Source organism: Trachinotus anak, unplaced genomic scaffold (assembly GCF_046630095.1).
Source record: "Trachinotus anak isolate AG129_WGS33_773 ecotype Australia unplaced genomic scaffold, CSIRO_AGI_Tana_v1 ptg000011l, whole genome shotgun sequence".
In the NCBI taxonomy this organism is placed as follows: domain Eukaryota; kingdom Metazoa; phylum Chordata; class Actinopteri; order Carangiformes; family Carangidae; genus Trachinotus; species Trachinotus anak.
In genome coordinates this window covers 9,911,924-9,984,012 of record NW_027273862.1, presented here as the reverse complement: position 1 = coordinate 9,984,012, position 72,089 = coordinate 9,911,924, and the positions used below count along the sequence as shown (strand labels likewise).

Genomic DNA, 72,089 nt, shown 5'->3' with positions numbered 1-72,089 from the left:
TTTGTATTATTATAGAGGCTATTGCATCTCAGTAAACAGTCTCTCTCTGGTGAATTTACTAGCACTTTGATTCAATCAATCAATAAAATATTGACTGCTGCTCTCACCTTCTTCAAAGCACACATATTAAATACATTCATTCTGAGATATAAACTAACAGATGGCAAATGAGCAAATAGATTTACAGCTTGAACTAGAATCAAAATGGAGACAGGTCTCTACTGCATGCAGTAGTTATGGAGAGAGGGGGTTTGTCTGGTTTTAATTAAATAAATAGCCAATCGGTAGCCTGTTTATATATTAGCTGGGGTTTTTCACTTTTTTATGTTTTACCAATTTCATAGAAAGTGGTGTCTGGGCATTGTCCAATGGAAATGTGGCATTGTGTTTAGTTTTTCTTGAGTCTTTGAGGCTTTGAACACCACAAATAAAATTCTGTACTGGTCTGGCAGCTTAAATCTCAGCATAGGATATCTAAAATTTCCAACCAGTAAAACCAAAACTATCTGAATGGTTCATCCCTGGGGGTAAGTTAGAAAGTTTAAAATCATTAATTAGACTTTCTTGTTAAGGTCAAATAAATAATAGCAGTTAAAGATCAATTCACAAAAGAGCTGGTCTGTTTCCACTTTATTGTTTCATAAGTAGTAGGAAGAGAAAGCCTGGTAAGAGGTTGCAGCAGGCAAGTGGAGTGTCACAGAGGCCACATTTACCACACGGCTAAAAATATGAGATGGGGCTTTGGATCGGCTGAAGCTGCACTTCATACTCAAGGGATCTCAAGTGTCTGGAGGAACAAACTGTTGGTGCTATCATTCAGCTGTGGTAGAGTAAAACAAGGATCTCTGGAAAGCAGCTTTTCAAAAATTAAAACTGAACAAACCTATAAAGACTTTAACCTTACCAGTCCACATCAGCAAAAATGCACATCCATTATAAGTCATTAAAGCCAGTGTCATACTGGTCACTGACTCATTCCTGTGAGAGTGTTTCACACATGCTTTTATGTATCAATTAAGTCCCATCAGTCAAAGGTTATCCAATATCTCGTGGGTCAAAAGATGAGCCTCGGATGATGCTTCAGCACATCCTGTTAACACTGAGTCACTTCAGCACTGAAAGACCTATTGTATTCATCAAAGGGAAGCAAAATGTCCCAGTGGCCTTGTTGGTCACATCTCCCTGACTTTATTGTGGGCAGTGAAAGCTTATTACTCTTCTCTACTCTCAAAGGTGCATTAAGCCATTTTAAGTCTGCCCACTTCTCTGGGGGATTTTTGATGTCAGAATTTGTGAGGTCAAAGATGCTTTAAATGTCAGTGTGGCTGAAATGTGATTTTAATGGTGCTGCAAGAGAACTGTTTTGCATCCAGAGTGTGATACAATTTTTTTTTGATGAAAGTAGGACTTTCACTGTGACTAAAAATGTTTGCACTTTGCTGGATGAACTGGAGGGACTTTCAATTAAACCCCAGGTCTCCACTGGAAAAAACAACAGAAGACCAAAGACCATTAAATTCATTAATTCATTCTTTCTCCTCTCCTTGCCTTGTGGGCTCTGGGAGGAATAATAACACAAACACACAGTGCTAGAATTGGTCAACACAGCTGAAATGCACTTGGTGCTTCACCCCTGCAACACTGTGGATTCTGCCATAAATCACGCCATATGTGCTTTGCCATAAATCAAATACAGATATGTTTTCATTGTTCTCAGCCTTAGCATTATATAGAGTGGTTTTGACCTATGGATGTGTATAAACCACTGTTTAAATCACATAGGAACTAGATTATAGAAGTTCCACATTCAGTGCTGAAGTTAAAGGGCACCTTTAACTGTAAAAATAGGCATTTTGGTTACATTCAGCATTCCTAATCTTAAAGTTGCACCAGTGAACACTTCTTATTTTTAACAATGGATAAAATGACAATGGGCAACTTGAAAAAAAGTCTCTTGAAGTGCTGACACCACAAATAAATATCACACCAATCTGATGTTTTCCTCAGCTCAGCAGATCTTTTTAGCCTCTTTTAGCTCCATGTTTTGTTATTACAGCCTGTAACATTACTGTTTTCAGAGACCCCCCCCCCCCCCCCCCCAAAAAAAAAAAAAAAAACCACTATATGCTTCCTGTCCAGCACCAAATGTCAGACAGGCCATGTTTAGACTAGCTGCTGGTGAACATAGTTGCAGTAAGTTCAAATTGTCAAGTAGGGTAAGCACTCACTAACATCAAATCTTTTACAGTTTTGTTTCATTTTTATATCCTTCAGTATTAATAGTACAGACGAATCAAGTTGCTAAACACATATCTTCTGTTTAACATTTTTATAGTGTAGTATAATATTTATACTCCCATGTTAAATGGTGGAGGAAAACATATAAATTGCTGCATCTCGATCCTGAAACACCATGAGACAGAAAGGGATCTACATTACAAAAATTTTGGCAAAAAGTAGAAATGATTTGATAGAATGACGCTAAAGAACAGGATATGATGCATGTTTCTGGAACATAACTGTGTTTATTGTCAAAGCACCCATCATATGTTGCATCATGTCCTTTTTTTTCCCCATCTGGGCTGACTGGTTACGTATGTGCTGCGAAGGGCTTGGCTGGGCTGGACAGCGATGACTCTCCTACTTCTCAGCAGGGTCAGAGCTCAAGAGTGTAAGAGTGTGATTGTTGTCTGCTCTCTCCTGGCTCTCTCCTGGCTCTCCTTCTGTCTCTCTCTGCCCTTCTTCTCAGATGTGTCAGTCCATCAATGATTGATGTCTCCCCCTAGGACTTGACTCATCTTTCACCTGCAGCCCTGTCTCACAGCTGTTCAGTGAGCTCAGCACAGGCCCACATGCAAGAACATACAGCTCTGCACATAAGCTCCTCAGAGGCGGTGTGGTTTTTGGAGAGTCCAAAGACTGATGTATCACATGCCTCTGTCTACATGAATCATCTTGCATCCAGTATTTCTCTCCCCACTGAGTTTCTTCCTCTGCATGTTTGTTTCTTTATAGATCAGGAGGAAATTCGGGAGTGACGGATGAGTCCAGATGCTAGCTGTGCCTCCTTTTTTTTGCAGCCTGCATCTTTGTATGAGAATCAATGCTTTTATTCAATACGTGTCCCAATCTTTATTGCCATTCCCAGGAGCGCACAAATAAAAAGCCACTTTTCAGCTGCAGAGGCTGTAATTCCATGTTGTCAGAGCTATTGTATTGCAGAAGCTGCATCTGTTCTTGTCTTGTATTGTCTACTGATGGTGTGAGAGCGGCAGACGCCTTGATGGGCACAATTATGCAGCTTCACAAACCAGTGGAACTGCGTTTCCCTACACATGGATCAGTGTTTTCTTGAAGCCAAAGGTGAAGAAAAGCTGAATAAATATGTTTATCCTCCTTGGCAACGGACCTCAAAGCTTTGTGCTAACGCTCAGCTCCACAGTGCCTACAGTAAAATATTCATGTAAATATGATGAGCAGGTCATATGCCCTCAGCACTGGCTTAGCCCTGTTATTGTTTCTGTTTGTTTAGCCTTGGTTTTTGGTTAAGGGCAGAGATTATGCTCGCAGAAACTTTTAAACTAAAATCCTCGCCTTCAACTGACATGTGTTTGGGAAGACATCTATGGAGAGAGCTTTGGAGGGGTAACAGAGCCTTTTAAAGACACAAATGCTATTAACAGCAAGTATTTTGTATTTGTACACAATACTGTGTGAAGAGTTCAACAACTCTTTCACAAAACAGCCGCTTGTCTCATGTTTAAGTTGTTAGCAAAGCTCCAGTATTACCCGCTGGAGAGCAGACACATAAAAGCTGTTCTCTGAGTGGATCTCTACCGGTTCTGTATTCATGCATGAGTAGAATAATACAGTAGAACACATGCCAAACTATTACAAAGCAGAGTTAACTCTGAAAAGTAGAAGATGTTAGCATGTTTTAACTTCCAATTTGTTAAAACTCGGAGAGCCAAACACAGTGATTTATCCCGCTGCAACCAAACAGCAATGTTCCAAGAGCACAAAACACATGCCTGGCTGTTACACAATGGATGTGCACAATAACAATGTTAGATGATTCATGTCTCCTCAACAGTTGATATGAAACAGGACACCAATTTCTTGGTTGTTTACTCCAACTTTTTTGACGTGGCCTTCCTCCACTGTTTGGAAAAATTCAAGGTTCAAAGACTGGAAAGTCAAGACAATTATGACAGAATCAAGTTTCCTTGGGCAATAACATGAAACCAACAATTGAATCAGAATTGCTTTACCGGAACAAGACAAACAAACATTAACAATGCATGTGAATTGAATTACTGTTCTAGATGACTGGTCCTGAATCAATCACTTCCTAGGAAACTGACACAACTCTCCAGTCCAGCTGGGAAGAAATGTGCTCTGACTGCTGCGCTCAGTCCCTCGAGACAAGTAAAAGATAAATAAAACACTGTTTCACTTTCCCACTGCACATGTCATTTTAAATTGTTTGTCCAAATTCATGTTCAGCCTTTATTCTCAAAGTCTAGTTATGTACCAGTGTATGTGCTTTAGGTGTGCTGTACATCATAACACTGATAAACATTGTTGTTGAAGTGACTCAGAAAAATAGAAATCTATGAATAATTACTAGTTTCTCCTCTACAATAGCTAATACATTTATAAACATATTGGAATACATTTACTCATTATTTAAACAGGAAAATTATGCCATTGCTTATTTACTTTACTTTCAAAATGTCATTATCTTGTTCAGAATTTGTCTCACTATAAGCATGTTTTATTCTTAGTTAAAGACGTAACATTTTGCTTGTTTAGGTTGCGTCCTGTCCTTGGACGGCAGATTCTGACAAATAATTCCTAATCTTAAATTTTGCAGTGACTTTATATTTTTTTACTTGAAGTGAACTCTCATCCTCCCTTACCAAACACAACTCTGCGTACATTCTTTCCTCTTGCACACACATGTTCTGACAGTGGAAGGGGGAGAGCCAAACCAAAATAGTTTTCCCCGATAGATGATGACAGAGGTTTTAATTTACTGTGTCCAATCACAGTTCAGTTGGAATTTAATAATGCAAGAACAGAAAATCACACAAAGTGCCTTACACTACTGTATTACTCAACTGATGTAATTATAGTAGCACATAAACCCCAAGCTATTCACACACCTCTATAATTTAATTTATTTGTGGTATTTGAAACCATACTTGAGGAAGCCTTCTTACCACCATTAACAAACTGGCAAACAGTTTTTAGCCACTTGTAGCCCATGTGATCTCTTTAAACAGGAAAAAGATAATCACTTATAGTGGTAACAGGTTGTCAGTTTGGAAATTGCCTCCTGATTGCTCTTATATTGAATCAATAATAAACTCATATTGTTGATGTAAGATTAGCAATTTATGGAAATATTAAAACAAATCTTAATATATTAAATATGACTGCTACAAAACTGTACTCAGTTAAAAACCTTGGGGTTTAAATCCTCTCCAGCCTTGGTATAAAGTTAAAAACCTGTTTGAAGACATATGCAGCCAAGAGCGGTCAGAATCTGTTTCCATTTAGCCGTGAGGAAGTTGACCTCATCAACAAGAGAATCGTCAGATGGTTGACATCATGGGGAACCTGTCCACCGCACTAATAATCCCCCTGTCACATCTCAAAAAGTTTCCTATTCTTCTTGTCGGTGTGTTTAAAGGCAGAATATATATGTGTGTGTGTGTATTCACTCCTTGACTGGCTCTTGCACAAAACACTATTGAGACAAACCAGGGGCGCCCACCTCAGGCTCCCCTTGACGTCACATTAGTAACAATAAGACAATCAATTGCCCGGCCTTCCTCTAAAGCTCTGTGAATGGACGTCTGCCACCGCTTGACAGGTCTTATTGGTTCTTAGGAGTTTAATGCACTTAACATTTAACTAGGCCCAATCTGGCCAAGCTGACATTTGCACATGACTGTGACAGATTATATACAGCCAATCACAGAGGGGAGGAACAATGAGGTTTTCATGGCGCATTTACAACTCAGTTGGAGATATACTGTATATGGGCTCTCTTGTTATTGGTTGTAAGGGTGGGAGTTGTCTAAAAAATATACCAATAGGCTCTGACTTCTGTCCGTACAGAACATTTTTATCAAATTCAAATGTCAACTAATTTACATATTCATTCACTCATTCATTCAGTGACTCATTAATTTACAACCAGCCGGTTTCTTCCTCTCTGCAATCCTGCTGAAGTGTGTAAAGTGCTTTGCATCTATGACAATATTTGTCCTCGCTGAAGGGAAACCTTTCGTCAGCTTTTTCCCCATTTCCCTTATGTTCCCTCTATGTCATCAGTCTTGTGGATGACTGGCTGCCAAGCTGATTAATTGGCTGGCTGGCTGGCTGCTTTGCAATGTGACTGTGATTGTGTGACTGACTGCGTGGCAGACTTACAGAACGACCGACTGACTAACTGTACAATTACTTGGCCCTTTTGCTGACTGCTCACCAAGGTGACCGACAGGCTGGTTTACTGCCAGATTGACCGGCTGCTTTCGCTCATGACTTTTACAGAGCCAACTGAGTAAGAAGTCAGTCTACACTGTAGTTAAAAATTAGTCTTAAATATGTACATTCATGTTTAAAATGCATAAATAATCTCCTTAAACAGCTGAGCACTGTAGCTTTTATCAAATGATAATCAAACAGGAGGAAATTGTGTATTTGTTGAGGACTATTTTCAGCAGTGGATTAATATACATTTGATGCTTCAATTTACTTCTGGTAGCACAACGGTGTATGTAGGACTTTATACTGAGGAATAAGCTCTATCAGACTACACAGGCCATATTTGTGAGCAGGATCAGTTCATACTTGGTCTTTTTATGGGATTTGGTGAGAATAAAAAAATGCAGACTATTATAAGGCCTACCCTTCAATATGATGCAAAATAGCTAACTAAAGGGTTTAGGTGTATCTTTAAACATAATCTATAACATTACATTTTCTATTGTGCTTCCCAAAAATGGGAGTAATTAAGAGCCATCAGTGTATCTCTGAGCTGAAGGCAATCAACTAGATAACATTATGCGAGGATCAGACATGGATCTCAGAGTCCCATATAAGGTTTGGGTTATAACTCTCTTTTAGAGCTATCGTTCGACAAAGCTTGGGAGTTCTCAGTTGTTGAGAAAAGCTCTGTCAAGCTGATGGAAGCAGATGAAAGAGGTCAGGAGGGGACAGATTATCTCGTTCTCATAAAGCTTTTACTTCAGTCTTTGTTTGCATTTATGATTGAGTAATTATCTCATTAGGTTACTTTAGTGATCTGTGTCTTTCATTGCCAGTGTCAACAAAACAAGCTGTTCCAGAAGATCTATCTGTCTGTCACCCCAGGCGGTCACAGTCAGGGGCTGCTCCAAGAAAACTCCATATTTGTCTCTTTTCTCTTCAGCTGCCTCGTGAAACAGAGCTAAGTGATGGTTTAAGGCTGAGAGACATCCTGTTTCTCTCTTCCTTCCTCTCTTTCTCTATCACTCTTGCATAGACACACAATCACCAAAAGAAGTATCTGTTTTGACTCTTGTTGTATCTGGGAGGTAATGAACGCCAACTATTTGTACAAAGTATTTTCATACTCAGAACAAGTTTAATAGGAGTAACATGCGATGATAAACCCTTCAGTGTTTGTGTATTGTTTCCTGAAAAGGCAGTACACAGGATGAACTTCAGACTGCTCCTCTGTCTCTCATTCATTGTTACCCTAAGCTCTGTGAGGCCCTTGACCAGAGAGTCTATGAAACTGGAAGATCTTGTTAAGAACAGAACAATTAGTACCATCAGAGGAGAGACAAAACATACACACGCCAACGAGTAAAAGTCCCTTTAAGGAAGAAACAGGCAATTAAAGCTGATGAGTTACAGCTGAGGAGACAAAGTGATAACCATTCTCTGGACACTTCAGTAAATCACTGAGTGTTGCACTGTATGATGTCAGTGTTATAGTGAAATGGGACGTGAGAGTGGACCAGACAACGGCTGCCCTCCAGTAATCAACCTTGTATCTTTTTTGTCTCAGTAACACTGAGCAAGGCTCTGGTGAAAAATAACATGTTTTGCTGTAGTACAGTTGTACTTAGGAAACCTGTGTTGTTTCAACAAACAGTGTCAGACAAAGCAATCTGTCCTGGTAATTTTCTAATATCACTTCGAAGGAGGAAACTATTTTGCAAGCTGGACTTTCTTGGCAATTCCCAGAATCCACTGCCCAGTTCTGAGAGGTTGATAATGCAGTAGTTCAGTGAATTATTATTTGGATTGTTTTTTTGTTGGTTTTTTTTTGTGTGTGTGTTTTTTTTTTATTTTTTACTTTAATATAATACTGATGCACTTTAGAAAATGCACTTGAAATGGAGAATAGGTAGGTGGATCTGATGTCACCTCTAAAGCTTCCTTATTAACATGGTTATTCCTGCTTGTTTATTCTATAAACAAACTGTTAAGTGGTGGAACTATTTTTTGAAAACAAACAGTTTATCCATCCGTCAGCTGCAGTACACAGCTCCCCCTAACACTGTAGTTTTTATATCTATGTTTCCATATAGATTCAACAATGGTACAATGCGTTGATTAACTTTAAGGCGTGTTGAAACAGAACCCAACTCAGCGAGTTTTTAAAGTTGTGTGACTGGGCAAGACAAATTTGTTCTTATCCCAGGGCTTTATGAATCCACAAAAAAAGAAAAGAAAAGAAAAGAAAAAAAAAAGAAATACAGTAATAAGAGAGAAAAAAGGACACGCCCATAGATGGTGTGCATGTTGCTCACTAGCTTACAGCTAATGTCTGTACAGTTGAAACATTGGCTGTTTTGGATGAGTGAACACAGACAACATAAATAGAACAGTTGTAAAATTTGCACAAATAATTCAGGGTGAAAAGTTGCTCTGGTTTTTTTTTTTCTAACACATTTAGATATGATGGGAAAGTGATAAATCATCTCATTTAACTCTGGAAAAAAACAAAAAATCTTATTTCTCACGGTGTTGAACTAAAAGCTGGACCTTTCTTTTTTGCACAACAAGCGTTAATTGAATGGATGAGACGGTGGATGAAAGCAACAGAGACACAATGTCTGCGCTCACTCTTAATCATAATGGACCTTAATCTATTCTCAAAATGACACAGCACATCATTGTTTTCCTGTGTGGCACACCCTTCTGGTTGGAACATAATACACATTTCTGACATGAAGCTCAGAGGAGCTGATCCTTAACAGCATCTGACCTTTGTGTTTCATGTTTCAGAGAATATATGTAGTGCAGTTTTCAGCAGCACACATATTTGGAAAGGCTTTCTTCAGTTTGAGTGGACCTATTTTCTTGTTTGTGACCATGCAAGTGTCTCACCTTTTCCTCTGCACAACCTTAGCGAGTCCTTCTTCAGCTGCTTGGGGGCAAGAACAGAAGTCCCTGTGTATCTAGAGAGCGAGAGAGAGAGAGAGAGAGAGAGAGAGAGAGAGAGAGAGAGAGAGAGAGAGAGAGAGAGAGAGAGGCCTGGCTGGCCGTAGGGTTGCCAAGGCAACAGGGAACAGTGCAGGCATGGTGGTGAAAGAAGAGGAGGTCTGGGCTGATAGGGATAACTGGAGACGCCAGGGGACACCTTTGTGCATTAAGATACTCCACACTCCCTTTTGATGAGGAAAAAGAGACATTTTTTTTAAGCCAAACTAAATTAAACTATAAATAGTGCTGGTTAGGCAGTGTCTGAAATTGAAGACCCCAATATCAGGAAATGTACCTCACGGGTGGACACAGAGTATTTTCCAGGATCCAGGCCAGAGTGAATTGGTTCTTTGATCTATTTCTCATGTCTGCTTTATGGTCTGCGGTGCACTGAAAATTAACGCACTTGAAATTATGTGCAGTTATTCACGAGATTAAAGCAAAATACATATTATAAGAGTTTATACTCGTGCTTACACTAAGAATTAAGTCTTAACATGGATTCATCCCTTCTAACTAATAACTTTATTTTTTTCAAAACCAACTAAAATAGTGTTTCGTCTGTTACCAGTGAGGATGAACATGTGTCATGGATGAAAGATTGGTGTTGTTCTGCCTTTTTCCAGGATATAAATATAAACATATTTACACAAAATGTGTGAAACAAATGAAGTCATATTGGAAAAAAGTGGTCAGTATGAGTTATGGTGTTATCTGATCTCACAGACTACCAACTATAGATCTGACACCAGCAAACAAATTGATTTTTGCCATAAATCCTACTTTGAGAGTGGTAAACCATTTCTGAAAATTTAGTTACATTTTTTCACCGGCAGGCTCCATCCAGACTGTTTAAGACTGGTGTATGTCAGGCTTCCCTGTGGCCTATAGATTTCAGATTTGTACACCTCTGATTCAGTTCCACCTATCTGTCTTCATAAAGTGTTTGCAGGAAGCACTGTATCCAGTAATAGTTCATGTTGATCAAGCCGAGCCTTACTGCCAACTACAACATATTTCCTTATATCCAACCGCAGGGCATTGTTCCCTGGTTTAGTAAATGATGAGTACACACCTTGCCTGAGAGACATCAGCAATTTTCACCCTGAACCTCCAGCAGGGCCGATAAAATGTCCATGAGCTTGGATGAAGAGGAGGAGGAGAAAGACGGCGTTGAGAAAATACATTTTACCATACAAGTGTTATTATTTCTCTGTCCATCCACTGGCCTAGATATTGCCAAACATACCTTGGTTTTCATCTGCACAGTGGGAAAAGCACAGGTGCACATAGACAGATGAACACTGGCTGAATTCCATTTAGCTGCTTCAGTTTCAGGGTCCCGGTATCATTCGTGCTGGTTCACTGTCACTTTGTCATGGCTTATATTACTGGGACACTAGCTATGATAATGTTATTAGTAACACCTGTACTTTTCTTAATATGACAAGTCAAGGTGTCTGCTGTTAAAGAGATTTATCAACACAGAAGTCATCTGCACATCCTGTAGTTTTTTTGCTGTCTAAAAATACATTAATTGTTTTACCACATCAAAGGGTTCCATTAAATACATATTAAATCTCAAGTCAAGCAATATGGCAAACAACAAATCAATGATGCATAACACAGCCAACAGAACACTGTGTACATGCTGCCTTATTGATAGGCCATCCATTGCAGCATGGCTTGCCATTCTCATGTCAGCGGTCTTAATTACTACTTGGTTTCCAGAGCCTGGGAACGCTGCCACCATGTTGACTTTACATGTGGCCCCCTCCCAGCAGGGCATGGTTTTGTTTTTGTAAGACTACGAAGATCTAGCTTCACTGGAACTCACACTGAACAAGCCAACCATAATGGGCAAGATGTGGCCATGCTTCAAAGTAAAGTAGTAAAGTAAACAGCTTCAGGGTGATGTTTTATCTTTCAGTTAAAATATTTGGAACCTGAAATACTACATATGGATTTGGTGACCATGCCAGTTATTTAATAGCCATGTTCCAATATTCTTACATCATGATCCTCACACTACACTACATCATTGTACCCTGAATCAAATCTAACTGGCAGCTATAAATGATCTGAGAAGTATATTAACATAATTTCAGTTCTTTCCCAGCTGTTCCCTCAGTAAATAGGCACCAGTGTAGGAGTGTATATGTTTGAAGCAACATGTATCCTCAGTGATTCACACTAAGCCATTGGCCTTTGTCACATTTCATCTAGTGAGTCAAGAAGATATGTAATGGCTCATGTCAAACAAAAGGTCAAAGCAATTTAGAGCAAGTTACAAAAGACGAAGTGAAGAATATCTATAAGAAACACAGAGACTCTTCTATCTGTTGCCAGAAATAATGTAAAAATATTATAAAATGTAAAATGATAAAAATATTACGCTAATTTGTGTCGCTATCACTTCACTTTTAAAAGGAAATATTTTTAATTGAGCTGAGTTGAAAAGACTACAGCATTTTACCTCTGAATAGACACAGGATGGGGAACTTATGGTGATCACTGCTACAGTCCAACCTCAACGTCTATCAAATGAAATGAGTCTGATCTTTGACAACCCACTTCACAGAGTTTAAATGAAGCAAAGTCAGCACTTCTTTTGTGAGAGATGAGAGGTCAACGATGTAAAAAGTATCAGTGGTATCACACATAACTCGTCTTTGGTCAGAAATCAGTGGGCCGACTCTGTAGAGTTTGACTTTGACTATTTCTATTTAGAGAAGAATATATTGCTGTATCCTGAATGAGAGTGCAGCATAACAACCTGCTATAAGATACACGAATCCTGTGGGGCTAAACACAGACATATCTTATGAAAATCAATGAGGAGAGCTGGGAGAAAAGACTTCCTTATCTTAGCATTTCTGCCACCTGCACCCCTCCTATCTCATTTTCTGCCTGTCTTGTGCCAGATTGGTACAGACAGAGCAGAGGTGTGAGGATGACCCTGAGCTGTCATTGTTTTCCTACTAACGCCCTTCCTTCTCCCTTTCTGTTCCTTTTTAGGGATGGCAGGCTGCACAAAGAAAGGTGATTGCTGCTGCTATAGGGTAAAAAAAATGAGAGTGTTTTTTCTCTTCCATTTAGAGATGTGCTATGTCAAAGCCAGGAGAAAGTGTTTGGAATCACTCACCTGAAATGTCAGTGACTTTCTAACAGGGTGTCCATCAGTGCTTTTTCAAACTGACAAGGGAGCCATTAGCCAGTGGCTCTGAGCGTGTGTCCTGTGGTGAAAAAGGGTGGGATTTAAATTTTTTTTTTTTAAATGTCCATCTGCAGAAAACTGTTCTTCATGACATCCATGTATAGAAAAAAAGGGAAAGGAAAATCAACATCTGGATTACATCTGTACATAAAAGCTGTGACAATGCTTATTTATAGTTACCAGGAGGTTTGGGAACATGATCTATGACATGTGGTGTGATTATTATACCCTCTTGATTATACCTCTTGTGTATGTCCTGCTCATATGTACACAGCCACAGACACACACAGGTGCAGGCGCCATGACGACAGTGCACTGCATGCAGCATGGACACAATCTTTAATCATCCTGTGGTCCGCTGTAGAGGGAGAATATACAGTGATGGTGATGCCGACTAAACACAAACACACGGACATACACACATGCACACACACACACCTTCCCCCACCCGTAGCCCACCCCCTACCATTCCCTAGTCCATGATGTAATGCTATCAGACCCCTCCTCTGCTGTCTCTCCCTCGCTCCGTCTCTCACACACTCCTCTCTCCCTCTCTCCTTCTCCTTATTCTATTGGTGGCTCCCGCCTGCATTTGCTGGATCAGCTCCTGCTCCCTGCACACATATACACACACGCACACACACACACGTGCACATGCTGGCACGCACACACTCACACACATGCACTCACACACACTTCCACGCTCCCTCTCACACACTCTTACACATACACTATCTGGGGGATTCCTCCGCCACTGCAGCCTCTGCTCACTCCACCTGGCACCCGCCTTCTGCCGTGGGGGGAAAGCACGGTGAGTCTCTCCTTTCTCTTATGACAGCAGGCGATTGTGGTTCACAGTAAGACAAAAGGATGAAAGGACGTTGAGAGAGGCGGACAAACATTAGGAGGCATTGCTGCCACTGCAGCCTGGGAGGGGAGGCTCGCAGCTGAGTTTGTGCTTGGAGAGATGAAGTGGTGTGAGGTTGCTCAGTTACTACAGATACCGGTCATCTCGGCGCTGGGTGCCATGGCAATAGGTTGCATTCAGTCAGGGTCATGGCTCATTGTGTGTCTGTGTCCTAGTAAGGTGCTGGAAGCCTCGGTAAGGCACACGTGTGTGTGTCTGTGTGTGTGTGTTTTCAGTGAGATGAGAAATCTGTTTGTATGCATATGTGTGCATGTGCAGCCTGAATTAGGAAGCCTAAATACGCTCCAGGGTGTTGTGTCTTATCTGGTTTCCTCTGTGAGAAATGTCAGTCACCTTGCTTTGAGATAACACAGGGAAGGAAAAATTAGCTGAATCACATGAATGCAAAACCAAAGCTGCTGCTGCATTAAGTTCCTCTGATGGTTTAGTTTGTTCTGACGCGTGCCAGCAGGACAGGGAGGATGTATTGACTATAATAAAGCCCTGACAGTCTCATTATGTTCATATAGATTGTTCCTGTTGTGTCACTGACAAAACAGGGTGTGTGTGTGTGGTGTGAACTCATCCAAATGTCACTGTGCCTGTGACATTTGGACACTTGCAATGGTCTCTCCGTCTTCTCCTTCCCCATTATGTGCACTGAGCTCTTTCACTCCAAGGCTCAATGACATTGAGTCTAATAGGAAAAGTAATTCTATTATTGCCACGGCTTTTGACTGCTAAATGACACATTAATGATAATAGAACTGGGTGAATGAAATCACTGGTGCATTTTTCTTCCTGAGCCGAGGTTGACCACTTTGCATTTTGTGAAGGATTGCACTGCAAACTAACCTTTCATATCCAGTGTGTTGAAATGTTAATATTTTATATGGCTGGGCTACTTCACATGTGGATACTCTCATAACTAATTCATCCAGATGTTTTTCCATTTCTATATCACACAGGGCTGACAAAAAAGCCAGACATGATTTACTGCTTTTCCATTTCTGCATAAATGCCACAAACTGGTTCATTTTCAAGTATCTCCACCCTGTTGAATTGATTAGTCCACTGGTGGGATCCATAATTTACACAAATATCTAATAAATTTGGAAGGAGGTGTAATCCATCAGATGCTACGAGCTCATTGGCAGCAAACCCAACAATATTATATATTTTCCACACTGGATAATCTGTGTGCCATTCCTCCAATTAACCAACAAACAAATTAGCTTTGCTTTGCCTTTCAACTTTCACATTATTATCAATGATTGCAGCTAGAACCACACAGAAAGGAAGAAACCCACACAGATATTTTGGAGGCCAGCTTGCCTTATTCAAATTCTCCACAGTCCCTCGTGGAACAGCCTGTGCAAATATGTTGGTGGATTTTTTAATCGATGATTAGCACATGAAAAAGCTCTTCCTCGAGGCTGTTTAACTCTGACGTACCCTCGGTAGGCATAACTGGAAAGTAATTAGGATTGTGGTCCAACAACAAACTAACAGGCGATGAGGAAGTATAGTGCATAGTCACTTCCCATTGGCTGTTAAAGCATTATTTGGGTCTGGTCCGGCGTGTGGTCATACTGAGATAGTTTATTGATTTCTCACTGTTTGAATCCCATTAGAGCCGGCAACAGACACTGTGTCTCCTCACTGCCCCAAAGACCTTTAAAAAGTAAGACCGGGAGCTAATATCGAAGTCATACGCTGCACTTTGTGAACTTGGCACAGAGTCCAAATGTTAATATTCTCCCTGAAGCAGCTCCTCAGTTATTAGATCATTCTCTGATTGTGAGGAGTGTGTCTCTTTTTTCACCCACTTTGACATAAATTCTGACGGTGGAGCTTTATGAGAAGTGGAGTTAAGGTTGCAGAACTTCTTGGTACGATTTTATGCTGATCTGCCCTCACTGGATGTACAGACAAAGCAGCAGAACTGAATATGAGAGTATGAGTTCATGTTAGGTAGAATAGTGAAAGAGTGGTAAAGCTAAAAAAGTCAATTCAGTCAATATTGCATTGACTCTGCCAACTGTGTAACCAATTGGGTTCCTGAACACAGCTCAGACCAGGATTCGCATACAGTACCTCTCACCCAGGTCTGTCGCTGTTTGACTGCACAGACTCTGTATGAGTGTGTGTTTTGCAGTCTGTACATAAGTTTCTACATGAACACTGCCAGCTGTTTTTTTTTTTTCTCACTTTTAATCAAAGTCGTGATTGTTTGATCATTTTTTCCATTTGCTCTAAACAGAGACACCACAAGTATTGCTAAGAATAAAACATGTGAGGATGTGAGGCCTAGTTATGGAAAAAAACAGACCCAGGACAGCTGCTCTGGTTCTTCCATAACACTGAGGTACACTTTGATCCAAACTATCCAGCAAATGTCATGCATATATCTATATTACAAAAGGATTTTCAACTAAAACATTTCCAGCATCTGAATGTATTCTGTCTAAATCATTTACTAAATTTGCTAAAAAAACAATGAATACTTTCAAAGTAAGGGGCTGTGTGTCTGTAAATGGACACAGCTTGAAGAACAAGGATACCTGGCACTGTACAGTGGTGTAGCAGAGACTAAACAATGAACAGAACCTTATGGCCAAAAAATATGGAGAATGATCCTTGACAGTAAGAAAATCTAGTTTGTCTGTTCGTACCTTCGGTGCTCATATTATTACTCCAAAAAAGCTTTAATCTTTATGGTAAACTAGTCAGATTTCTTCAAACCATGCAGGATCACTAATATCTTGCTTTGCTGCCCAAGCAGCTGATGGAAATTTCATTCTTTTCCAATGAGCTGTTTTTCTTAGCATTCCTCAAACCTCCACAGAGCACGACAGAGTGGAGCAGCTCCAAATTTGATTTTCTGGTCTTTAATTTCAGGAAAGAATCACAAAAACCTTAATGGATAAACCTGCCACTCGACCTCAAAAACACAAAGGCAATTTCTCATATTTAAATGTATTCCCCTTTAAGGCTGTACCATATTTAATGTCAAGACTAATACAGTTATTTGTGCTGAAAGATTCATAAAAAATCAGAAACTCATTAATTCATTCGCTGCCTGGAGGCTTTCTTCCACAGCCTCCCCCCTCTCACTGTGCAGCTGTGCTGGACCTTCACCTATGCCCTCCTACTGCAGCATCCACAGCCTCTCAGCTTCAAAACCATGAAGAAAGAGCCAGACAAAGAAAATCTATGTACTGAGCATGCACACAGACACACAAACACACACACAACGTCTTCATTTAAACAGCACTGGCTGTCACTGACATGACTTCCCTCAAGCTCTCTGGGGAAAACCAAACATTCATCTTATAACATCCTATAGAATTCGTATTAATGTCACGTGCCCTTCCCCCGGTGTGTGCACAGAAGCTGTCAGACTGCAGGTATTGGCTCTAATTCATTATAAAAGATAAACAGGCATCAAAACAGTTCAGCTGGCTCTGGTATGTGCTCATGGCAACAAGGGTGTGAGTCCATTTCATGTCATGAATCTCTTTATCTGGCTTTGTATTTGTCTTTCTTTATTTGTGTGTCATTGTTAGTGCAACCTCACTGTTTACTGGAGAAGAGATGCCATAAAGCCAATCCATAGATAGGCTGCTAACTCAAATCAGGCGAGCATCTTCAGATTGATTCAAGTTTTTCTTTTGTAAAGTTTTTAGCAACCAACTCTGAAGACAAGTCTAAAAAATTCAAATTTGGTCACGAATGACATCTGAGACACTACAGAACATTCAAGGTAAAATCTGCACTGTTCATTCATTTCAGTTTCAGTCATCCAGTCTACAACTTTTATTACTTTCACAATGAGCTGTATTGACAAATTAGCTGGTAAACCTATAAGATTAAATTATGTGTGGGAACCAAAAAAAACTAAAGCATATCACATGATTTGCTTCTTCTGTTTAGTTATTTTCCTTGGTGTGGGCGGGGGGTGGGGTGGGGGGTTGAAGCAAGGAAGAATGGAAGTGGTATCTGTGGTAACAACAGTGATATTTCACTCTTCCACACTGATGCTTTTTGGTCACACTGGCTGTTACAAACTACATGGACATGGGTGTATTCCCTGGTTTGTTACATCCTCGGCTGACCCAAATTACACAAAAGAGAAAACACAGGCTGTCACTCACTTCTAGTATCTAACCATGCAGATTGTTGCAGTTTTATGTTCCCAGAACAAACAGTAGCTGTCTACCACGCACAGAAATGGACTCCACGCAAAAATCTAGCAGATACTGTTGCATTTAATTTCCGCAGTTTCTATGTATAATTTTGATTTCAATGTGAATTTTGATGGCACGTATATGCGGACAGAAGATCTGCTTTACCTTGAGAATACAGCAAACATGCAGCAAAGGATGATGATGGTTTTGCGTGTACATAAAAGTTACTGAAATATTTACTCTGATTATCGACTTGTCATAAAAACATTAGTTTATGTCAGTTACCCAAATGTGCGGAAGACATATGGTGCACAATTACAGTTTGATTCAAAGGTATCAAAACAGCAAGTCATTACTATCCATGATATATGACCAGCTTGTCAAAACAACCTGACTCAGGATCATTTATAGAGGAGGCAGATGGGAAACTTTCAGACTGGAGTGCTGCATCAGTTGAATAGTCATGAATCATCAGTGTGAAGAGAGGAGGTCTCCTGTGTAGAGAGAGCGAGAGAGAGAGAGAGAGAGAGAGTGAGTGAGATGTGGAGACATTTTTGGGACTGCCGGAGCGGGACAAGGTGAGGATGCGGAGATGAGTCATGGTGTTGTTCGCTGCGCAGGAGGCACCTGCAGTGGGCTGCTCTGACTTCATCACATCCTGCAGGGGTGGAGCTTACCGGTCAGGGGGGAGCACACCTTGTGCTGCAGGAGTCATGACTTTGACCTTGTTACATGTCAACAACTCATTTCATTCCCTCTTCCATTTGGCACTAAACACTAATTACAGCTGATAGAAATATCATCAGTTTTGCAGGTATTTGTTCATAAATCAAAAACATATTGGGCACATTTTGACCTGTGGCTGTAGAGTAAAAGTCAGCAGGATTCGTCCTCTGGGGACCATGAATGTAGCAATAATTGTTAAGATATTTCAGTCCTCACCAAAGTTGTGGACCTACCAGCTGACCGACAATGCCACCCATAAGGCGACACCGTTAGCGATTTTGAAAACCTTTCAATCTTCTTTTACTTGTGGAAGTTTTTTCTTGCCTATACACATAGTAAGCAATTCACACAAGATGACTGCCAAACTCAGTGTAACCTTGAAGGCCATTTGACAATTGAGAAAAAAAAAAATTTGTTTATCCCATTGACATATTGGCTCTTCTTTGTGTTGCTACTACTTAGGGATTTTGTTGGGTGGGTAAATCCACAAAGCATTTAGGCAAGTCTCCAAATCTGGTGTTGTGTATTACCGAAAGAGTCTGTCATATACTTAACCCCAATAAAAGCTCCGTGGGTGGCCACGACCTTAATATGAATGGCTGCTGTATTCTCCCCAGTGCCTTCGCGTGCCAGGACGGGGGGATATTATTGAAGCGCAGCGGCAGATTAAGGGTGATGTGGTCAACAACTGAGCATTTGTGAAATGCAACCATCAGAAACTGCCTTGATTCTTTAAAGTGTAAAAAAGCTCTAAATAAACCACTGGTCATGGTCGCTTCCAGGAGGTCATGTAATTCTTAGCAAAGTGCTTCACCCAAAGCTGCAGAGCTACTCAGCATCTTGTTGCATCTTCAGTTTGAGTGCTTGGCACTTGAATTGTTTTGGGGGGGGTTTTCAGTGTGAGGTAAAGGCTACTTTGCATTTATATTTTCTTTAATCCATTTGTTTTTGGAAAACTCAGTCACATTTTGTTCTGTAGCTTTTCTTGCCATAAATCACTGCAAAGAGAAAAGTATTTTTCCCATCTTGAGAGGAATTCGTATTGCTGAGAGGTCCGCCAGCCCCCTGTTGTTACAAGCCTGACTTTTGCATAAGTTGGACGATTTTAATCTTCTCAGAAGTAATCCTTGATTGAATTTGAGGGATTACTGCAGGCTCGGCAGATAAAGGAGAGCAACTTTGACTTGGCGTCTGTCTATCAGAGAACATATAATAGAGAGAGAGAGACACGCATATAGTCGAAACAAAAGAAAGACGGGGACAAAAAGTCAGGGAGAGAATCTGTCATAAGTTTAACCCCCACCTGTCACACATTTCTCCAGTGGGGGGTGGAGGCATTGGCCTTTGTTTTATCTGAGGTACAGTCACGCAGAACCAGTCGGAGAGTGACAACATTTCCAGAGAAAAGCGTCAGGGCTCCTTCAGGCCAGGCTATCAGGAAGCAGCCGCAAGCACTCTGTGCCGGGTTCGGCGACTGTCATCACATTTCTTGGTGTTAACCATCAAAATATCTGACAAATTCACACATTGTCGCATGTCACTGAAAGCCAGAAGCCAGAGACTAATTATTAATGCTATCTTCTCCCCTCGGGGTGTGAAGAGTGGCTTTGTGTTATGCATGAGAGCTTAATTTGTGTCCCTCCTTGTTGAGAAAAAATTATGATAATTTTGTTTGGACATCCAGAGTGGAGCAGAGGGGGCAGCCACACTGACTGTCGTTCTGACAGACCAAATACGACGACAGAAGCCCACGCTACCTTTTTCCTTGTTAAAGGGGAAAAAGCGATTACATGAATGGTTGAGTCTGGTTATGTTCAGGTCTTTGCCTTTGTACATAATCCCCTGTAATTCTCTTTGTGGTGGGGACACTGAGTTGTCATTCATTGTCTGACGGCTGCAGGGGAGCCCTGAGAAGAGAGGGGAAGAGGAAGCAAGAAACTTTCTCTCTGCAGAAAAATCTGTCACTGTCAAAAGATTTGAGTCTCCTCTCTTCTCTTCTCTGTTTGTATGTGTCAAAGAGATGAGTTTTGAAGACCCTCTTAAATGTATGGCTCAAACCATTACACCTATACATTATTAACAACATACTCTATATCTGCGCAAATTGTGTGTATCCGTTTTTTTCTGCCCATGAAAACATCTTTTGCATAGTTTATGACCACTCACAGGTTGCTTCAGGCTTTTATTGTGGTGGGACATGTAACTGCCTGTGGCCCAACAGCAATTTGGGGGTGATTATGGTGTAAAACATCTATACTGCCATAAATAAATGAAAAACAAAAACAAGCAAACAAAAGAGAATCCACTTACTTTTAGTCCCCGCATGTCTCACAAATGTCGCCAAAGGGTTTAGGGCTCTTTGCTATATAACACACGAGTTATATTTATGCATCTTTTCTGTCAACGATGAGCATATTGTTGTACTTTGGCCACCTTTTGTGTGACTCACGAACACTGGCAGGCAAAATTTGGGACCATTTTCTCAGAAAGAGACCTGAAAACTGGACATGAAAAACTGTAACTTGGACTCCATTGTCTTGCCCCCGCTTAATTGAAGTGATGGATGAAGTGACCGAAGCGCGCAGCAGGCTCCTCACGCACGGGCTCCGGCTGCAGGCAGCAGCATGTGCTGAGGGAGGAGCTAAAGTTTGGAGGCTTGGAAGCGGCCAGCCCCTCAGTGTGCAGCACAGGAGGCTCGTCTGGAGGCGCACGGAGGATGGACTTCTCGGTCTCACTAAAGGACTGTCTGACAAACAATTCTTAAGTGCACTTTACGGATTTAAATGTTTGTTTGTTTTTTTGGTTTATTTTTCGACAGTTTTGGTTTCCAGCGACTGAGACGACCTGAGTGTGTGTGACTCGAGTTTTTCTCTTCTTCTCTGTTTTTTTTTTTTTTTTTTTGCGCTGCGGCTCCAGGATGGTAAGGTCCTTTTGTGCCTGCTCGCTCTTCTGTAGCTCTCAGGTTAAACACCTTCACGACGAGGAGGAGTGTAGAGGCGGAATATATTTCAAATGTGGTGTTATTTTTTAGAAATGTCGCGCCGTAGTGTTGTTATTATTAGAGGAATAATTCTGTGTGCACCTCCTTGGTCCGGCGCAAGCTGAGGCAGTTGTTCTAAAACGGGATCTTTAAAGCGCAAATGAAGGATTTCTGTGAAATGGCTTTGATTGGTGGTGCAGTCAATACTAAACCACACTTTGAATGTATTCTTCTGTAGGCTAAAGCTTGTGGTGTAGCTCACGGTGGAGCTGCTTGCATGTCCTTTCCACCAGGGATGATGATGATGATGATGATGATGAGGGTCTTGTGCACATGTCGCCTGTTCGCTCCTGATCAAAATCCTGTATTTCTACTGCGTAAATCTGAAATGAAGCCAATAACATTTCAGCTTCAGCAGTGAAGCTGAAATGCGTTGTTGTAAAAGCAGTATGTGGAGGTGAGGAGACAGCCGGATGGTCTGGCCCCTCGGTTTTCAGTCTACCCATGTGGGTAAACAGCTGCTATTTACATCCAACCCAAAGAAACAACACAACAGACACAGTTCTGTTGCTCTGGCCATGCTGTATTTCCACCAGACTTTGGAAACGTTGGTAAATTTGCTGCTGCTTAGTCCTGATTAATGATGCAGGTCAGTTAACACCATGTGTAGCCTTTTGGAATTGATTGTGCCCAACTGGCTTTATGTTGTTTCCTGTTATTCCCCTTCCCTCTTATCTCTGATGGCCTGCTGTAGAATGTGTTGACATACCTCCGATATCAGCCTGCATTTCTACTGAACAAACACAGTTTGACAGGATAGAGCACCCTTTTCTTAGGTCACAGGGAGTGCTTATAAAGTTTGTACTTTATCCTGAAGTGATGGACCAAATCTGGAGGTTAGAAAGCTTGTGGGAGCCAAAGCTTAGTTCAGTGTTTAGATGGTGCTGATATGCTTTGTTGGAATCAGACTGTAAAGGGCCAGTGGAGCCGTCTTCCCCCCTCCAGGCCTCTGCTGTTCTTCTCCTCCCCTTACCAGTGTGTGATTACTGTATCAATAACTCTAATAACACTGATAATCTTAGGCTCTCTTTCTGTAAACAAAGCTGCACAAACTTCTTCTCCAGAAGCACTTGTAAAAGCATCTTGTGCCCCCCCCCCCCCCCATCCTCTGTGTCTTTTTTCTCTGAAGCACACACACACATATGCACTCACAGACCCCCACCCACACAGTCACACACACATTCAAACACTCAAAACAAACACACAGACTCCACCCAACACTCCACCCACTGTAACAACTTCAGAGGAATGGTCAGCATGTGGAGTGGTTGCGGTAAAAGAGGTCTAAGGGAAGTGGAAGCTGGGGAGGGGAGACGCTGATGCTTTTAGCTCCCAAAAGGTTAGTGATATCTCATATAGTGTCCAGAGGGACTGGAAGTGATCAGTGTAAACTGATGGGAACTTGCATATCCAGAGTCCCCGTGCAGCCTCAGTGTTGAGGTGTGGGAAAACAGTCATTTCGCTGGGCTGAAGCCAGATCACACCCAGGGACGGGGTGGGCATGAAGCCAGCATTGCTGTCTTTTCATCAGCTGAGTTGAGTTTGCGTACATGAGTTCAAAAATGGTTCATTATCCATCCCAAAAAAAAAAAAAAAAAAGAATTAATGTATCCCATGAAGATTTTGTTTTCTTGGAGGTTTTCTGCAGCTGGAACATTTGGCAGGAAAGACACGTCAGTTTGAGAAACCTGCAAGAATTCTTGTAGCGTTAATGCAACCTTTACTGTGAAAAGTCACACGTTGCTTTTTACACATGGGCGATAAGGTTTAATGGTTCACATTTGCATTCACTAAAACCTGGCAGGAACCCCTGTTCTCTGACTGTCTCTGCTTGGTCTATGCATGGCTTTGTCTGCCAGTTGTAAGGCCATTCATATTCAGTATGACCTGCAGGTCCAGTAGGAAGGCTGGCCAGGCCCTGCAGGGGTATAGATGTTGGGCCAAAGGAGTGCTCTGGATGCAGGTGATGTTGCTCTGAGGCCATGCTGATAAGCCTGAAATTCATTTTTCCTAAATTGACTTTTCTTCCCTGTCCTGTTGCTTCCCACTCTGGCATTACTTTCACAAACAAATCTGTTTGTAGGGGTGAAAACATCTGTTCCACATGCATTTGAATCGTTCATACCAGACTGCCTGGCCATGCTTGGTCATCACTGTTCACACAGGACCTGAATCTGTGCCCGCAGGTCCATACATATCACAGAATTACACCAGTCCTAATATTCATACTCTGTAATTCGTCAACTATGTTTGTAAAATGCTGTTAGGAAAATTTACAGAGAATATACAGACAGTATACTTTACATTAAATAAATGTGGTTTCTGTACTATTTACACTGGGGGTTCAACATGTCTGTATCTAAAGTTTATTGCAAAATTCTACGGTCAAGCAGAAAAGTAATGTCTGAGAGGACCAGAATAGCTACTATAAACTCAGATTAGTGCTGTAATATTTCTATAGTAATCTTATAATTGTTATAGAAAAGCATGTTCACACACCCATAATAAAGCTGGACAATGACAGAGCCAAGTTAACAGGTTGAAAATGCTGCTTCTGTCTGACGAGTGTATAAGTTTTTCAAAAGTGCTCACTGCATGGAGCCTGACTGAGGTGGCTGCCTCGGGATGGAAATATATTATATAACATGTTCTTCTCCAGAGAGAAATTATTGTCTTCTCTTTTTTTCCTTCTTTTGTTTTGAAAGAAATGTAGAGAAAAAGATAAACAGTGACTTTGTAATGGAAAACAGACCTTCTGTTTGCCTGTAATGTTTTTTTCCTGGTGAATCCACTGATAACCATATCTTATATTTCAGTTGAGTTGATATGGATACACTTATCTTCCTGAGATTCAGTATTTACATGGAAACTACCAAGAAGGACCATATTATCTGACTTTACATGTGGCCAAAGGTGAAAGTATGAGTGCAGAATTGCTCAGAATAGAAAAGAGAAGATGCTATTAATAAAGTATTTTTACTTCATTTTGTGTGTCAATACAAGCTTCATGCATGTATTGATTTATGCATCTGTTTTTAGTAGCTTGGCTGAAGGTACTTTTTTTTCCAACTAAAAGATTCAGCCCTCCTCCCCATTCAAATAATTTGTAAACGGTCCCTTACTTAAAAATAGGCACATTTTTCTTCTGTTTAAGTTTAAAAATCAATTCATCATAATATCAGCAGTCTTTCTAATCATTTCCAATTATTTCCCCACTTAACTGTTATAGTTGAATTAATTCATTTTGACCCCTTTCCTTATCTGCCCCATGTATCAGCTGTTATCAGTGGGACTGTTGCCAGGAGGGCCCACACTGTTGACTTATTACTTCCTTTATTGGTGGCGACTGCTTGCAGAGACAAAGACGGAGCCTCTACCTGACAGTAAACAAAGCAGAAGCTCCTCAGCCGTACCTTTTTTTTGAAGTCAACATGTTTGCTGAGAGTAAACCGCCGCCTACCTTACAGCGGCAAACCTGACAAACGACTCAGACAAACTGTGTCATGTTTCCACTTGGGATGAGTAATGTGAACAGATCTGTGGTCAAGGCTTGTGGCACTGTCGGCATTCGTACCTGAACGCGCTGAAGTGATTGCAGCGAGGGGTCTGACAAGGTGAAACCGAGGCCAGAAACAAAATATCGTCATCTGATACGCTTTTAAATCCTATTGCCCAGCTTGTCAAATCGTGTAAAGAAATGAGTCCTCACATCGGTTTAACTGCAGGGATTACTCCTGCTCCCCCGAACTCGATGTTTAAGTCATGAGATGAATAACCCACTATGGATAGCCAAGTCTGTGGATTAGATGTTGTAATTAGCAGATGAACTGTGATGCTAACACAGCGCGGTCCAGACCTCACAAAGGTCTCTATTGTGTGATTACATGACTGTAAATCTTTGGCTCTCCTTTGTCACGCCACAGAGTTTATTCACACTTTTGACTGACATCACAATCATCATCAACCCCGCAGATGAATGAGATATTGTGTGTTGTGGCCTTTTGCAGCTTTGATAGCAACAGTGTTCTCTATATATCTGGGCTAGATAGTCACAATGAGACCAGAGTGGCAGGGAAATTAATGAAAAGACTTTTTTTGCCTCACTGCTGACGTCTTTGGACAATCATTAAGTTGCATTCTGTCAGGCTGCAGAAATTTAAATTCCTCTTGTCTCTCCTTGTTGTGATGTTCCTACCCGAGGCAAAATAATGTTTGGCTTTAATCATGAAGTAGCCTGATTGGTCAGCGCACTTCATTAGTCTAAATGGGTCATTAGGTTAAAAGTGTAGAGAGTTTTTTTTTTTGTTTTGTTTTTTTAACCCAGAAGCACATAATAAACAAAAGGAGATTAGTGTAATCTATTTTCCAGTAAGTTTGTAGTCTCATAGCAATCATTTTAAATCCAGTAAAGTGATTTCCTGAGGAGTGGCTCGCACATCTCCAAGGGTTCCCGTAGTTTCTCTAACTGGGTTGTGATCAAGTGGAAGTCTGAGAAATTATGCCTCCTATCACACTTATGCTTTAACTGACATGCACAACTCATTATTGACGCTTTGCAAATTTTTCAAGAACTGCTCTCCCACTGTTCCCCGTCAGGCTTGAATAATTTGTGGCAAGGGCAAGCCTGTATCAGAGGGAATAGGGTGACCCCCAACTCTCTTTTAAGCACTTATCTCCTCTGCCAGTTCTCCTTCACTCATTCGTTTGAAATGATAATTGCTCCTTCCTGCATGGTGAAGCTGAGCAGTATGTACACTAATGTAGAGGGGAGTCTGACTATTCCTCGGAGCCTACTCGAGCTTAGGATCGCACTTAAAAGTGTCACATCTCACTCTTTGGTCTTTGTTTCAACACAGTGTGGGTATAGTGTGTTGGGATAGATGGCACAGAGAGACAAGTCCGGTCCCTAACCTGAAAGATGCCACAGAGGGATGTAAAGTCATCAGTTCATCACTGGATTTTAATGACGACTTTTGACTGCAAGACACGGACATGACAGGATCATGGAAACAGTGCACGTACTGTAGTTAAACAATTAACACAGATCTGTCTTGTAGCTTAGGGTCATGCAAAGCCAATTGGGGCATATTCAGTGCCCAGCCTTGTACCTGATTAACATGTGAAAAGGATGCTTGATGCAAAAAAGGGGATAAGCTGGTGAGAGTGTTTATATGCACTCTAATAACTTGATAATGAGCAGACGAAGAAATAGTGCGATTCTTTGGCTCACCAAATCCAGATTATTTTACTCATTTTACATATGATATCCAGGTGATTAACTCATTTATCTTTCATATGAGTAATAACCAGTAACTCATTTTTAGGGTATATTGTTTTAGCAAAATGGCTTTCACATTAAGCCACAAGTAACAAAGTTTTCATTAAGCTGCTCTGAACTTTCATCAGTGAAAGGTATTTACTATTAAACTGAAGCCACAGAATGCCTCCTGAATATTGTCTATGTGTCAAGTATCATGTCAGATCAGGAAGCTAGGTTTCTGTTAGAACCAAATAAACGCCATCGTCAGATTATTAGATTCATCTGTTTCATCTCACAGTAATCATGTTATTTGTGTGCATGTAAATGTAAAGTGATAGGGTTGGTATTTATTGGTATTATTGGTCTAATGTTTGCTGAAGCAAATTAACAAATTCTTCACATTTTCTCTTTTTGAAATATCTGATTTAACAGAGTTTTGTGCAGCTGTGGCAGCACAGGCCATAACTGAGTGCTGTCTAGTTCAGTAAATACACTCGTTTTTACTGAACAAGGATCGATGGCGGTTTGAATCCTCAGTGAGTGAGTATTTTTGAGGTGACTGGGTTATGACCTGGATATCTGGGCCTTTAGTCTGCTAGTAGGTGACATTTCTTTTTAGTAAACTCTTAATTTTTGTTATATCTTCAGTTTTTATTGTTTGAAAATCATCATCATTGTGTGTGCAAGGGCTTCGGGGACATACCATAGCAGGATGCATAACAGCCAGTCGTCAATACAACAATGATTCTGTGAATAATTAATAAGACATGCAGGAAAGGTTCATATCCTCATATTATCACTCTGGGATCACATGAAAATAAATTATTCAGTAAGGCTGCTGGTTTTGATTCTCAGAGACTTTCACAGGATGACACACCCTGTTGTGTCCGGGAAATAATGCCCACTGACATAGTGATGGGGTGTTTCTGTCCCTCGTCCTTAAGAGTTCAACCTTTTTGGACACTATACTACAACTAGAAAACATTCAGAAGTGCAGTTCTCATCTATCTTCACAGTCTTTGTGACACATGCTTCTTTCTAACATTTAGAGACACACATTTGCATGGAGGAGGTGGAGAAGGATATGTTAAATCTGTGGTGACTGATCAGTGGTCAGATCAGTTCTTTGGTGCCGTTTGTACAAATTTGTTTCCTTCAGAGGAACTTTGCCTTCATTGTGAAGCTGTTTCATATTATAGACCTAAAAGTTGGAGCGTGCATAAAGGTTTTTTATTTTATCCCAGGTTAGAATCTCTTCTGTAGTGTACGGACACAGAGGCCTCGCTTGGTTTCAGAGCCAAGAGAAAATCATGTTACCTGCAGGGTAGAAATGATGATGGAAGACACAATATAAGAACATTTTCCTGTGTGTGTGTGTGTGTGTGTGTGTGTGTGTGTGTGTGTGTGTGTGTGTGTGTGTGTGTGTGTGTGTGTGTGTGTGTGTGTGTGTGTGTGTGTGTGTGTGTGTGTGTGTTCTTCCAAATTGTAACTTAGGAGAAAAAGGGAAAGCAGTAAAGGAGCTGCTTTTGCTCAGTTTTAATAGTTGTTGATGTCCTGTTGACTGCTTTACTTCTGTTGACATTTAAAAAAATCTCTGTTAAAATATTTACATTTAATCGAATTTCCTCAAAGAAGCAAAAACAGAACAATATCTTGATGAAAGATGTTTTCCAGGCCCTGCATTGTGTCCAGCTTGTTCTGAGTTATAAGGAGGGGGCCCATATTAGAAACTACCAGAAGGTCTCTGTGAGGATATCCTGGAGATCGATGTATCACCCATAAGCTGGTATACATTCCTGAGAAAGCAATTAGCCATTTCAGCGCCACTGTAGATGTACTTGAGATTTCAACCATATCTTAGTGGAGACTTCCTGTTTTTAAATTTCACAAACCTGTTTACTTGTTGTTCAGTGTCTTTTGGAATGACGACAGTAGATTGATACAGTGACCTGGGTTAAATGCAGGTCATGTACTACGCATGTATTATTGGTGAAAAGGGTACTGGAAGTCATGGTGGATGGAGGGCCTCGTCTGATTGGCTAGTATATCTTGTAGTTTGTGGTGAAGTCATTACTCCTCATCTTTGTTTAATATCTTTATCACTGAGCTTCCTCATCCAGACATGCTGATTCATGCATTGACGTTGTGTAAACTCACCGAGTCACTGTGATGATGAATTTACTATGAGCTCTGCTGGCTTAGGAAACAATGCTGCTGCCCTGACTGCTGGTAGTGTGGCGGGGGTGGTGGTGGTGGGGGGGGATTACGGTTTATTTTTATCCCAGTCGTGATTTATTTAGGAGACTGCTTCCTTGGTGCTGGGAACAGTCTGCTCAGCTGAAGCCTTCCTCTTTACTTCCCCAGTCTCATTCCCAGATGGGCTGGACAAGAGTAGATGTGGTATCCCATGTTCACACAAAGTACCTTACATAGTGTGGCGCCTCATGGACATTGTAAAACTGTACTTCACCTTTCACCCCTGACTGAGGACTCCACTTAAGATTCAAGAAGTTTAAAGATGGTTTACAAACCTTGCCTGTTTATTAGTTATTTATCAGATGGACGAAATTGTCTTTAAGAGCTGGAGAAAAAGTACTTTGCTGGCATGAAAGGCAAAAAATGCAGGAATATGTATGGTGTAGTATTGTTGGCCTACGTGTGCTGTTACACTGTATTGTCCAGTTTAACCGTTGCACATGTGTATATGATGTAGATGCTGATGCTGTTTTTACCAGTTTGCAGGAGAGTTTTCTGTGTGGTCAGTAGACAGACTGGTGCTAGTCGATGTGCTAGTTAGCTTAGCACAGGAGCTAAAGGTGTATGAAAGGCATCTACTAGAGGAGAATGACTCCAGTTAAATCCACAGTTGTTTAAATGCTTTGTAGTTAACTGACTTGCTGCTATTAAGCACCGGTAAACTACAGCACCTAGTTTTGTTCAGAGTTGGAGGGTGTTTGAAATTTCCATCTTCCCTGTGAAGACAGGACTTTGGAAGTGCTGGTGCGTTTAGCCACAGGGGCTAATCAATACAGTCAATACCTCTATACTTAAACACTAGGCTGGCTTAATGTTGAACCATATTGTCTCATTTTCTACTTTTACATTTGTTAGATATAGAAGATGTGTCTGAGTAAGGAAATTATGTAGCAAGAAACTAACTGCTTATGATGTTGACTAATTAGTCATCTAATTTTTTTTTTTTTTCTATGAGTGATATGTAATGAGAAATTACTTATTATGTTAAGACTTCATGTAAACCCTGAACAGGAGCTCTTAATTGTGAAGTTAGTTATAAACATGATACTTTAGATAAAAGATAATGGTAGTTTAACATTGTTATTGAATTTTTTTTTTTTTTTGAGGGGCAGGGGGCTTATTGCCTCCTCCTCTCATCCCCCAGCTTCAATTTAAACCAGTGCACTGCCGACTCAGCTAAGCAGACTGCTATAAGCGTGAATTATAATGACAGACACAGCATGGAGTCTCTGCCTTGTCAGTCACATACTGAGGTCTTTTCTGCCCAACATAATGGCTCCATAAATCTTTCTGAATAGTAATCTACACCCAAGGGGCCATGTTGTTTTTAGGGTTGCACATAGAAAAAAGTCAACTTTAACATTATTCCAAGACAAGAGCAGTTATCTGACCCTATGAAAAAAACGATTAAACCTCCTGGTGTCTCTTTTTTTATGCTATTGGGAGCAGTTACTTATGACTTTTGGATGTGACCTCACAAAGTCACCTTTAAACCTGGCAAAAGTGAGAGACGGCTTCAAATTTGATTGCAGCCGCACAATTAAATGCAAATGCTTTCATAATTCCCTTTCACTTTGGACTAAGATGTACTCATGATACTGTTAATGGATTTGATGGCGGCCTAACCTAGCCTCATGTCAAGCTCTGCAATAGTGCTCTCATCACAGGGTCCTGGCTGGCCGCTGATTATCTCCATAAGTGCCTCGGTCCGTGCCAAAGACTAAATGAGAGACAAGTCACTTTGCAGAGATGAGTTATTGGGAACTGGTCGTCGAGCACAAAGCCCAGTCGTTATACAAAGCTAGCCAAATGTTTGGCATTCAAGTTGCTCCCTATCCAGTGAACTTGCCGTGACCTGGCAGGACTGCATCGCCCAATATGTCTGTCACATCCTTTCTCTCTCTCAACAGATGCAGGTATTAATAGGGAGCCTCGGGGGAGGTTTGAAAGGTTAATGAATCTGTAGCCTTAAGCAATATGGCACCAGATTCACCCTTCACGATACAAGGAGCGGCAGACCCTCTCCTGGACGAGCAGATGGGTCCTGTGGCACTGAGCATAGTGGGTCGCCTGTACTATAACAGCTCCAGCAGAATAGAGCTCTAATCCTATAAGTCCTGTAACTGTTGCTTCTAATAATATCACTTTCTTTGGTCGAGTACTTGCTGTCAAATATGATTTAATACTTATTAATATTTAATACTTTTTTTTTCAGATCAATGCTTCATTGTTCCTCGGAATGGATTAAGACACTACATGATTAATTAGACTTAATTGCATGTACTTGTGATGTAAAGAATATGTAGAAGAAAACAGGATGAGTGTAGTATTACATCAGTTTAATTGCCCAGGGTGCCCTTGCTAAGCCTGAACAGCCTGAATCTGCCACTGGATTTGGGAACATTCATCTTGTCATCCTCAGGTGCTGGCCTCAGTTATATGAACATTTTAGGCCTCACGCCCCTGAGTCATCCTGTACTTTGCATTCCCCAGATACCTTAAATTTCCATCTGCTGCAGGGGCCTCTTCATATTGACATATTATCATCATTTATGACAGAGCACACCAACTTTTGTTGGCGGCTGAGATAAGTGTTCGGATAGAAGGGGCCACAAGGCATACATGTAACTACAGGGACTAGGATTTATCAGACATTTCTAACACTTAGTTTGAGGCTATGTTGAAAAGGTTTTACTGAGGAGGTGCTGTACTTGGTGTCTGTAGTCATGATTTATGACTAGTTACTTCAAAACAGCCACTTTGATACAGTATAATTGGTACTTATTCAGGCCTTTTACACAACTCTTACCAGGACAACATAGTTGTGTATAGTGACTAAAGTAATTTTTTTTGCACTAACAACTTTTTTGAGGACAATGCAAGAGTGTTAAGATATTTCTTTATGCATTACTGCCCTCTGGAATCAGTCAAAAAGTTTCCTGATTCCTCAGAGCCGGAAAACCCTCCCCAACAGCACCCCTCTCTTTTCATTAAAATTTTAAAGGCCTCTGGAATTACATAAGGATATGCCCTGGGAACATGGAGACTTGAGGTGCGCGACACAGGCAGGGCTGCCATGCTTGTTGTTGCAGTCTCAGCAGGCATGAGAGGGACCAGCAGAGCAGGAGGAGGAGGAAGATGTTACAGGAACATGGGTGGATATTTCAGCCTCCTGTGACTCAGCTAGCTTCACTGGAACAGCGGGAGCCAAAGCAGGCTGGTAGTGAAGCGAAGAGTGACAGACATATTGGTTCACTGCTTGAGACCCAGAGAACGGTCAGAGACAAGGGTGTGACAGTGTGACACAGATGCAGAGATAAGAGGAAAAAGGGGTGGCTAATGTTTAATTCAGTCAAACTCATGCAGTCTGTGTTGCCATGGTAAAGGTGAGACGGATAACCTTCCACCTGCCTACAAAAATGCCTGTTCCCCAGTTATTGTGCGAGGAGGGTAGCCTGCCAGTCAGTCTGCTGCCAGTCTGAAGGTCTGTTAGCCAGCTACCCAGTCAGAGACGGGGTTGTAAATCTGTTTATCCTGCATACTGTTGTAGTTCGTCCAGATTGACCAGAAGTTGAAAACGGTTCCCCAGCAGGGCCCTGTCTCACCAGACGTGCTCTCTCTTGTGCTGTTGCTGGATTTATGAGCTACCGTAAATATTTGAAAGAGGTCCTGTGGGAGTTGTTGCAGTGATGCAAGCTCTCAACCAGAGACTCCATGTGCTCTCCAGTGTTTACTTTGTAAACGTCATCACGTATGTGGGAGCTTGTGGGAAGCATCCAGCGCTATGAAGCAAATAAGGAGTAGTGAGTTGTGTTATATTGGAGGAGCAGGCTTTGGGTGTTTACCGAACTGATGTGTCTTTGCTTTTATTGGGATTCTCGTAACACTGTAACATTGATGTTGTTGTTGTTGTTGTTGTTGTTGTTGTTGTTTCTGGAGAAAACTTCTTATCTGGAAAGTTGAGCAAGCAAACATGCTGAAACTGACATGGTGAACGTGGTAAACATTATGCCTGTAACACATCAGCATTGCGACTGTATTAGCATGTGTGCTCGCACTTGATATAAGCACTTTTGCGCCAAAGAGCAGCCTCACAGAGCCGCTAGCAGGTCTGTTTTAGCAGCTACAATCAGTATTTTTATATCAGCACTGGATCAAATGAAAAGGCCCACTTGTAACAAATTAATTTTTGTTTTATGGCCCATGTGTAACTCAACAGTCTCATACCATTGTTTTCAGAGGGAAAGCCCCTAAAAACCGTCTGCTCAGTGGATGGACACAGTTAGCAACTAGCTGATGAACGTGAGACATTTCACATCTTAAGTGCCAGATACTCCTCTCAGGTGTTGGTGGAGACCACAAAAGAGGTGAAAGAAGTGGATATTGACACAAATTTGCAGGTGGCCATAAACATAAGTCCATATAAATGCTAATGTAGCTCCGAATCAGCTGCATGCATGGGCAGGTGTTTGCTAACAATGTCGCCATATCAGTTTAATAGGTCAGTGTCAGTGTTGTGTTTACAGCTTGTTGGCAACAAATGGCCAGAAACGTAGTTATTGCAGGTTTAAGAACTACCAAGACACTATCTCTCGGTTTATTTTTTACTGTGGTGTTTAAAAAAAGATACACAGCTTATGTCCTGTGTTTGTTTTAGTAAAGAGGGATGAAACAGGTGGGAGTGGTACCTTTTTTTTCAAGTGTTTTCCAAGAGAGCTGACCCCCTACTAAAGAAAAACATCTACATCGCAGCACCTTATCTGCACACTCACACTGAAGCCAATAAAAGTCGGAGCAAATGTGTTCAATGTGCCTCTTCGAGACAAATTATAGAGTTGTCTTGGGAGTCACTGTTCTTTCATTTATTTCCCCGCATAGCCACAAAATTAGAGCCAAGCACCCATATTATCTTCCCCGTGATCTCTTGCCGATTGTTGACGACAGCATAATTAAATACAGAGATTAAGAAAAAATCAAACAGATGTTCTATCTCACAGAGAGACCTTGTGGGCTGCAGTGCAAACAGCAAATCAGACATTCACTCAAATTTTAAAGTTCGTAAAACCCTTCAAGCTACCACATGATGTATGTGTTGATGTTAGATGACTGTCGGTCTGAATGATCTGTTTAGCTGAGTTTTTCTTCGGCAGTGTGATGGCAGAGTAAATGGTAAAAAGCATAAATGCTTATTCTAGATGAGGCAGGTCATTTTTGGGTGATGCCGTTGTTTGCTCTCAGAACTGATAATTAGCACAACTCTTGCATTTTTGATTCATCCTTTGCAGAAGAATCTCCACCATCCCCCAGAATGAACCACAGCCACACGTATCAGCTCTTTTGCTTTAGTAGCTGTTGGTCATGGCGTCAGAAGTTGGAAATGGATCTGTTGTTGGAGCTTGTGTTTAATCTTTTTTTTAACATGTTCTTGGATCAAACATAAAGAAACAACTTCTCTCTCTCTTCTCTCCACAGAATCCAAAATGACTTTCACTAAATGGCCACTGGTTGGAGCTTAGCGCTGATCCTTCGAAGAGCACTATGAGTGGATGAAAACAAGCAGCCTTTAATCCAGAAAGGATTCCTCATCTCTGTGATAAGAGTCTGCTAACCGCGTGTAAGCACCACGGGGAGTACAAGAATCAAGTTAAGGACACGTTTACTCCTCCCTCAGCCTGCAGGACGATGAGAATGAGAAAATAAAGCTCTGCAGACTCTAGCAGCTTAATGAACACCAAGGAATCTTAAAAACAAGCGGCGCATTTGTGTATGTCTGTTTGAGACGATCCAGCAACCATGTGGACATTAGCTGTGACTGTCCACTGTCTTCTAGCTGCTGCACTGCTATTGGCCAGCTGCCTCCAATCAGTGATCGCCACTGAGGATGATGTCACTCCGCGCATCAGTTTCCCATACAGTAAGTCTGAATAATTGCCTTACTTTTGTTACGATTATTGCAAGCATTGCTAGAAACATGGCGAGCGAAGTGGTATTCAAAAACATAATTGATGGTCTGGGACATGTAGCTTTAGCCTGTGTCTTTTAGCACGATGTAGCTAAAAGACTGCACATTTATAATCGCTTTTCAAGGCTTGTGTATTTTTTTTTTTATGGGCCAGTGTGGAGAAAGAAAGAGTCAACCAAAGACTTTGTTTCAACCAACACATGAAGGTAACACTAACGCTAGCTACAGCTGAGAAATCTGCGACAACAGTTTTAGCTGAAAAAATCGACTGTCACCAGCTAGAACTGAGTAGCTTGCTATTGTCTAAGCCCGTCTATCTCAAATCTGCCACCGTTATCACTGTAGACTACGTTGTAGTGCCGTGCGATGGTGGAAAGCTTGTGTAGCAACTGTAACTAAGTCTAAAAACATAATTTAGGTCAATGGCGAACAAACACAACAAACACAGCTGTGTGTAGTGAAGCAACCATTTCAACAGTGTACTCATAGAGACCACAAGTGCCTGAAGGCCCCGATGCACACATGCCAATTCGAAGACACCGGCACTACAAACACCACTTCTCATAAATACATGCAATTATTTTGAGATTAGACGTCACTTTGCACAACGTTTGCTGTGTGCGTTGGTTTTGTTTTTCCCGCCGAGCCTTGACAGGGTGAAGTAATGCATGGCATAACATGCGACTCTTCAGGCTGAAAAACAAATAAAGTAAAACAATTTGGGGTCCACTAACTGCTGTTTGGCACATGCAGTCTCGCTTCATACCTTCAGAATCACGTGGCTCTCCCTCCCCTTTTTGCTTCTAATTGACATTTTGGTTCGGCTGAGTGCAACAATTGAGCTCACAAATATCAACTTAACGTGTTGCCTGGTGAATCTACTGACTGAATGGAAGACCTTTCTGCACCTGACTTCAATATTGCATGTAATTAGTCCCCCCCCCCCACACACACACACACACACACTGCAGTGATTCTCTTATTATAATAGCTCCAGATTGAGCTTTCATGATTTAAAAACATGGCACTGTTTCTCTCTGTTTGTTCAGCTGACAGCTTTTTTAGTAATTGATGCATTGTGGGAGTTTATGACTAAAATGAAGGAGTTTCTGTTAGGCTGTAGCACACAGGAGAAATTGACCAATTGTAACTTAATACCTTTTTTAATGTCCTGTGTTGTAGCTGTTAGAAAAGGACCATTCATCATCATGATAAATGAAATTAACTTCCTGCTTTCTACAGTGTGTTTTTTTTTTTTTTTTTTTCCTGTCCTTGTGTCTGTCTTGCAGAACTGCTCAGACAAGCAAATTTTCCAGTGTGGCAGCAACCAAAGTACAGGCTTAGATGGATGTGTGGGTGTGTTGGCTCCTATAAACACTACCTGTCTGAATCTGAAGCTCCTCCCTTTGAAAACAACAATCCGATCCTTGCTTTCTTCAATCCTCTGCCAACTCATGCTGTAATTCACATGCACCATCTTAAATTGGCATCGCTCATACCCAGGAACAACCTTTCACATATTTGAGCCATTTAACTTGTTTCTGAAAGAACTAAATGGATTAAATAGGCCCAAATCTGGTTCCCAGCAGCTGAGTGTTTTGCAAACGACTGATGTGTCTTTTTATTTTTTCTCCCTTGCTTTGCTTTGCTCCACTCAGCATTCATAATCTGAATTTCATGTATTTTGACATGAGCAGTTAGTGACTGAGATTCTTTCAGATCGAGAGCATAAGTACTGGTGTGAGACAACATGCTTTTCAGCCGATAATATGGCGTAGAAAATCTTATTTAAACGTCACTGACATTGATTGTAACCTATTCATTAAGAGCACAGCTTTGCATAAACAGGGTCTGCAGCGTCGCTCACATGCTAAACGTTTTGTATATAAACTAGCTTCAATTCAACCTGCTTCATTGATACAAAACATGTAAAGCAGGTCACCCCTTTAAACCCCCGCTCTGGTTTGTATGGTCTGTAAGAAAAGGGGGACCCGGGCTGTTTTCTCGAGAGAGGACCCTTGCCTCTACGCAACCCTTTCCCTGGAACGGCGTCCCTTTTCTTTTTGTCCTTCTTCCCTCTCCTCTTGCTCCTTCCTTCTGTCCTAATGAGCAGGCTAATCTCTCATGTGTAGTGAGTGGAGGTTTTTGTGGTCACTGCAGTGGGAGAGCTTGTCTGGTTTTCATTATGGCTCTTGTGCAGAGAGGCAGCACAAAGGATCATGGGACCTGAAGCAGTGAGCATTGGTTAGGCATGCGGCATGTATCAGAAACTTCTCAGGCAGGATGTTAGTGTGTTTCTCCAGAGATGTGCGAAGATGATGATTTATTCCACTTATTTATTTGTCTTTCCCTTGGTTGAAGCTTTTTTTGTGAACCAAGTTCATTAACTGTACTAAATATCGCCCAGTTGTTGCTGTGAATATGGTTCCTTTTTAAAGAAAGAGTTATACGTATTAATCACAGAGAGTTTGGCGAGATTAACAATGCTACACTTTTCTGTCTCTTCAATAGAAGGCTACAGCCAGCAGCCTGTTAGCTTAGCATAAAGAAAACAGGGGGCCCTATCAGAAGTTAACAAAATTTAATTCCTATAAAAACCCAAAGTGAAAAACTTCTGGACGCAGATTTTGTTACCTTCAGACAGAATTCAGTTTCCCCATGATTCCAGTCTTTATGCTAAGCTAAGCTAACCAGCTGATGGCTTTATATTTACTATACAGATACAGACTGCAGACAACACTTTGGTTTAACTATCACCTCTATCGGCCCCAGTGTAGTTTAGTTTATAGTATTTATGGGAAGAAGATCCAAAGTGTCTGCTGATGTCTATGGGTCAAAGACTTCAATCTTGAATATTTTCCTCACAATATTAATAATAATGATGATTTTGTTTGACTTTGTGTGTATCTCTCCAATTACTTTTGGCACTATGTATTAATAGGGTTATATCTCCCACACGGTTCTTTCTACACTGATGTAAACTCACTCAATTTAAAGCTTAGACTTGACAGTTCAGTGTAGTGTCTGTTATTTTGTTTTAAACTGAATGTGCTGAAGCACGGAGCCTGCAGAACAAAAAATACTGTCTATATGCACTGCCTCATTAAGTGGTTATCAGTACAGCTTTGATGATCACATAGAATAAGAGTCAGCTCTGTCCCTTATAGCAGGTCATTTTGATTTGAATCTTATATTTGATTAATTTCTGTTAATAAAATATTTGACCTGGTGACAGGTGACCTGAAAGAGAGATAGCATTTTATTTAACCGAGGCCACACATATTTAAAAGCTTCACATTTTTACATGTAAGGTTTATATTGTTTGTAGGCTATTGTATCTACATCAAAGGAAACGTTGGGACGAGAAGGCAACATTTTCAGTTTTAAGACGTTCAAGCAGGCAGCTGGGAGAGAAGAAAATCAAAATGAGCTACAGAGCATGCCGCCTATGCTCAGTGTACACAGTGTCCTTTCCCGTTAACGTTTCGTTTATGTTGGGAGAATATTGTGCGCTTTCTCTCATGCATGCTAATCCAGTGACCTTGGCAGTGTGTGGATCGCAGTGCAGAAACTGAGGAGGGGCAGTGAGAGGGGGCGTCAGGCCAAATACTCGTGAGGTTTTAGTCATGCTCCGATGCCCACCTAAAACCCGGCAAGGACACGCCCACTGATCCTGAAAGAAAAGCGGTCTGTGGCTTCCAGCAGAGGTGGCACTCACAAGTGCCTGCATATAACGCCATAACAGCCGCAACAATGGAGCATAATTACAGCACATCAACTCCGTCTGTTTCAGACGTTTTAATGGCTTCGTTGCCTGCACGCTCCAGGGAATGTACAGAAAAGTCCAGTCTTTGCAGATTTCGATCAGGAACATTTGATTTGAGGAAAATGGCATGCAGCGAGAAATAATGGTGCAGCTGTTAATTAAGATGGACAGAGAGGAATGTGAGGTTCAAGAGTGTCATTAGGTGTTTTTGGGTTGTTTTTTTTATTTTTTTTATTGCTGTGATGCAGTGTAGAGTGGTCCGAAACAAAAATATTTTTTGCCATATCACTAATAACATTGCAGTGGAAATTTTCATAGTTTTACAGCTGCTGTGATGCAGAAAAGACCTTATGATGGACTGAATTTGACTTTTTGTAGCATGGTGAAACACTTTGATTTTGTTTATCTAGTGATGGCTGTAAATCATCCTGGACTGCAAAGCATTTTATTTTATGAAACAGAAACAAATACTTTTTATCACATTGCAGTATGAACCTCTCTGTCAAAAAACATTTCTTACCCCATAACACTGAGCATTAAAAAGATGTTGAATAAAAACACTGCTTTCATCACAGTGCACTTTATTTTCCTGGAAGAGCAGAGTCAGTATCTGGCTTTGTTTGTACCTGCACACACACTCATTGATTCACATGCAAACATTTTTTGTTGTGTGTTTTTTTTTTTTTTTTTTCAGGTTTTGCTGGTTAAACAGAAATGACTCACTCACTGTCACTGTCTGACTGTAGTATTGTCACCAGAAATCTTGATTTGGGAAAAATGGCCATTGGCAGCCTCCACTGTTTACACTGTGTAGTTGCAGAGCTCTGAACAGTCGCACACTCAGACGGTTGTTGTATTGAAACTGGTTCTGTGTGCTGATGAAGAATATAACCTGGTGGTACTTTTGGGTTCTCCTGTTGCATCTTGTTATCATGGGGAAATTTTCTCATGCCCTAAAATCTAGATTGCCAGATGCAATATTTTTCTCTGCTAATGCATTTCGGACAATGGTTGTTGAAGAAGTGTTAATGCTTGACTTAAACCTGACTAATGTCATGTTTTGATACACTAATTGAAGGAGTATCCTGATAAAGCGACTACGGTGATTTTTGTTGAATCAGCTATATTGTTATATGAACATACTTTAAAACTGATACATAAATGACATAAAATAATAATGTCATTTCAAATATATCGCCATTACACAGCCTTATTATCTAAAAACGACACATACACTACAAAATTAAGCGTGTGCTCATACTTTTTTTTTTTTTTTTTTTTTTAAATGTCAGGTTTCACATTTGAGTTGAGGCAGAAGCGAAATGGTTAAAAGCAGCCGTCTCATGTATCTTTCATTAAAAAGACAGAACTTTCCTGATACAGATCCAGTACGTTAATACACTCCACATGTGTCTTATTCCTACTGGTGGGTTTGTGTGAGAAGAGTGAGTGAGGTGTGTGTCCCTGTGAGGCCTGGTTGACTATATATCACATATTGAGCTGAAGGAATCAGTTAAAGTCTCTGATTTGACATAAATCCTGTCTTGTCAGATTTTTGGTTTCATTTCTTTTTTTTTTTTTTTTTAACATCACTTGATCAGTAACAGCAACCAAGAGTCTGCGGTGCCTGCAGGTGTAGCGCTCGTAGATGGAGGAGAGGAAGTTTTGTTCTTATCAGTAAGAATGACACCTGTTGAAAGAGATAGATTTGAATGTTTTTTTTAAACCAGGTCTGGGAAGAATAACCCTTTTGAGCCAAAATGAGCAGCACGACTAAGGTAATAAATGTGACAGTGGAACAACAAGAAAAAGAGCTTTTAAACATTTTAATGAGAGGTGTGTGTGTGTCGGTAAAAAAAGCCATTAGTAAGGAGTGTAAACCAATGTGCTTGACCACTTCTTGTCCTCGGTTACTTTGCGGTGGATAAGTAGAGAGCAGGAGACCCAGTGTGACTCCAGCCTGCTCTTCTCATCAAGGGCCTCTCCAGATACAGACACACACACACACACACACACACACACATTCAAACGCAGTGTAGAGGGTTGTGTCTGTGTGCTTTGGTAGCACTTAAAGACCTTCAACATATGCCAGTCCAGGGTGAGTGCACTTAGTAAACTGCAAGAAGCTCCAGTGGTATCCTAAAAACCGACAAGTGCGAACCAGAAAATGGCAGCAGAGATGTATCGAAGTGCGCTTTGATGGGATTCTAGCTGTAGCAGAAACCATCTGCAAGCATGTGCACGCCAGCTGGATTGGGACGTTCGCAGTGCCAACACAAATGACATTTTTTTTCCCCCTTCGAGTCCACTTGGCTGGGCCATAGATGTTATGTTATTCATCAAGCCAGTCTCTCTTGGTGTGCACGTTGGTTTCTGTGTATATAAGGACAGAAGTAACAACCACAATGAAGAACACATTTGAAGTAATGGAGGGTGGATTAGGATATGGATTTCAGTCCTGGTCGAATTTGACACCCATGGTTACTGGTGGGAACAACAAATGTGTTTTACTGCTGCAGCAAAAACTCCCTGAGCAGCTACTTTGTCAAAAATACAACAGAAAAGCAACTAGTGTATCTGTTTGAAAACTAGAGAAATACAATAGGGAACAGCTTTGATATATGCATGCATTGGATACATACATGCAATCTGAATCTAATGCAGGATTGATGGACCCTGCCATTAATAATAAAAACTAGTATATAGAAAGGTAATTGCAGAACACACTTGAACTTGAACACACACTTTGATTTGATATTAGCACTGGACAAAAGTGGTTTTTTTTGTTTTGTTTTTTTTCCCCAGAAGTAAATTGGGAATTGAATTTCTTGAATTGTCCTTTTTTTTTTTTTTTGTCAAAATCATAGTGAGTTTAGTTAAATATACCAACTACATTGGTGGTTCCATTTGCACCTTAAAAAATGTCACTCTTTGTTAGCTTTAGTTTTGGTCCCAAAATTGTGCTTGAGTACAAAACGTTCAGCGCGAGGCCTGAATCTGTGAGTATCTGATTCCAGTGACATCCACTGTCTCTCGCCCCTAGAGAGAGAGAGTAGGAGTAAGGCGGAGGGAGAGAAAGGCTGCAGAGGCATCCCACACACAACAAGCACAGGCACGTCTGTTTTGAATTGGGAGTGAGGAAATTATACCAACTATCTGCCTCTCTCTCTCACCCAGTTTCTCTGTTTGAATAGCTCTCTCAGATACCAGATAGATTCTCCTTCTGTCTCACCAAGCTAATATCCAGGATTTTGTAAGCTTTCAGCTGTGATGGACCACTGCTCTCCATCACTCTTCTTCTTTGAGTGTTGGGTAGGTGTGTACCAATCCACAGTGCATCAGGATGACACCTAAGAGCCAATAATTACAGAGCAGGGCATCATGCCTGTGTCAGCCCCTTGTTTTCTGCTTTTAGAGATATGCAGTGTTTTCTGCACTGACCTCATCCTTGGTACATGTGGGCTGGGGGGGGATGTTTTTTCTTCAGAGGGAGAGGGAGGCACTTTTCAGTATTTCAGGCCTTGTACAGTGCACACAGCTGTTCCACATTTCCAACAAATATTCAGTCATTTCATTGTTTTCTGTTGTCACCCTCGTGTTCCTGTTCTTGCGACCATGTGGCACCATTAACGCCTTTTTGCTGCGTAATCCTCACACACAGCGAACACTGGACTGACACACCGTCGGGCTCTGGTTATTATCTGCAAGGTGCAGCTGTCTTTCACTATGATGTGTACACACTCAAAAACAAACATAATACATAGCATATACACACAAAATTGCAGCAAAGCCATGCCGTCATTGCCAGTGATTACAAACAACACGGCACATGTGAGCCTGATGGCCTGGTGGTACAGATACGATAGATGTCACAGTCTCTCTGAAACTGATTCCAGATGATGATGCCAGCTTTTATCTACAGGCCAATAAGGTCAGATTTTCTCTGCCTTACTTTCCCTCTGACTTTGTCTTTATCAAGTTTTGGTGAGGTTTCACTCACTGTGAATTACTTTGTAAATTTACCCTTTTTCAATTATAACAGAATTCGCCCATGTAAAGTGACGGTTCAATAAAAACTGGGTTAACGTGGAAAGGAAAGATGTGAAATCTGTTTAAAGTTTGCCCCAACTCCTCTAACCAGTTTGCCTCCTCACTCCTGACTGTGCAGACAAACTGTTTCTGTGCTGACTTGGCTTGCATACAGCACAGCAGCAGAGAAAACGGGGCTGGTTTCGGTTGCCAGTATCCACCGACAATGAAATAACCATCACTTTACCCAAACATCAGGAGGAGCAGTGCTGTGATGACCTTGAAGTGACTTCTGTGGGCTTCTGTCAGGAGCTCCAGCGCGGCTATCAAACCCACTGTCAAATCATGTCAAACAGAGAGCCTTGAAGCTGTGCACTGTTGTGTAGCTTCAGCTGGCAGAGGGCAGAGATAGATAGTTGTGTTTTGTTTTTGTTTTTTTTTTCTAATTTGTGTCTTGCATGTAAGACAAGCAGAGCTTGGTGTGAGATTATTATCAGATGTGCTACATGCTACTCTCCTTTGGGTTTTCTCCACCCGGCTGCAAGTGAATCCCTTTGTCCCCATTGCCCCCTTGCCTTGTGACTTGGCTCATGCTGCTTTAGTAAATCTGGGGCATGTTTACAGTCAGGGCTTTTAGGAGTGTCTTGGCAGGCGTACACCTACCAAGGAGCCAATCAATGGCCCCACCAGTGGAGTGCCATTAAACCTTAGGAAAAAAAAAAAAAAAGCTTGATCCTGCTCCATTTTCTCTGAAATAAGATGCATACCAAAGTGCTGGCATGTATTTTATTTTTCAGCGACATTATGTCTGCAAGCTGGCATCCCCTGATATCTTAGTTACTTCAATGGTGAGCAATCGCACACTAAACACACTCAGCTGTGATTTGAGATTCAGAGTAAGTAAAACTTAATTGTTGTCACTGTGCAAATTTGGAGTACTGATCTTTCAGCTCTGTTTGTTACACAAATTGTTTTTGTTTTTGTTTTTTTACTCTAAAAATCAAAAATTTGTGGATATGAAAAAGATTATATTCATGTGTCTGCTACATTACAGCCATTCTTTTTGTCTCAACAGCTTTGGTTCTGTTAAAGAAACAGTTCAACATTTTTTGAAAATGCATTTATTTACTTTCTTGCTAGAAGTTACATTAGCAGAGACGCAGCAGTGTCAGTCCTCCATCATCATCTGGACAGGTTGCATTCAGGCACACCATTTGTTGTCCCGGAAAACACTGTGCCTAGCAGAAGAAAACCACCTATATTAGAGGTGATGCATTTGTGTTATGAGTGCAGCAGCTTACACCGGCACTGGCATCTGTAGGCAGAAAATCTTATATGATGTACAAATGGAAGGTGATTCCAACAATCATTGAATTTAATTCATGCGGAAGTGGGATTTTACACCGTGTTCAGGCACAGATGAAAGACTTCCCCTCGTGTTTCAGTTTTAGTGCAAGACGTTTGTAGCTGTTCATTGAATGTGCACAGAATCAGTCCGACTCTCTCACTATAAAGCAAACATTTCTGTGATCACAGAGCAGCTGCTCTCCTGAATCCTGTCATGTGATTTCTTCCTGCCATCTTTACCTCCACTGATTTTTATTAAAAAAAAGGAAAAAACGTGAGTGAATAAATACACTGCCAAAATTTAATTTCATCAAATTAATTACTGAGAGGTTGTTATCTGCCGGAGGAGAAAGATAATCAGTTCTTGAATGTTAGTAGTATTGCCTACCGGCCTGTTCTTCCAGCTGTAAACGGTCCTCAAATGATGCATCGAACTACACCAGGATTTAGACCAATTGTCAGTTTCTTTTACAGCCTCTTTTGCAGCTTGCAGACTTCCGTAACCATGGAGAATGGAGGCAAATGCCCAATTTGACTTTAGGCTGAAATTGAACGAACCTTTGGCACTAACTAATTCAGCATGTTGGCACCGACAATAAAGCGGCCATATTGATGGAAGGTGTGATTTGATGAGCATTAGCAGAGGTTGAGGGCTCGGCTTGGTGACAGCCAGCTGATTAAACAGCGGGGTGATGAATGGACTTGGCGCCTGGCTGTGAAATGGCCTGCAGTTGCTGCCGCCCTTGCCGGATGCTCGGCATTCTGCTGTAAGGATGTCAAAACGCACAAGTGACCTGCTGCACCAGAAAGCGCAAAAAAATGTTTGTTTTTTTTTAAATATCCTGAAGTTCCAGCCTCTGTAGAAGGAAAAAAAGAGCGAGAAAGCCTCGAGTATCTTTTTGAAATCACTGCAGCTTGACACAGCACTGACGTTTGTTACTGCTTGACCTTCTGCTCTTATCAAAAATCAATCTCAGAGTGCTTTGAAAATAATATTTTTTTCCCCTGTCTGCATGTTTCTTCATAGGTCAACATCTCAATCCAATCTTCCTGGTTACCACAACTCCCACTCAGTACTCGACCTCAACCCCCACCCCCAACCCCCCTTCCACTCTACCTTCCCGCTAAGTAGCCTTGGACTGCTCTCTGAGTAAAAGTTTCATGAGTTTGCTCTCCTCTGCTCGTTACTCCGTTGTCTGTCTAACAGGATGTCACTGTGATTCATGTCAGGGAGTTTTAATATGCTGAGGGAGAGGCTGTTTTTTGGTTCCAGTGAATAGCCAAAACCCAGGGGAGCCATGACAGTCAAGCTATGATATGTCCCCCTGTTGAGCGGTGAGATGGCACTCCTTTGTCTGCCAACTGCAGGGTCCCCTGGGACTGAGTATAGCTCTCTTTAAGAGCATTTAGGATATTTTTTAACAGATTTAATATGCCTTGAAATAAAACCAGTTTTTCTCCACATTGGAAAATGTTGTATTTCTTCCTGTCCTGAAAGACCTAAGGATGACAATAGGAAGTCTTTTTCTATTTTGTATTCCCTCCCCTGATTTTAATGACAGGCCCCTCTCTTCATTGACTCCAGATGTCACATCGTTTTGAACAGAATGAGGGCTGTTGATCTGGAAAGGGCTTAACATTTGATTTTGGACAAGATGTAGCTTGTGCAGCTGGCTTTCACTCCCATAAGGGAAAGACAGTCATCTGCCAAAGTGCCTTGAGTGTTAGGTGAACCATTTGTTTGCAAGCATATTGAAAAGTTTAAGTCGTGGGTTGTAAACATTTATTGCAGTTTACTGGCTCCATTTGCATTATAGCCCAATGCACCACCTGGAGTGTTGGAGATAAACGTACTGCTGGTGTCTTTTTCTTACTATCAGAATCTCTAAGTTCAGTTTGCTGGTTATACACGGAGGGAAAGCCTGTAAATGGTTTAACTGCAGCAAATATTAGTGTTTACGACCCCAGATACGAGCCAGTAATCTTATTTGGACAAGCAAATGGAGTCCGTGACCCCGAGCGCTCTGGCGTGGGGAGCACATCAAGTGTGTTTAATATGTTTGGAATGAGAGGCGATAGATAAACATTTACAAAGATGGTCAAAAACTGCAAAGAGTATTAAGTATGTAAGCAATGGATTCACAAATATTTGTTGTATGTCCTGTGTCTTTGAACTCTGGGAGATTCTTAGTCTTGTTGTTAGATATCAAGTCATAGCATCCAACCAACCTCATACAGACTGGGCCCAACATTGCTGGGTCACAAAGCTTGACATATGTATATAAACAATTTTCCAGTGCTTTTTGGACCCTGTGTTGGCTTTTATATTTGGTGTTTTTAAGCACTTTAACGTGTAGTAAGTCAAACTGAAAAGTGACCAGCTGTCAGACCTCTTGCTGCTTACAAAAACTGGCAGCAGTGGAAAGTGCAAAAAGCTGCTGCTGATGCCACTGTTGAAGACCCCAAGTTGTTTGCAATGCTGAGGGAAATGCTATAAAAAGAGCAATGTGTACATTGAATCAGTACTTCATCAAAGGAACTGTTTGAGGCTGCAGGGAAGGGAGTGATGTGGGAAAAAGTAACTCATTTGACTTATGGCCCACTGCTGAAGAGATCCATTTGAAGAGGCCTGGCAAGCAGCAGAGTAAAGGAGATTTAGATTGGTGTTGAATAGAAGAGGCTTTTACCCTGCTGCCAGTGCCGAGCAGAGCAAAGACAAAGCTGGCCAGCACAGGAAAGTGTGGACGTGGCTCATTGGCGTGCATATGACATGTTCTCATGCAGCTACAGTAGCTGCTGGCTGCCACTGTGCAAGAGGGATAAACTGGTAGAGCAGTCGCCTCCAGGATACAGAAATGACAGCATGCTGAATGAGAGTTTTCCACTTTGTATCATAAATCGATTTGACTGAAGCGCAGCAGTATGTGTTGTGATGTAGTTGGATGTAATGTTATGTCTGTCCACATGTTCATGTTTCCTGCTTGATTTGTGGCTCGCTGTGAAGTTTGCCAGATCTTCTTGGAGAACTGGAAATAGCCAAACAGGAGTTCCAGTGGTGTAAAGGGATTACAGCACCTGCTGTTTTATCTCAGTGACCCAACTACTGCACATTGACATTTGCATTTACATAACTCGCATTTTGAAATCTTGGTTACAATTGTGTTACATTTTGATGGGAACGTGGCCACTAACATCCAAGTAAAATCCAATGGTACAACTGAAAACGACTGATTGAGCTAATTTAAAAGGAAACATATAGTTTCTTGTATCTGGTTTCATTCTTTAACAAATGCCTCCAGAAAAAGCAACCAATTTAGACTGTTTAAATGATGTGAGTACGAGGCTGACAGTGGATCTGAGCATCTTAGAATAATCTACAAACATGAAGTGGCAGCGTTCCTCTTCTTCCCACTGTGTGAATGCAGCTGAACCTCCAACTCCAGCATTCATATACAGATGTTCACATCCGACTCGTCTTAATTCCACATCCTTTACATCACTCCTGACGAGATCTTACTCTCCTGATTGGCTGATTAGCACAACAAATCCGATCCACAGAAGGCCACATAAGCTAATGTCAGTTTCAATCCATTCTGTGCTTTGGCCAACAAAACACTTCTTAGTAGATGTCTCCTCTCGTTTCCACAAACACTGTGCCTTTTTTCAGGGTTTTGCATTTGAGAAAATGAAGTTGTGCCACTAAATAGATTAAACTTGTTTTTAGTGGCAGCATTTTTAGCATGAATGCTTACTTCCTGATTGATATGAATGATATGAAAGTAGCAGAAACACTGTGAACTGGATTTCCCATCGGAGCAAGATGAAAAAGGAGATTATGTATGTGACTACATTAAATGAGCTTTTAGTGTGTAGCATTAGCGTTTTTCTGCAGTAACAACATGATGTTTGTGTTTAATGACAATCTAATCATCTTGTTAGGTATTCTGTCTCTATTGACAGGAAATATTTTATATCCCAAGAAGGAGGTGAAACTTTAGAGGGTTTTTATAGCTCTTAAACCTTTAAACACTTCTTGGCACACTTTTAAACCCCTTGTACTGTTAAAGGAAATCATTAATACTTTTCCTCTATGACTAAGTCCAACGCTGTATTCCCAACTTAGCAGTATTTTGAGCACCGTAATTTGGGAGCTTTTATGTGCTTGTGAGCACATTTACGTGTGTTTTCCTACTTTGAGCATCAGGAAATGTTCTGTACCAGTGTGTTCTGTCCTGCAACGTGATGATAATCTTCTATCTGTGTTTATTTCCCTGCTGTTTTCCAGATGCAAAGGAGAGGTCGGCCAAGAGATTCTCTGTGGATGGCGTTTTCAATTACACCTCTTTGCTGCTGAGCCAGGAGGATGACATGCTGTACGTCGGAGCCAGGGAGGCACTGTTTGCGCTCAGCCTCTCGGACATCAGCAAGACAAAGCTGCAGAAGAACGTGAGAATGACGAAAGAGTCAAAATTGCAATGAGTGTTTGTTTAGAAATGTGCAGAACTGGGCTGGATAATGTGCTCTCACTATAAACATGGTTGCAATTGGCATTTTGAGGCTAATTTAAGCAACACTTTGAGTTAACATTGTGGTTTATGAATAAAAAATATTTAAATACTTGCTAAATGCAAAATCTAACAGCTTACTTGAGTCCTTGTGGTGTTTGTGCATCAAAATGAGAGGTCAATTTGCTCTACATCACATGAACCATTTTTTTTTGTGTAGATTTTGATCTTAAAGAAACAGTTTTCTTGAGGCGCATTAGAATCGGCATGGTTCCTTGAATTTCACATGACTTATTCAGGGTTTCTTTTTCATCTTCAGCTGACGTGGGGCACTCCTGCTGGAAAGAGAGAGGAGTGCAGCTTCAAAGGGAAGAACCTGGAGGTGAGTGGCATCTTTTACTGCTCCGCTACCACACCAAAATAATGAAAACACCCAGGAAAAATAGTTCTGTAATGACAATATCGATGGCATGGATTTTCTTGCACAGGGTCCTTTCTTTGCAGTCTTCTCTGACTGACTGTGAGAGGATAGAATGAGTGCAGAGTTTTATGTTGACAAACCTTTCCACCAGTTACAAATAGATTCATCAAGTGTGTAGGCTCGCCGGGGAATTGCTCTTTTTTTTGTGCACTGCCTCTTTCTCTGTCTGTCTGTTACCTTGTTGTCATGCCAGCTGTTGTATCCCTGGGCGACAAGGCTCGGTAATCTGTGTTCTGCAGTGTACAACTCTGGTCTGTGTATTACAGAAAGCTCACCAGGCAACTGCTGTGTGATGCTGGGAGGTTTTCCCAACAGTGTTTGAGAGAGGGGAATATTTTTCTTTTTTTCTATTCAACACTTTCTGAAGTATTTGTGTCTTTTCTGCTCTCAAAGATTTACTTATGACTTGAGTTTTTCAGTAACAGATTTTAAGGAGCTCTTAAGAAAGAAGAACACGTTCACTTGTAAGAATTTCTTGTGGATTCATAGAGCTCACTCTCTCTGCGTTTCTTCCCCATCCAGACTGATTGCTTCAATTACATCAAAATTCTTCTGCGGCTGAATAGCACTCATCTCTATGTGTGTGGCACCTATGCTTTCAGTCCTATCTGCGCCTACATAGTAAGTAATGACCTCTCAGTCTACCTTTTATTCACTTCCAAGAGTTGATTTTACCACTGCCAAGTCTTTATTTTTATTTTTTTATTTTTATTTTTTCTCCTGTCCACTCCTCTCACCAGCCCAGCTTTGAATTTTGATATATTTTTAGGTGTTCTTTAGGAATCAAGCTCTTTTATGCATCATGTCAGTATTGGATCTGTTGTTATCCAAGCGTAACCAAGTCCTGCTGAGGCACTTTAGCCAGACAAGTCAACAGGGGGTACACGAGCTGTGTGGTTTCCAGCGAGGGGGAAGCAGTGGATCTGTTTATCTAGCAGAGGAGTACATCTGGAGCGATGGTAACCAGCAGCAGGATAACACTGATTTCAGTGATAGGGGGGCAATCGAGCTTGGCGACAGCTCAGCTCTCAAAGCGGGGCATTAAACTCTTCTCTTTGACGTCAGAGGGAAAGAAAAACAGGGGACGTCTCAGACTGAAGATGACTTGGCAGGACTTTAGGCCCTGAACTGGGATTCCAAGCAATTTTGAGCCCACTTGGTCTGGATGAGCACGCATCATGTTGATAGAGTCCAGAACTGTGTGTGTGTGTGTGTGTGTGTGTGTGTGTGTGTGTGTGTGTGTGTGTGTGTGTGTGTGTGTGTGTGAGATACTCTCTGAGATGCGTAATATTAACATTATTAAATGTTTTATTTTTAAAGCTCTTCTCAAAACAGTCGCAAAGGGGTTTTACGCCAAGAGGATACATTAAACAATCAAAATGACATAAATTAAAACAAGCTCAGAGTAAAACAACATCTTTTCATGATGAATCATGGGAAGATTTCCCAGGCAATGGAGGCACTTTATCCTGTCCTATTTGATTTGATTATAATACAATAAGTAATTGGAACAAGGAGGAATTACTATTACTGCACATTGCCCACATACATTTTAAATTCTTAATACAATACTCATATTCCCATATGTACATAGAGTACATTGAAAGCATTGTTGGTCAGTGTAGTTGTTCCACTTGTCCATCTCTTCATAAAGCTGTTTTCATGTAAGTGGCAGGAAAAATAAAAAAATGTCTTGCAGTACAGCTAAAGCTGATATGAGGCTTCTGCACTCAGACAAATATGGTCTTTTTAGTGGTAAAATTGTGTTACTGTCCCTCCACTGCAGTTCAGCAAAGAAACACTGTCTGTGGAAACACGAAGAGGAAACTTGACTGAAACTTTGGGAGATGTCCAATTGACTATTGGTCGATTAGTAAAACAAAAGAAATAAATATTTTGTTAATCAATTGCCAGACATTTGCAGGTTCCAGGTTCTCAAATGTGAGAAAATGCTGCGTTTCTCTGTTTTATATGTTAGTAAGTTGAATATCTCTGGGTTTTTCACTGTTGGTCAAACTAAAACAAACATTACAGAGACGTCACTCACACTTGCAGAAATGCAACACAAGTTTGTGTTTTGTTCCCTCCCCTCCCTGCCTGGTAGATGCCAACATCTTTCCAACTCCCTGCCCAGTGTTTGTAATGCAGACTTGTTGTCAAAAAGCCCAGTGATGTTACTTTGAGGTATGACAAACGCCTAAGAGCCAAAGAGACATTATACATAACATACACCCTTTCACAGGCCATTGACCTACTTCGATCTGACATATACACTTCAGCAGGGACTATATTACAAAGACATACATTCCTAGAATTACCTTAAGTATGAACTGTGGTCTGTTAATTGACAACGTTTGAAACCAAAGTACAGTTTTTATTATCAGTGAAATCCTATTGTGAAACTCTTTTCTTCCTGCATAAACCAAACAATCTGCCAAGAGACACACCCTTTTAAGATAACTTAGAATTTAAAGGATAAGGTTGTTCTTTTATATTCCTCTTATAGTGAACAAATGCCACGAAAAGACTAACAGTGTAACAGTTTTAAGTAAGCATTACTTAAACAGGAGTAAAGATTTTGCATTTCGGGGACCATTTTGAGGAAGGGATTAATACACATTAACAAACACATATGATAGCAGGACGGGAATTCATTAGCCGGCGTGGCTCGCTGATGTGTTTTTGGAGTGATATCGTACAGAGGAATAAAATATGAGTCTTTGGCTACATCAGAAATACTTTTCAGTCGATGAGCTCATTGTTGGTTTTTGTCTTTTCATAGGATTTGCTAGTTTCTTTCCCTCACTATAGAAATAACAGTCGCCTACAGCAACTGTATACCATGGTTTATTCATCAGACAGAGCTAGTGTACGTGTGAAATGACCGACCTCTAAAAAAGTCAGTGCTCTCTGTGCATTATAATAGCAAGAACTCAAACTCACTTTAGCCCAATCTTTGCCATGAGTAGAATTTCATTGGACTGTGCCTGAGGGACATTTGCTGTTTGTGTCTGTCTGCAGAACACGTCAACATTCACACTCGAGAGAGATGACGTGGGCGAGGTTGTGATGGAAGATGGTCGCAGTCGCTGCCCCTTTAATCCAGAGTACAAATCCACTGCCATCATCGTTGGTATGTAGTCATATACAGCTTGTTTTCCCCTTATGTCACTTTGGGGAAAAAAAAAAAAGGTATTATTATGACTGGCTCCCTCCTGGGAAGAGACTCTGAAATCAGGCTCAGCTGTTACTGAAGCTACTTTGATGCTTCCTACATCTTTGATTCAGTAATGAGTCATGATGTTCCTGCTAATGTTGTTTGTCTGCATCAGACTGTCTGATAAGTAGCCGGACACCAACAGACACTGTTCGTTTTTCAACTTCTTTAACAAGCAATTAGTAAATAATTGAGCTGAAAACGAGGGAAGGAAATGATTTGTGTAATCTCTCACTCATAGTGTTCTGTTATGGTGTTAATTTATCATGTTTATTAATGACAGATCAAGTTCATCATTTGAAATGCAATCTTTGTCTTTCTCTTCTTTTTCCTTCAGATGGTGAACTGTACACTGGCACTGTCAGCAACTTCCAAGGGAATGAACCAGTCATTTACAAGAGTTTGGGTCAGGGAACTGCACTGAAGACGGAAAACTCTTTAAAATGGCTTCAAGGTAAACCTCATTTACCCAATCAGATGGCAGACTCTGTTTTTTCAGTCTTTTTCAGTCTTTTTTTTTTTTTTTTCCTTCTACACATCTTCCATTATGTACCCAACAGAGCAGATAAGCTACAAAAAGTAGTGATCATTAGCGAGACACAGTCACTAATGCATGCAGGCCCGGAGTAGAGACAGGCTCTCTTGGATTGCGTGAGCCCGGTCCTATCAGTCGCCGCACATGCACATCAAAACGGCCTCAGCCGGCTGCCACTGGTTTTGCCGGAGTGAGCTGCACTTTGCGCACAGTTAAGACCTCTCTTGTCTTTTGATCTCTTGGTAATTCATGCAGAGTGCTCATGATGAGACATCTGAGTACAATTATACAGAGGATGCTGTTTCCTCTACTCTTTCAGGATTGCATGACGCAGCTCCCCTGTGTAGACTCTGACAAATTCTTTCCAAATTCTGTTCAATGATACACTGAACAAAAGTGCTGGAAATATAGTTCCCTCGCATTGATAATACAGGCGTAACATGTTTCCTTTGTGTTTTTCTATTTCTGACAGATCCAGTCTTTGTCGGGTCGGCTTACATCGAGGAGAGCCAGCCAATAGGCAACCCGGTGGGCGACGACGACAAGATTTACTTCTTCTTTAGTGAGGCGGGAAAGGAATTTGACTTCTTTGACAACACCATTGTGTCGAGGATTGCTCGCGTGTGTAAGGTAAATCACCTGGGATTGCAAAAGTAAGAGGCACAGCAGGGCTCGAGCTTCCTCTCCTTAATCCCGATACAATTACCTCAAAACAAGGCGGGACATTCCCATGTCAAAGGACATTTCGTAACATTTTACCGTACGTCATGCCTGTGCAGACGCAGTGACAATGTGTCACTAGTGCATTAAAGCTTTTTCTATTTGATTATACAAACATGTTTTCAACAGATTTGGTTTCTCTTTGCCTGAATCATCCTCTCCTCTTCCCTCCCTCCCTTCTCTCTGCAATGTCATCTCCCCCTCTCCCTCACAATGTCAGCTGCACTCGTCCATCCCTCCAGCTCTTTGCCTTTCTCTAGCAGCGCTTTGAGCTTTGCAGGCATTATTAGTATTCAAGGGTGCTTCGCAGCAATATGAAATGCGTTCCTCACTCTACGACATGGCAGGTTTTTGTTGCAGGCAAAGCATGCAAACTGTATCAACTGCAGAATGTGCTCGAATCATTTAAACTGTTGATGCCCCCCCCCTTCTCTTCTAGAGTTTAGCTTGGTTGATCACCCTGAATAATCAGCCGCAGACTTTATACTTTTCCACCTGTCATCAGATCAATTAAACGGCTGTGAAGCTGCCTGATATACATGCACTCAGCATCCCTCACTGACTCGTGCCTCTTGTTCATGGAGGCAGTAATGTGAGTAATCGTGGGGACAGCATGTAATCTTAAGTGACAGCTTAATGACTTAGTCCTGCTAGGCTCTGGCACTCGGTGCGGTGACACCTCTCACAGTCAGCGGAGCACCTCCTGGGTTCTATATATGGAAATCATTGACAGAAAGGCCCCCAGACTGTGGCAACTTGCTGCAGTTGAACTGTGCAACAGAGACAGAAGAATTGCTTTCTCTGCTCTGTAAAGCGCCTTTATTTCACTGGAATGCAGCAGCAGCACCATCTTTTCAGCTACCATGTTGTGGTAGTACAGTAGTTCTGCAGATGTTGTTCTCCAGTTTACTGGTTAAATGCTCAGGATTATCTCTTATTAAGATGATGCATAGGAATCTCACCTACAGTCCAATTTCAACCGAAGGAAATGCTTTTTTTAGTTTGTCATTTTTTCACAAATTATTGTCTGCAAACGTTGTTCATGTTCCACAAAACTTTGTGTTGCCCCCCATCAGTTTATGAATGAGCAACTGATTACGTAAGGATCTGGGGCTGGTCTTATAAAGACTAAGGCTTAGATCTACTAATAGTCAAACTTTAGAGAGATGCGAGAGGAGTCTGTTCAAATTAGAAAACTTGGCTGAACGAGCAACTGCGTCAAGCTGCACGGTTCTCCAGCAGAAATGTTCGCCTTCTGCAAAAAAATCAAGATTTACAAGGACATTTTACTGTGAAAATTTATTAAAAGTAATATATAAATATTAATAAAATAAAAAAAAGCAGGCGTCAGTTATTGTTACCATGGAAACACCTCTTATTTGAGTTAGTCTGGGGTAGGAAGGCTAAAAATAAGTCTGTCTTTAGTTTTGTGAACGTCATATCAGACCAGAGGCTTTCAGATTTTTTCTTTTCTTTTTTTTTTCTTTTTTTTTAAACACACTTGATGTGTGTCTAGATTTTGGCAAATTAGCAGTATTAAAAATTTGCTAAATTAGCTGTTTCTGGTTGTAATGTACCAATGGACATTCAGATAACTATCATTGGATTACTTGTTGTTTCTTGGGCAAGTTCTGAAGTTATGAGGAGCGTCTTTGAGTTGAGAGGAAGTATGATTTCAACACAAATTCCAGTAGAAAAGGAGCTGAGGGTTTTAAACTGTGTGTCAGAGCCACTGCTGCCTCTACTGTTCACCATGTTGGTCATGTCAGCAGTCCAAACCATAGACTGTAGATCCAAGCTACAGTAACTAACTCCTTGTTGTTTTCAGGACACCAGCATGTACCTGCCCCATTTACCTCACAGTGTCTCAGTCTCACGTCATTGGCTCTGTGCCAGTTTGAAAACCTCTGCATTACACAAATCTATAAGCAACATTAAGACTGGCCTGACGCTGCAGACCAGTCTCAAATGTCTTTGTTAAACCAGCCTCTGAATTGCCACAGGCTAACATCGTAAATTAATACCATGTGCAACTTCTTATTCCTCAGAATATAGTATCACATCAATATCACATCTGCCCGGTCAGTGAGCAGAAAGCGCTAACTCAGATTAGAGTTCGGTAACACTGAGGTGAAGGCCCCTCCCTGTCAGCAGGCTCAGTATCCGTAACACACTTCTGACAGAAAGCATGCACTCCCCCTCCCCTCGGAGTATGAGGTCAGGCCAACTATCGTAAATGTAGTTTTATTTTAGCATGTGAAACATTTATTGGTTCTTGGCAGACATTTTGCTACCTTCTAAAGAGGGCACGTATCTTGTAAGATAAGATAAGTGAAAGTGTCTTCAGGTTTTTCGTGGTTTTCTAACTACTGTTTTACTGGTGTTTGCCAAGTAATTCTATTTCCGAGTTGCACCCCCTCGCCCCTTCCTATCTGTCCTCCTCCCTCGTTCCACTCCCTCTTTCTTTTGTTTATTCAGGTGTGCACTCTGAGGGACTGTGGAAAGCAGGCAGATTATGAGCAATGGGTGGCACCATTTTCCTTACCTCTCGCTCATCTGCTTGCCGGGTCGAGGCTGACTTGTCAGCATAAGGGATCTGAAATCAGAATTTGAAAAGACAAAATGTTAAGAGAGCAATGCAATACAACAGGAAGGAGCAAGCATATTTTTCTGGAGGGCAGCTATCAGGGGGAGTGGTCCATACGATTGAAAGTACGAGCTGTGCAGCGGAGCACAGCAACAACGGCGGTGGACAGCTGAGAGAGCAGGAATGTGGTCTCCTCATTATGTGGACAGGCTACTAGCACAGCCTAGTAATTGGCTCCCAAGCCCCGCATCAGTCCCACAAGGTTTCACCTCAACGTTGAGCAGGACGATTGTTTGTGTGTAGCAGCACTCAGAGGAGGAGACAGAGGTAGTTCTAGTTGTGCATTTCATTATCACCTCAAGGGTGATTCACTCCTTTGTGCTGTTTTGTAGGAGTTATTCAGGATTTTGGAGGCCGGTGGGATAGTTTGGATCTGAGGCAGGAAAACTGTCTTGAGATTGGGCGAGACCACTTGTTTTGGTCCCAGTCTTCCTCCTCCTCCTCCTCTTCCTCCTGCTGCTGCAGCTTGCTAGCAGTATTTGGGAGGAGTTTCTTTTGGTGTGTGTTTACAAGCTTTTTGATAATTGCTGGTCCTGGCAAAGTCCTCTGATAACTGTTTACGTAAATATTTTGCGAACAGCTTAAAAGAAGAGCAAATGCCTCTTCTGTTTGTTTTCCATTTCACCATCTCCTCTCCTTCAAAGAGCACCTAATATTTTGAGCTAAGGCATCTTTTATGTGGAGAGCCTTTTTTGTCCCCCACATTTTATTGTCAGACTATCCTTTGTACTTCAGTAGAAATGCCCCCACACATATGCTGCACCACAGGAAAGGATTTCAACTCTTGGAATTCCACCAGGACATTGAAATTGCAGTTGTTTGTGATTATTTGTCCCTTTTTATTTCCTTAAAAAAAGGGGGGGTCATGACAGTCCCAGTAACCACTTTTAGATTCCCTTAGTTGACCTCAACACCACCCTCTAAAGCAAAAAGGGAGGGACTGCAGCTGTGATACAACTAAAGGACTCAAGGGTTTTGTAGGTCCTTTTAAAAACTACTTAATTGCAGCATATTTAAACTCAAACATGTGTTTTGCTCATTATGAATTCACTTGGATGTTTGACATTCACTGTGTAGAAAGATGTATTTGCAGAGGCTGTTTCACAAGGGTGGAAGTTTCTCTGTGTTCAGAAACCCTCGACTCTTCTTCAGCTTACACAAGTGTGATGTTGAAACTTGAAGCCTCTAGTGCACATAACACTGAGAGTGGACGCTGTAGCGAACAGCAGTTAAACCTTTGAAAAGAAAAATATTCAGACATTCTGTCGTCATCATGACATTTTTTGAATTTTGAATAATTTGTAAAACTTATTCTGGGAAAAACCGTATCAGTCTGACCATGTATATGTCTTGAAGCATGTGTTAAAGTTACTGTGTTGCCTAGGTGTAAAATGACTAGTTTAGGTTTTCCAGTCTAGCTTGTCTGACAGCTTAATTGGAAATCCAGTAGGGCTCTCACTTAGGCCGGGTGTGGCTCTGAGAGGCTGATCCTGCTCCACTCCTATTTTCTGGAAATCTAGATTTGTTGTCCAGAGGTGACTCAGAGGCCATTGCGTCCTCCCCTCCCACCACAGCCACACTCCCTCCAGCTGAAAAACACATTTCAGCCAAAGTGAAGTAAAAGTCCCATTTCTTCTGTTGCTCATCCTCTTCACCACGGTGTCTCGTGCCTCTGAGACTGACTGACTCTCTGACCTCGCCCGCTCTGTACCCCCGTTAAACTTCTATCAACAGATCATCCTTGTACATCAGCCTTAAAGAAACAGAGACACTCAAGAAGCACTTCTCATAATAAAATAAGAAAGATTAATGAATCACCTGTAACTTTCCTTACACACTGTTTGCAGGGTGATAAGGGAGGTGAAAGGGTGCTGCAGAAGAAATGGACCACATTCCTGAAGGCCCAGCTCCTATGTTCCCTCCCCGATGATGGTTTCCCCTTCAACATCATCCAGGATATGTTTGTCCTGAAACCTATGGGAGACAGCTGGGAGAGCACCATCTTTTACGGCGTCTTCACCTCACAGTGGTAAGAGACAAATGGAGGGACTTGTTCTTTTCGCTTAACTGTGACATGCAGGCACTTTGATGAATCTGAGTTATTGGACAGTTTATGCACAAACACACAGACACTTGGACCTACACAGCTCACTCACACACACCATCTAGAAGCAGTTTTTGGCTGGAGTACAACAGCGGGGCCAGCCCCATAATTGTGAATATCCATGAGTGACTGACTGAGTGAGTGATCATAGTTGAGTGTCCACCAATGGACAGCCGAATGCCACACGACTGACTTGGAGTTTCCCCATTAGCCATTGCTCTTTCAAAATTAATTGGCACAAAAAGTTTCTGTTTCTATCAGTGTTGCCAACTTAGTGAATTTGTTGCTAGATCAGAGACTTTTTTTTTTTTTTCAAACAAGACTTGGTGTAAATCTAATGCATAGCTGGACCATGTATGAGTGCCAATCATCGGCTTAGAGCTAAATGGCGCTTCCAATTCATTTCAGCATATAAACAACTTTCATTGCATTTACCATTGTTACTAAAGGAGGCAGAGGAATATTAAACAATGTGTCTTGTGATCAGAAAGAGCTGTAGAGTGGCAAGGAGAGAGAGAGAGAGAGAAGCCATCAGTAACTGCGAAGCTAAAGAAACTGGCAGATCTGAATATGTAAACAACAGAAACACTAGCAACCAGAAATGAGACAATACACATACTGCAGCAGGTCAGGACATCATTAAAAGTCCTATTAATAAATAAACGATATTCTGTCCACTGAAACACGAGAGGGCTTTTAATTTGAAACAATTAAAGGAACTGTTTAGTTTGTATTAATACGTAATGCAGTAACTGCAACACAGCAAACGGGAGCAACTGAAAACGAGGCTTCAAAGTAAAATACTGCAATGACCAATTATACATATGAAACAGAGGGAATTAGAAATAAAGACCTGCCTCTAATACAAGTCTGCCCCAAATAAAGACCTGTTACCTTCTTCAGCTGAGTTAAATAAAGGCCCCGATCACTTTTTGAAGAAACACAGTAGCTGAAAACTGTCGTGAATCCCAAAAGGAGGCTGGAAATTTGGCTGCATTAAAACACTGTATATGTGAGCACAGAGAGTAGGAGAGAAGCAAACGGATAAAGATCAGGAACCTGCTGACAGTTTTTTACAGCGGTTTTCACAACAGTTTTCAACGACATCCTCCTTTTCACACAATGACCATACACAAGTCATATACAAGGTTTTGAACTAGTCTTGTTATTTAATATCTGTGCTCAAACTTGGCAAGCTGCCTTTTCTTACTCGGCTCCTCTGAATTTAGAGCAGCTGTAATGAGCTTAAACATGAACACAAACCCATGCAAACCCAATGTCTAATTAATGTATCAACAAAATAAAGATTTTAATATGGAAATCATTCAAGTACACAAACTACAAATGTTCTCCAGTGATACGTTGCTGCTCCAGTTTTCTGCATAAAATAGCAACAAATGCAGAAAGGATGGATTGGGCAAAAAAAATTATAACATGCTGCAAAAAAATAGGTCCAAATGTGTGACTAAAGCTTTCAGAGTTGCAGCACACCTCACAATTTACACAAATTCAAACAAGGAAAACGTATATATAAACGTTTCCTTTGTTCACAGGTATAAAGGAGCCTCGGGCAGCTCAGCAGTGTGTGCCTTCACCATGGCTCAGGTAGAGAGAGCCTTCAGCGGGCGCTACCGAGAAGTCAACAGGGAGACCCAGCAGTGGTACACGTACAACCACCCTGTGCCAGAACCACGGCCCGGAGCAGTGAGTAGTGAAGGCAATATCCTGTGACGAGCCATCCAGTTCAGCTGCGTCTGGTTCAGTCTGTGCAGCTGTTGTAGCAGAATAATGAAAAGTCACATAACAGATAAAAAACAGCAATTTTTTGAATACTATCCTAAATATGTATTTTGTTATCACATATAAAAACTGTGTTAAGGCTCCAACAAAACATCCATTTGAACCTGTAGACTGATTTTTGGGCTGCTCAACATGTGAGATTGATGTAAAGCAGATGTTCTCCTTTTAGTGTCTAGTTTAAAGACAGAATCCAACAGCACTGTCTTGCCGATGCTCTATGTAAGTTCCTCAAGCAAAACAAAAACCTAAAGACTAAAACTAGTAGATGTTCACTTTAAAATATGGTTAAAACCTTGTATATCAGCCAAACACAGCAGTTTGAATGTTAACTATTGTTTTCAGTCTTTGTTTGTAATGATAACCACCCTAAACTTCATGTTCTTCAGAAGTGAAGCCCTACACCTACATATACGTCAATATAATGCTCTATCACTTTGTATGTTTGTGCTTCCAGGACTTCTCCAACAAGCAGAGATTCATTTTTCATTTCTAATTTACTCCCATGCAGTGTGTGACCAACCATGCCAGGCAAATGGGTATCCAGTCATCCTTGCACATGCCTGATAAAGTGCTCAACTTTGTCAAGGACCATTTCCTGATGGACAGTGTGATCCGCAGCGCTCCCCTGCTGCTGAAACGCAGCGTGCGTTACACACAGATTGCCGTGCACAAGATCCAAGGCATGGAGAGAGCTTATGATGTTCTCTTCATTGGAACAGGTACAGAGCATCAAACAACATCTCTATCCTAATGTATCATTTAAGGATAAATCTTTAAAGAGGAAAAATGAGAGTCCCACTATTTCCAAACGTGAAACACACTTTTTTATTTGTGATTTTAAAAACAGCAGTTGTTTCTTTCCTCCCCTGCCTTCAATTTAAGTCACTTATACTTGTTTCCTTTGTCTTCCAGATGACGGAAAGCTCCATAAAGCTATCAATGCCAACGATAAGATGCACATCATAGAGGAGCTGATTCTGTTTCCTGAGCCTCAGCCTGTGCAACACATTGAACTGGATCCTCAGAGGGTAAATCCCAATTCTATCATCTCTTCATTAACACAATTTCACCCAGAAACTAGTTCATATCCATTTATTACAACTTAATACACATCTATAACAATTATGGTCATATTTGTTTGTGTTCGTAATCAAATTTGTTTACACGTAATAAAATGTGGACAAGTTAGATTTACCAGAGCACAAACTGGTTACAGACATTTTCCTTCCACAGGGGCAATTCCACTGTGTTTTCCCTGTAAGTTATAGCACCGTCTGGAACAGGCTTTATGATCGTCTCTGGCGTTCTACACAGAACTAAATCTCATTACCTTTTCACTCTTTATTACATAATGGCCACCCCCTTGGGCCAAAGCAGCCAAACTGCAATCTTATCTAAGTTTATGTAATTCTAATAAAGTCAAGATACTTTTTGTGAGTGTATTCTTAGCTCCAAATAGGGATATGAAAGACTAAGACAGAATCCACATGATGTCTATCTAATATACTGGAAGATAAGATGGCCTAAATATAGACTGCACTTGTGGGAACTCAGGGTGCACTGAGCATCAGTATTAATGTCACATTCATGCTGAAAGTTCATGCATGTGAAGTCAGTATTGTCAAAAAAGTGTTAAAAACACAAAAGAATTAAAAAAAACAAACAAAAAAAAAATTAAAGACAAGGCTTTGTAGCAACAATTGTGAACATGTCGCCATGTGTTTTTAACTACAATCAAATTACTCAGCACAGCTGCCCAGAGTTAGTCCTTTATTTAGGTTACATTGCTCTGTTTATCATGAGTAATTGTTTTAGCATGGTGTCCCTTTTTGAAATCAAAAATCCATAACCAAAAGCAGAAGGCCTGTTCTGCCCTGCACTCACCTTTTGATGATAAATTTGTATCGCACAGACTCACACATGGTGTTTCATCGTCCGCAGGGTCTGTTGTTTGTGTCGTCCTACTCTGGGCTGGTGGAGGTTCCTGTGGCCAACTGCTCCAACTACCTGAGCTGTGGAGAGTGTGTGTTGTCCAGAGACCCCTACTGCGCCTGGACCGGGCGGCTGTGTCGGGACGTTAGGATGGCTCCACCTGACAGGTACAAGCTCACATACAAATGACCTCGGTGGTAGAGTTGCGATCTACATTATTTCATAGTCAGTTATTTGTTCATTAAGGCTCCCTATTAGATTAGATTTATTCACACACAAAAGCACAATTTTAATAAACAAATGATTATTGATAAACGAATATATATATATATATATATATATATATATATATATATATATATATATATATATATAGATAGATAGATAGATAGATAGATAGATAGATAGATAGATAGATATAGATAGATAGATATAGATAGATAGATATATATATATATATATATATATATATATATATATATATATATATATATATATATATATATATATATATATATAAACGAATTAAGTTATCTGGCCATACTCATTGACTCATAACTCCTATATAGATAGATAGATATATATATATATATATATATATATATATATATATATATATATATATAGATATATATATATATATATATAGATATAGATATATATATATATATATATAGATATATATATATATATATATAGATATATATATATATAGATAGATAGATAGATAGATAGATAGATAGATAGATAGATCTATCTATATATATATATATATATATATATATAGATATATATATATATATATATATAAAATGTGTGTGTAAACTGTAGGGGGAAATATATATGCAGCCCAAACATTGCACCTAAAAACACAACGAAAAACTGGAAAACATGCTACCTCAGGAATTCATTGTGAAATGACTGTTTTTGCTGTGAACATGCACCCAAACAAACACATAAACAACGTGCTCATAGTCATGTCTTTGAACACGTAACTCTAAAGAAGATTGTTCTCTTAGTCACACTGATGAAGCTATTCTCATAATAACAGACTTTGGGAGGGTAAAATAAGTGCATCCATACAGGCTTCCTCTCATTACAGCTGCTAACCCTCACCCTGTTGTTTTGTTTGGTTTGCTCTGGCTCAGCCACTGGCAGCAGGATGTGGAGGAGGCCGATACTTCAGCGATTTGTAACAAGACGTTTCCCAGCACCACATCTACCAGACCAGCAGTTTCTCGTGAGTGTGTTTCTCTTTGTGCAGTGGTCTTTAATCAAAGTGTTGTTTGTCACCTCGTCGACACCACAACAACATGAGATGTCACATATTGTCGCAGATTTGTGTGATGTCAGGTGACACTGAGTTTTCAATAGTGTTGTTTAGTTTTCTTGAACTATTCCTTTTCAAGATTTTAAAAGATTTTCTTCTTCTCTTTTTATTAGGTGGTTCTCCTTGCCAGCTCATTACAATCCCAGCTAACACATTCAGAGTCCTGCCCTGCAAGCTGCGGTCCAACCTCGCACAAAGGAGGTGGCGTTACAGCGACAGCGCCAGCCAGTTCCTCTACGCTACACCCGAGGGAAACCTGGTTGTGGTGGCTCAGGCCGACAGTATGGAGACTTACGAGTGCTGGTCAGAGGAGGAGGGTTTCCGCCAGCTGTTGGCTAACTACTGCGTGAGGGCAGAGCCCCGCCAGGAGAGCACCACTCTGATTGGTCACTCACGCACACCACGCATTGAGCAAGAGGAGACCATCCTGCCTGGCGAATCCCGCTCACAGCAAGTCCACACAAAGACGTACTGGAATGAACTGATTGTGGTGTGCGCCCTGCTGGCGTTCTCCCTAGTGGTGTTTTCCTTGTTCGTCATCTACAGGAACCGCGACCATATGAAGTCCATGCTGAAGCAGGGCGAGTGTCCTAACATGCAGCAGAAGAAGCCGAGGATAGTGGGAAAGCCTGCTGAGAGCTTACCCCTCAACGGTAACACCATCCCTGTTTCCACTTCAGATCACAAGGGCTACCAGACGTTAAATGATAACTACATCTGCAGCACGCCCACGCACGAGTCCTCGCCAGACAACAGCAAGAGCTTCTCCGAGTCCTCCGAGAGGCGACCGCTTAACCTGAAGGAGAGCCACGTAGAATACTCGCCGACCTGCCCTCGGCCCAGGGTGAGGCTAGGCTCGGAGATCAAAGACTCTATCGTATGAGAGCGCGGTACACGCTAAAAGATGCCACCCTGTATCTCATTGAAGAATACAGGCAACTGAGCAAAGGAGAGGAGATGCTGACATCCCCCTAAATCACAGCACATCTTTTATTTTAGTCATCTTTGTCCTGTGATCATATGCGGAGGTCATTTCATTTAACCATTTCCACTCCGAAGCCAGGGGTTGGTCTGGTTTGCTGCGTGGGGCTGGAGGAGGAAGCAGCACAACAATCTGGTTTCAACCAGGACCATGAACCATGGCAGCTGCTAAGAATAGTTATAATAACACAGTCTTTTTTTGAGTCCATCTCATGGCCACTTACAGCATATGTGTGCGCGTGTAGGGCTGGGTGATATTGGGGAAGGAAAAATAATAAACACATAATAAACAGACCTTCCTCCCGTATCAGTATTTATCACAGTATCTCTTTAGATATGCAAGACCCAACATTAAATTGTCTAGCTGATGTCCATCACATGATATAATAAAAATAATAGACAATATATATAAATATTGATATGTTGTCCAGCCCAATTTGAGTATGTGTAACTCTGCACATGGCTGCCATACATACTGTTATTTATGCACACTAGAACCAAGCTACAGCTACATGGAGTTCAGGTTTAGGAGAATATAGTTATATATTCATATTCATTATGATCCACACATTACGGACGCAAGTCAGAAGCACATTTGTTCCCTTTTGATGAATAAATGTTATGACAAGAGGATAACGGCAATGAAAGACGAGGCAGAGGAGGAGAGAACACCACCCCTTGGTTAAACTGTTGGAACAACATTGGAAAGGACTTCAAGAAAGATCATGAAAAAATGTGATCAGAAATTATGCTCCAGGGCCTAAATAATGGCATTTACCTCCTGAATGTGTGTTGTTCATAGAAGGTCTGTCTCATTCACACAAAACTGCACCAGGGATAATTTAGGGAATCTGTTGCTCTACATCTCTGCTCATCTGAGACAGCCCTGTTCCTCAGCACTGACCTGCAGGTACCAGGATGAGTTAACAAAGTGACTGAGACACTGACCTCCTGTTTCTGAGGCGAATATGGAAAAGAAACCTGACATTACAAACACAAAGAGCCAAGAAGAAAAAGGGGGAGGGGGGCGTCGACACCTCTACCATGTTCAGGGCAGCACCAAAATCATCACGTGCACTGTGCCAAAAAACAAAAATAACTTGATTGTCTTATCTAAATGCAATAGTGCCATTCTGTTATGACCACTCCCATCTCATGCATTGTGTTAGCATTGATCACTGTCGAAGAGCACATGGTGATGGAAGCAGAGTTGGGTTTCACAAAAGTGAAGTGGCACTATAATATGTGTGGAATGTGAAGTGCAAGTGGAAATTTCCGAAGACTGTTAGCTTATAAAAATAACTGACTATCATGTAAAATCAGAATTGGGGCCAAAGGTGAAGGCGTGGAGATTACTTGCCATGTGGTTGTCAGGTGCGAACATACTCCAATTTTCCTTCAGCTACCCTTAAAGGGGTTTAATCTGCCTTCTTAGTGTTCACACTGAAACATACAGGTGCATTGAGCTTGATGAGCAGTAACAATAAAAACTTTTTGGTTAAGTGCTAATAAGCCCACTCAAAATCACTGTAGGGAAGAGATGATATTAGACTGCCGCTGCACTGTGTAGTGATGCACAGAGAGCGCTGTTTTAGCTCAAAATAAGCCACGCCCACCAAGTTACAATTCTTACATACATGGCATCCACTGCAGTCCATTGTCAACACGTTATTAATGTGAAAGCACAAGTAATCAGGGTGTTGAAAACTTACAGGTTTGCACATTTCAGTAAAAGTGGAGCATACTCTAAGAAATGCAACTACTGAGAGACAGAAAGATTGGCTGCTAAGGAAAACAATTTTTAGAAGTCAGTTATTACAGGGACCAGTGCAGCCATTACAAACACTCTTGCACCCACATTGCTTAGACTCTTGAGACTTATCAAGCAGAATTTTCCAAAGATGTAGGAAGCTGATAGTGGTGTGTAAATCTGAATGAGAAACATTTACACAGCCATAGGGACAATATGGCACCACATGTCTTAGAATACATCACCAGTTCACTGTATGATCAAGTAAGCTTACAGTATATATTCCAGTATCACACAGAATCAACATTTTGCTATTTCGAACACTGAGCGGATGACGAAATGCTATGTAACTGCTACAAGTTGACAAAGTAATTGCACAGCATACTGCGCAACAGTGGTCAGTGTTTCCTTTTTTTCATTAGTTTTTGTTGTGTATATACAGTATCTGTGAGTAATATTGTGTGTTTTTAAGGGACCTTGTGCAAGATGTGTTGTAGAGATAGTCTTGAAACTAGAGAGTGAACACTGCTGATATTTTTTTTTTTTTTTTCCCCGTAATGCTTTACTGCCTACTTCAGCATACATCTCAACTCTTGCAAAGAATGCAGCACATTTCTCACCACGCTGTTTGTTCAGCACCTGGACTGGTTTTTATCAAGCACATCAAAGCAGATATCTGTTTTTATTGTCATGTCAGACGGAATTAAATAAATAGTTAGATATTTTAGGAAATATGGAATAATTTAGATAATATGCTAATGTGAAGCTACAGCCAGCAGCTGGTTACTTAGTTTAGCATAAATATAAACTTGGCATATAATCACCAGTGAAACGGTAAGTCTTTGTTTTTACAATTACAAAAAAAAAGATACAGTCTTTTCATTTGAGCCGATCAGTAGAATTTGTTACCATTGGACATAGCCACGCTAGCTGTTTACCCCTGCTTCCAGTCTCTGTGCTAAGCTAGCAGTTAGCCAGCTGCTGGTTGTAGGCTACAGACATGACACTGGTACAAATCAAAGTAGGAATAGTATCTGTTTTTATCATAAAGGAGTACCTGTATATTGTTGGAAATAAATTTTAGGTTTAATCACTATCATTGGGAGTTGGATGAGGAGACTGTACTACTCTCATGTCTGTAGCTATGTTAAATACGAAGCAACAGCCAGTAGACAGTTTATTTTAGCACAAAGATTGGAGAGAGGAAAACAGCTGGCCTGTCTGTCAAAATTTAACAAAATTTGCACAGTACCTCAGTCAGTACTCTCGGCCAAGAAATCATTCAGCACATAACTCCCCGTAAAATGACAAGTTTCTACACTTTGGCTCTTGTTCAGAGTAAAAAAAAAAAAAAAAAAAAAAGTGATATAAAAGTGAGTCCAGCCCTATCTTCCTGTTTTCAGTCTTTATGCTAAGCTAAGCTCACTGCTATGCCGGCTCCAGCTATATAATTACAATATGGACGTGAGGAGTATCAAACTTCTCAAATTATCTAACGATTCCTTTAATTTTGTTTGCATATTTGTAAGTTCAGACAGATCAAATTAAGTAAGTATGACATGTGTCACCTGATGTATTACAAGAACAAATCAGATTCAAAGCATTGTTCATCACCGCTGCTAAGACTAAACTTTAAAGTCTCTCAAGGCTGAATAACCTACTTTGATTTGCTTGATGAATAACCTTATAACATATTTACAGAATGCCTTTAGACGTCACGTAGTTCTGCCTTTAGCCATGTGCCACATTGTACACTACCCGCAGTGACCTCACCAACAGAAGTGTGGTGAATGGCATGATTGTAGCCCTCTGTGGGCACACTTAACTCCACCACACAACACGGGTCAACTATAGATTTACAGTTTCACCCAAGCCACCATTAACTTTACCAAGGAGCTGCTCAAAATCTTGTACTCTTCTGTCTTTGCTTGTGTCAAAAGTGATGCTGTACACATAGGAAACACTTCGCTGAACAATTCAGTATTTAACAATAATATTTCTTCCTAATCTCATATAGAAAAGCTGAAGTTACAATGCCATTTGACCTTAATAGTCAATAATGCCAAAAAGGTAAATACTGTGTCGTGAAAGTTGTGCATATTTATTAATGACATGCTTTTCATTAAAAAGCAAATAATTCCATGGTGATTGATGCTTCATTTTGAGTGGCTCCTCAGTAATGAAACATACTGTACTGGACATGAATGTAGCCAACTATATCACATTTACAACAGTCTATTTTCCTAAAATAACTTGTGGTTGTAGTCCATCCATTGCATCATCTTTTCTGGATTTTGTTTCAATGGTCATACAACAAATAAACAGCACAACAGTAGTAAGCAATCATTTGTGCAGCACGATGTAGTACTGCAGTAAGATGCAAGCACAGCTCCAAATCCTCCATATCGGCTCAGCCATGAGACACAGCAACAGCTTTGCCTCAGCATACTGAACACCATAAGCTTAGTTGACTGAATAACTATTAGACAAATGTGGTCTTGCCTGCATGATTTCTTTTTTATTTGTTGTGTACAAATAACATTGTGAACTGTATTTTTTGTATCATTGAGATTGTGACTGTTGTTTTTATTATATTGTACATAAAAAGCACTTTATTTTAATTTTTTTAAGATAAATGAATAAAATACATGTTTTGACACATGCATGTGAGTCCATTTTATGTTGTAAATTGCTGTGTTTAGTCTTTGACTTTCGCACTGAGCTGAGAGAGAGATGTTACATTTAATACCAAGTTTGCATGTTTGCAAAGATAATTTTGGATGTTAAAGAAAACCAGGGGCATTAAAAACATTTTTCCAAAGGTATATTGACCAGACCTTACTGATGGTCACAGTGCATCAATTTGAGAAGACAACTTGCTTTTTAAAACATATTGATTTATATGTTTTTAGGGTTAAAACAACGTCTGCCTTCCTCTTTGGAGTGTTGTCATTAAACTTGTGAACTGTTTGCAGAGGAACACTGGATCTTTCACAAAGGAAATCTACAACTTTTTGAAGAGTGAAAGGAAAGATGGAAGTCATGAAGTTTCACTTATGTATAAATCTGACATTGGGGCCAAAAAAGGTGCTTAACACTGTAAGTCGTGGATCACTGTGTAGGGTACGGTGTAGTGAGTGTGCCACCTGAACAGATATTGAATTGGTGGGGGTTAATCAGTTATTGTTATTACCATCTTAAACAACCTATTCAATTAAGTGAATTTAGATTAAAATTTTGGTTGTCAAAAAATTAGTTCAAAAGATTTATTAATTAAATCATGAAATGTGGCAAAAGGTGTGTTTAATTTTTCAGTTTGGATCTGCAATGTACATTACTTTTTAAAAAGCATTTGAAATTTTACTAATTTACTATAGTCTTCTCATACTATCATACACCTGATAATTCATTTTCACATGCTTAAACATAACCAGTTAATATTTTAGCTCCACACTAAAAAGTTCTGATTGGCCAGTTAAAGAGGGGCTCCTTCCCACAACACTGAAAATGGTGGCTATGAGCAAGGCCTGATCTGTCAGGCCTAAGGATTCATTCCACTGCACAGTGGTCATGGATACACACAATTTCAGAGGGCAGCCCCGTCACGAACATCAGCTTTGTGAATCAGTGCATGCAGTTTTTTTGTTTTTGTTTTTTTTGTCTGTAGCTGCTGCCCAGTCCTGAACGATGTTTACTCAGTAGGGGAGGAGAGATGATGACTCTGCTGCTGTATTTGATCATGGTACAGCACAGGTAAAGACTCGGTTCTGTTTTCTTTCCAGTTCGTCAGTCTGCTGTGGACTTTGAACTCAGCACAGGCTCATCAAACTGATGAGATCATCCCTTCATCACTTCTCTCACTTCCTCTCTCTCTCTGCAGTTACACTGTTACACTCGGTTACCCTGAGGCCATTGAGGATGGTCCTCTGATGGCATTTGTGATCTGTGATTATTCTGTCAGCTCAGCAGTAAGAGTCATAAACGAATATGAGAATGTATTCTTCCACTGAATTATTTCAGGCATTCCTTATGGGACATTTAGACAAATGTATACAGGTTTTCTCAACTATTCTTCACCACAGCTGCATCAAACCTTAATCAACTCCCCACGTCCTCTGACACTTGTGCACAGCATATCTCCAACCATCATTTGCACCAGACATCTGCAAACATCCACCCTGTTTGGATTATTCACAATTTAATTTAATATATTATTATTATAATAAGACCACATTACAGATGGTCTCTTCAGAGAGAGGGAAGAATGTATTATCTGTCATTGTGTAATGACAGATGTTATCTGACCAGTTTCTGAACATAAATTTTGACCATCTGGCCTCATAAACAACAACCAGACTCTCACTGAATTATATTTTATTTTAGGTTTCCGAGAATATCAAGACCAGGTTTATTACTAATCATTCACAGATATTTACACATGCAGTCAAATGCAACTCATGGCTGTCATGCTAGTATAAAGTTGCCAGTCACTGGCAGTGGTGAGGAAATCAGACCTCTCTCCTGGTTGTAGGTGGGGCTTCTTTCCGGATCTGAGAAAAGTAATGGTCTTTGGCTGGTGGTGGCCCAATGTGGTGCTGATGGCCATGGCACCGACTATAGTGCTGTCTCCAACGGCTTTTGGGCTCCTGCTGAGGAGGTGTTCTAAGGAGCCTCCTCCAGAGCAATGAGGGCAGAAAGGCCTTTACCTAGACATAAAGGTTTGCTGAACTGGGTAGGACATCATGAACAGCTTGGTCCAAGAACCTTATGCGATGGACGTCTGCTTCCCACATGTTAGGCCAGGTGATCGCTCATTGCAGTGTACTTTCCCATCTAGTCCATGGTTCTTGCGGTCCCTTCTTTACCATCCTGCTAAACATAATGAGCTCAATTAACCACATATAGGCTAAAGCTACTGATATCACAGACCCTTATCATAACTAAGCAGGTTTTTATGATGTTTTTTTCTGATTTTCCAATAAAAAATCTTTAGCATTGTAAAGATATAATGAACAAATGTTCTATTTGATAAGAATATTGCCAGAAAAATCTGTTTCTTTAGGCATAGCACACAGCTCCTAACTTGGCCCCATATGTAAACAGTCTCCCCATTACACTGACAAGACCTAGATAGCAAAATAAATCCAGCCAATACTTGTTTTCGTCTGGCCCAGTACACACCCGGTTACACTGCCCGTATATAACATGATTGTCAGATGCTACTTCCACATCTGTGCCAGTTCTGGCGCACACAGAAAATCATATGGCCATCAGCCAGAACCATAGGATAACAGCCAGTCTGCCCAGACATGGAATTATATGGGCCAGACGTGGGCCGAGGACCCACGCATATGTTGGGCCAGAACTTTCTTTTTTCTATCTGGGGACGGTGGATCAGTGGATTGAAAGACTCTGGACATCTCAGGCATTTGGTGGGCAGAAGCAGCCTGATTACAGGTTTAAAATTGCAACACCATGAGTACACAAGTGCTCAAACTAAGATTTACACATGAAGACAATGAAGAGTGAAAACATAAGGTGGAAGTGGGAGATGCAGTTGATGACACCACCACCACCAGGGGCTCTACTCTGCAGTACAATTTATAATATTGTGTATGCATTTGACTTTTCTTTAGTTTGTATCAAGCCACAACATTGTTTATGCATTTCTTTATTCATTGAAGTGCAATGATGCAATTTTCCTGGACTGATATTTTATAATAATGAGTCTTGATGAGACTTTTTCATCTCCTTATTTTCTCCTGATTTGTTTGGGACCGTTTAAATAAAGATGAATTGTGACAATTACAGCTACTGTCTCTTTTAAGGAAAGCCTTGTTTCCAACTAACAATGCCAATTACCTGGCGAAGAGCTGTACAGAAAGATTCATTTTT

At 40.9% G+C, this 72,089-nt stretch overlaps 1 protein-coding gene across 2 annotated transcripts; it reads left to right on the top strand.

The window, feature by feature from the left end:
• Positions 1 to 13,285: 13,285 nt before the first annotated feature.
• sema4bb (sema domain, immunoglobulin domain (Ig), transmembrane domain (TM) and short cytoplasmic domain, (semaphorin) 4Bb) lies at positions 13,286 to 68,857 on the top strand. Of its 2 annotated transcripts, none has more exons than XM_071488744.1 (15): positions 13,286 to 13,520; positions 34,561 to 35,002; positions 48,478 to 48,638; positions 49,017 to 49,079; positions 49,701 to 49,799; positions 52,200 to 52,311; positions 52,733 to 52,849; positions 53,403 to 53,560; positions 58,145 to 58,326; positions 59,955 to 60,105; positions 60,710 to 60,920; positions 61,114 to 61,229; positions 62,143 to 62,300; positions 63,282 to 63,373; positions 63,577 to 68,857. In XM_071488744.1, exons 2-15 carry the CDS (start codon positions 34,882 to 34,884, stop codon positions 64,344 to 64,346), a joined length of 2,511 nt encoding a protein of 836 aa, XP_071344845.1. In that variant the 5' UTR covers positions 13,286 to 13,520; positions 34,561 to 34,881; the 3' UTR covers positions 64,347 to 68,857. The 2 variants fall into 2 exon arrangements, with proteins under 2 accessions (XP_071344845.1, XP_071344844.1); XM_071488743.1 differs by lacking the exon at positions 13,286 to 13,520 and adding an exon at positions 21,218 to 21,452.
• Positions 68,858 to 72,089: the final 3,232 nt, after the last annotated feature.

Bases quoted from the DNA above. Each gene is read 5' to 3' on its own strand.
- sema4bb (XM_071488744.1), top strand. From the start codon at position 34,882: ATGTGGACATTAGCTGTGACTGTCCACTGTCTTCTAGCTGCTGCACTG. The intron at 35,003-48,477 runs GTAAGTCTGAAT...GCTGTTTTCCAG, and splicing joins GCGCATCAGTTTCCCATACA to ATGCAAAGGAGAGGTCGGCC. The intron at 49,080-49,700 runs GTGAGTGGCATC...TTCCCCATCCAG, and splicing joins TCAAAGGGAAGAACCTGGAG to ACTGATTGCTTCAATTACAT.